General features: G+C 49.4%; 4 protein-coding genes across 6 annotated transcripts in view; 3 read left to right on the forward strand and 1 right to left on the reverse strand.

The window, feature by feature from the left end:
* The first annotated feature begins 22,990 nt into the window (after positions 1–22,990).
* On the forward strand, positions 22,991–34,358 carry fscn2b (fascin actin-bundling protein 2b, retinal). Of its 2 annotated transcripts, none has more exons than XM_018736353.1 (5): positions 22,991–23,813; positions 30,723–30,879; positions 31,424–31,545; positions 33,690–33,857; positions 34,080–34,358. In XM_018736353.1, exons 1-5 carry the CDS (start codon positions 22,991–22,993, stop codon positions 34,283–34,285), a joined length of 1,476 nt encoding a protein of 491 aa, XP_018591869.1. In that variant the 3' UTR covers positions 34,286–34,358. The 2 variants fall into 2 exon arrangements, with proteins under 2 accessions (XP_018591869.1, XP_029106490.1); XM_029250657.1 differs by having other exon boundaries at positions 31,424–31,533.
* A 3,230-nt stretch (positions 34,359–37,588) lies between these two features.
* faap100 (FA core complex associated protein 100) lies at positions 37,589–45,681 on the reverse strand. Its single transcript, XM_018736247.1, has 8 exons — positions 45,204–45,681; positions 44,101–44,219; positions 43,191–44,020; positions 42,489–42,645; positions 40,044–40,950; positions 39,769–39,885; positions 39,161–39,247; positions 37,589–38,832 (listed from the first exon to the last, which is right to left on the reverse strand). The coding sequence occupies exons 1-8, from the start codon at positions 45,357–45,359 to the stop codon at positions 38,704–38,706; spliced, it is 2,502 nt and encodes an 833-aa protein (XP_018591763.1). The 5' UTR covers positions 45,360–45,681; the 3' UTR covers positions 37,589–38,703.
* A 151-nt stretch (positions 45,682–45,832) lies between these two features.
* birc5a (baculoviral IAP repeat containing 5a) lies at positions 45,833–52,438 on the forward strand. Its single transcript, XM_018736351.1, has 4 exons — positions 45,833–46,050; positions 46,421–46,530; positions 46,937–47,054; positions 51,846–52,438. The coding sequence occupies exons 1-4, from the start codon at positions 45,943–45,945 to the stop codon at positions 51,936–51,938; spliced, it is 429 nt and encodes a 142-aa protein (XP_018591867.1). The 5' UTR covers positions 45,833–45,942; the 3' UTR covers positions 51,939–52,438.
* Positions 52,439–55,785: 3,347 nt separating this feature from the next.
* The window catches only part of tmem235b (transmembrane protein 235b), a 17,223-nt gene continuing 2,649 nt past the window's right edge, over positions 55,786–70,359 (forward strand). For both annotated transcript variants that reach the window (XM_029249999.1, XM_029250000.1), the window contains exons 1-3: positions 55,786–56,133; positions 59,765–59,845; positions 62,150–62,287. In XM_029249999.1, coding sequence (XP_029105832.1) covers positions 55,956–56,133; positions 59,765–59,845; positions 62,150–62,287 — 397 coding nt within the window. In that variant the 5' untranslated portion in view covers positions 55,786–55,955. The remainder of the gene's footprint in view (positions 56,134–59,764; positions 59,846–62,149; positions 62,288–70,359) is intronic.

Genomic DNA, 70,359 nt, shown 5'->3' on the forward strand with positions numbered 1-70,359 from the left:
CTGCCGCTCTAGGCCCTTAAGGAAACACAATAAGGCTGAATTTACACACAGCGCTTCCTGCTGCTGTGGATGTAGCCCACTCACATGTCTGCCCCCCACCGCACCTGGGGCCCCAAGCCCTATCCCCCTTGCGACACATCACTCCGCCCTACCTGCCCCAGGCCCCGCCCCCAACCCCCGTCGCTACCTTTAAATAAACCAGGCTTTGTTACACCACAGGTGTGTCGCAGCCCCAGGGCGAGCAGCGCTGAAAGACACACTAAACCCACTGCTGTTTACACTGGAGCAACAGAGGGCCTTCGATTTCACTCCACCCAGGGGGGCGGTGTGTGGGGTGGGGTGGGGCGGGAGGGGTATCATCAATGCGTGGCAACCACCATCTTAGGACAGGGAAAGATCCCAGCAAACAGGCCCCGGACTTGGAATGGGGGGAAATGTTTGTCGAAATCTGGGACTGGGAGACTGGGACGGGTTCGAGGCCTGCGCAACACAGCTGAACGGCGGCGTTTTGGGGGAGAGGTGGGAGTCGGAGCTGTGGGGAGCGTGTCGGGGGGGGGGGGACTCTTAGGCGAGGAACACGTCCGTCCAGAAAGTGTCAGAGAAGAAGTATCTTACAAGATTTCTTTTGTTTTAAGGTCAGAGGGGAACAGAGCTGTGAGGGGACGGGCGAGCGAGAGAGCGAGAGGTGGGCAGAGGGTGAAAATTCACAACCAGCTCTAATGGTACTTGCTCAAGAGGGGTGGGGGAGCTAAAGGTCAGTGCCTGATGTATATCTTTGCCAAAAGGAATTGAGCGCAAGAGAGGACAAAAAAAACAAAGAAAAATGGAGGGGGGGGCTGACCTTTCCGCGGCCGATGTGACGCGAGGAAGAAGCGTCCGAGATGAACAAAGACCCTCGCCGCGCCGGCCGAAACCAGCGACTGAAGGAGTGGGGGAGGGCGTCCGCACTAGGGCGGCGGGCCGGCAGACACGGTGCCGCGGAACGGCGTGCCGGCCGGCCGCCCCCCGCTCCGCTGGCGTCTCCATGGGAACGGGACCTCCCTCGGCGCAGACGCTTGTCCTAGGTGACAAAGGCTGACGGCGAATTGATATTGACTTGAATACCTTCTTCTGCGCTCCCGGTCAGCGGAGCCTCGGCAGAACGGATGCCCGTGCGCCGCTCCTGGGGGGGGAGAGACTTTTGACCGGTACGTTGCAAGTTCAGGCCCCAGGACAGACCCTGCGACCGCATCAGTTTAAAAAAAAAAAAAAACAACACCGGCCAAACCGGTTGTGCAAATGGGCCAAATGTAAAACTGCCATCTGCGCTGCTGCTCGTAACAAGAGTGAATGTGCGAGAGGTGAAGAGAATGAGGGAAACCCCGAGTCAGCACGGCGTCGGCACCCGGGGGGCCGGGGCGTGGACCGCGGACGCGGAGGACGCTCATCGAGAAGAGCGCGTTCGTCTCTCGGAGACAAGACGACGGGGCTCCGCGTGTTTCGGAGCCGCACTGTGACGACTTCCTGCTTCTTCTCGGAGTTTTCCCGGCACCAGCGGGCACTTCTTCCTTCCCGGCAGCGAGCGGCGCACGCACATGTGAACCAGGAGGAACTCCATCCCTTCCAGCGCGACTCGCCGCCCTTCTGCGTGTTCTGCCCAGAGCTCCAACATGACATTAGCAGGAGAAGAACAAAAACGAAGCTGTAGGGCAGCCGGCGAGGAAGGAGGGAGGGAAGGAAGGAAGGAAGGAAGGAAGGAAGCGGATTGAAAGCTCGCTGGTAAAAATCCGGTTTTGCTAAAAGGCGCAGGGTGAAGGAATACTTATTAAGAGCAGTAAGAGAAAGAAAGTCCCTTTGGACAGCAGCGCCCGAGTAATTTCACGGGGGTCACACCCACGCCGCACGTGTCACGTCCCAAACCCGGGCGCGCGCGCGAGCTCTGCGTGTCGCGGCGTGCCGGTCCGGGGTTTGCGGCGTCCCTCGGGTTAGCGCCGCAGCCCGGCCACGGATACGCCGAGACCTCCGGCCGCGATCGCGTCGCGACCGCTGACGGGGATCTCCGGTGCTACTCGCAATAGCGGGTCACGAGCGCCGAATAATTTAGGGGCGTAAAATTAGATTTCTTCGGAAAGCATGAGCGCGTCCCTTCGGCAAAAGAAGCCTGTTTTTCTCCCACCGGGAAGGAGTGCTAATCATTCACGGTGGGAAACTCTCACTCTGATGTGGGCTGTGTGATGCGCGCTCATTAGGAAGCGTCGCAGCGAACCGCTGGGGACGGCGGGCCATCCGCTCTGGGTTGTCTCGCAACCCTACGACTTCCTCCGAACAAGGCCCACCTTTGTGCGTGCGCCGTTTGAAAGAAAATTAAGTTGAGAATACTATCAAAGAATTGCTTTTTGTTGCTCCCGGGGAAACCGGGAGCGGAGAGGGAATCGAACAAAGGCCGGGCCGTCGGCGGGACGTCCGCATGAGCCGCAGCGAGGATCCCGGCTGTCCCGCATCGGCGGGATCCTGCCGAGAGTCACGGGACAGCCCTGTGACTGCAGGGGGAAAGGCGTCGCTGCGCGGTCGGGGCCTGTGATGTTCTCATACGGTAAAATCGGAGTCCCGCGCACGGTGGCACGCGGCCCTGCCGTCAGCCCAAGGCGACCCGGACCGCAGAATTAGTGCCGGGTCGAGACGGCTCTTCGTAACGCTTTACGGGGGGAGCGCGGAACGATCCCGTCGCTTCTTCTCGTAAACAACATCGGGTCGCGGCAAAACACAGACAGAATGTGACGTGCTGCCCATTCGCCCACGGCACTACCGTTTCACAGCACCAGGGTGACACAAGAGGACATGGGAGCGATCCCCGCTTAGTCTGTGGAATTTGCACGTTTCCTCCGGGTGCTCTGGTTTCCTCCCACACTCCAAAGACATGCCGTTCAGGTTCCCCCATAGTGTGCGAGTGACAAAGCGTGTGTGTTCCGCTGATGTACGGAGGAGCGACCCATCGTAAGTAGCGTATCTAGCAGTGTAAGTCACCGCGGTGAATACGGTGTGTGGGCTGATGACACTGCACAGAGTTCACCGGAAGTTGTTTTGGAGAAAAGCGTCTGCTAAATAAATGTAAATGTTCCCGGCCCAGAAGACAGAGGACAGCAGTACCACGGTAACATGAACGGGAAATTGTCCGAATACGTACAATAGGTGAGCTGTTCGCCAAGATGCAATCTAGTCGAGCGTAAGTCGCTGGTAGCGCAGCACGGACACACCTGAGCGCCGACAGAGTGCGTGCCGCCCTAAGCTGTTATTACCGAAGGTCGGGCTCGATGTACTTGACACCCTCGCCACGGCAACGGGGGAGGGGCAAAGCCAGACAAGGGCTGACACATACGAACGCATAATGGGGGTTTTAATAGATGATTAGTGCTGCCTGGATGAAACATTTGCCTGATTTACTGCGGGTTTTTAAAGCGCCTAATAACTAAAGTGCCAGAAGGCGCTTAACCCTTTGAAGTTCACAGGATTAATGCAACGGCGGCCCACCCCCGGCCCCCTCCGCCCCCGCCCTCGCTCCCCATCCGCTCCTCTCGCTGTAGGCGACTTGACGTCGTTTCGCAATCGGCGGCCTCCGAAGCGGAGCCTGACTGGCAACCGCCGGCTCCTTTTCTCTTGTCTCCCACCAACAGGCCTCACCCCCCACCGCCCCCCCCGCCAAACGCCTGCGACGGAAGGATTGAGCAAACGCGATTCGGCATACGGGCCTAACTGGACTCTCTCGATCTGGATGCGCGTTTCCAGCTCCGGTCCACCTCCCTCCGCTGCTTTTCGCAATCAGAAATGAGGCAAGACCGAGAGGCAAGTAACGAAAACCAGACAAGGCCAACGCGGACGACCCGGGACTCCACGCAAGTCTCCGCCCCTCCTCTCCGTACGCGCGCATCCGCGTGGCGCCGGCAGCCGTCCGCAAAGGCCCCCGCCTCATCTTCTCCAAAGAGCCTCGGGCGCAGGTCACCGTGTCAGAAACCCTAACCTGCTTCCCTTGACCCCTGACCCTCAGCCCATATAACTACACAGACCTTGGAGATTCCGCGCTGCCACTCGGAGCTGCGGCGAACCCTGAAAGAAAACATCTTCTTTAGAGCACAGGCGTCCTTTGTCGAGCAGCAGGTGCGCGCAGGCGGCAGGAACAAAGGCCACCTTCCGCACGTATGAGATGGTTTGGGGGCAGTAAAATGAGGCGAAGTGCAGGTGCGGCCCGCCGCTCGTGTGACGCGGTATCGGATCCGAGGGCGGCGCCGGGAGCGAGGCCGCCTTCGCCCGAGCCGCTCCGGGGGTGATGGAACGCGCAAGTAGCGGGACCCGTCCTCCAAGTGGAGCGCCGCTGTATCCTCACGTAAAGAAAGAGGGGCTTGCAGTAACTGTACGGTACCCGGTGCGTACACGAGTACATAACCGTTCCGGTTCCACATTTGCATTTATACGTATGTATTCATTTAGCGGACGCTTTTCTCCAAAGCGACGTACATCTCGTAGAAAATACGACGTGTTCATTACATTAGGAGAAAGGGACATAGTTGCAGACGTGTGATTCTTAAGTTAGTTTCTTTCCATCGGATGAAACAATGGTCATCACGCGAGCATCTGCGCAAAACTTAGAATGTCCACGATTCCTGATCACCTTCCTAGAAACAATTTTTGTTTTTGAGATACATATAAACATTTACGTTACATTGCAGGAATAGCTGCGATAAAGGTTTTATGGCGCATGAACATTTACACCTTACGTGAACTGGGTGAAGTGAGTCTGGAAAAGGTGAGTTTTAAGAGCCTTTTTAAATGTGGACATGGATTCAGCAGTTCTGAGGGAGAGGGGGAGGTCGTTCCGCCACAACGCAGCCAGAACCGAGAACCTCGACGCTTTACCTTTTGTGCGTGGGATCACCAAGCGGGGAGATGTGGAAGAGCGTAGCAGTCTGATTCGGGTGTAGCGGATGATCGGTTTTATTCCAAAAAACTGGGTAAAACTCTGGTGTGTGTGAGCGCGTGTGTGTGTGTGTAAGAGAAATAACTGATGCCAGCTGGAGGATTCCCAAGTTTGGGCCATAAAAAGAGCCAGAGGAAGAGCAGCTCTTGGCCAGAGAGCATTGTGGGAAAAACCTTCTGCTGGCTGAGGACCATGTCGACCGCGTCATCGCCACCTCCAGGGCCGAGCCAGCCGGGGGGAGGGCGCGGGGGTCACATCGCTCACATCAACATCCCCCTTTCCGGCCAGCGCCTCACAGCTGCAGCATCACGGCCGACAACAGGGGGAGCCGGAGCCAAGCGATCGCCCCGAGGATTAAACATTCCGCCGTTGACCTTTGACACCCACCCCCCCCCATTTTCGTTCATTAACTAGGATGCAAAAAAAAAAGCCTTAGCAACGGCAGTAAAATAGAGAAATCGGACAGGGAGGGCGATAAGAACATCCCTGGGAAACGCGAAGCATATCTCGCATTTTTGGATCGGAGGCGGAGGCCGCACGGCCGCGCCGCGCCACGCCGCGCCGCGCCCGGAACGCCGGCGTGAGATTAGGACAATTAGTCAGCCGGCCGACGAAAGCGTGACGGCGGAAACACAATGAGCGCGGGGCCTCGCAAGCGTTCGCTCATCCTCCGTAATGGCAGCCTCGTTTCGCTGATTCGCGGGGCCTACCGCACTGTAATTGAAAACAGGCCGAATAATCAGGGAAATGACTCTGTTGAAAAACTAATTGATCTTAAACGCAAACAAAATTAAGTTAAAAGGTATTGGACTGTGTCTCGCGTGCGGATAATGCCGGGGCCAAACCAATAGCGCCGATTGCCAGAGGAGCGATTTCGGAGCTGTTTCTCCACAACGCAATTGCAAAATGCGAGCGGAGGGAGGGGGGGGCGGGGAGCCACATATCTAAATCATTTAGCGCGCAGCTCTGTCTGATGCTTCCGCAAACGCCTCCCGTGACCAAAAGAAATGTTTCGGAATGAAAATCTGTTCGGAGCAATTAAGAGGCTTTTTTTTTGGGAATCGAGAGCCCGGGTTGCCGAGCGATCCATCTGTTTCGCACGAGGTCCTGTTCTCCCTCTTAGCGCCCGCTGCCGGTCCAAATTATCGAGCGCTGATTTACCGCGGGCCGCCACTCAGGTACTTTTTAAAAGGAGCGCCACCATGTAAAACTGTGTTTCATTACAGTACTTAGAGCTGATAAGATAATCGCTCGCGTTCTTTTTTCCCCCACACGTCCCTAATTCACTTTGCTGCGAGGAGAACGTGGTAAACAACATCCATTATGAGCGCAGAGGTAATTGGCGGGAGTTTGGGAGGGGGGCGGGGGGGTTAGCGCAGTTCCACCCTCGGTATCGAAAGCCGAAGGACCCCGCCGTCGCGGGCCAATGATGTTTTCACGTTGGGTCGTCACGAGAAGCGAACGCATTTCGCTGCCCTGCGCACCTGACGCGGTTCAGCGGCGTAAACGTGTCCCACGGAGCCCGAAACGGCACCGAACCATCTCGTGCGGCCAAGTATTTACTGCAGCTTTTCAGGTTAAGTACCACGCTCGAGAGCATAGCACCACTTACACGAACATTAGCGTGTAGCTGCGACACAACACCGCTTCCTCGGAAACGCACACCCTTCGCTGGGCTCCTCTCCAACAGGTGTCGAAGAAACGTGCCGCGTTAAACACACATCGCCTTTCCCCTGCAGTTCAGCACGTTGGCACAGCGGGTAGCACCGGTGCCTCGCAGCTCCTGGGCTGTGGGTTCACATCCCGCTCGGAGTGCGTGGCGCTTGCACGTCCTCCCCGCATACGCGTGTTTCCTCCAGGCGCTCTGGTTTCCTCCCACAGTCCAAAAACACGTGTTTCATACGAACTGATGACTCCAAACTGCCCGTTGTGCGTGATTGCTCTTTGTTACCGGGGTAGGCTCTGGACCACCGTGACCCTGCAGCGAACGAGGGATGGACGGACACACGGTGCCACGTTTACCGCAGTAAGCTCTCCACTAAAGTATCACCTAAAGCCTAACGAACACCTTGGAGAGAAGTTTCTGCTAAATACGTAAATGTAATTCTGCATATGAGGGGGCGATTAGGGGAAGTCCGGCTCGGCTCGGCCCGGCTCGGCCCGGCAGTAGCTCTCCAACGTGAAACGGGAGCCCGCCCCTCCTCGGTCTCCCGGCGCTGCGCACACCCGTCAGTGTATAATTTACGCAGTGGCCCTCGCTGTGAAAGTGACACAGCCTTCCATTAGGAAACGAGCTGCTCGCCTCAGTATATTCTTCCACCTGTCAGGCGTTCCGAGAACGGGACACCGGCGGCAGCGGGTGCCATTTCCTACGCTACCTCTCCCCACACCCCCTCGCCCCCCCAGCCCCAGAAATACACACAGCGGAGCTTTGCGTCTCTATTTAACGGCTGGCGGGCGGCCAGTCGGAGTCCGTCCGTTGCGCGGCTCATGGTATAAAACCCTCCTCCGCACGCGCCGACGACGTGGCGACGTGGGGGTGCCAGGGATCCGCACGTGTTGCTCACATCTGTCTGCCGCCCCTCCCCCCACCGCCGACATCTCCGCCGAAGGCTGCCGGACAAAGACATCCCCCGTGTAATACACCGTGTCTCGCGGTACGGCGCAGAGGCGAGGCGACGCTATAAAAAAGTGAAACGAGGGCACTGCCGGCGACAATTAGGAGAGAACAAAAATAAAAGTGCGCCTCGCCAGTGTCGTATTAAGCTCAATGACATTTACAGAGCAGTATTTAATCAGGGCTGCTGCGCCGTTCACTCAGTGCCCCATTACAATGCTTAATAAATCTTTTACAGCATGGGTGCGGGGAGGGGGCTGTATTCTGATGAATGAACACACAGATTAATGGGGTAAATAAATACATATGTACAACGCGGTGTGAGGTGTGTGTGTGCGTGTCCTCAAACTGCGCGCAGGGCAATGGGGAGAGGGGTGACCCGGTGCGCCGGCCCTCGACCGAGGCCACAGCTGCGTTTCGGACACCTGGCGGACCGGGGCTCGCTCGGCTACACCCGAGGGTCATTTTCGAAATCCCCTCGTGGCCGCGGCTCCCGTCTGCTGTTCCGAGGACTCGTCATTTGATGCAGGGGGTCAGCGGCGCCTCGACATTCCTTCGGAATGGGGCTTCTCTTGGGGAAGGAGCACCTGAGAGGGCGACAGGAAGCTGGATACCTGGACTGACGGCGGATTGGCTTACGAGGGACCTGGACGTATTAGCATCCCCTCGGTGCTCTGGGCACAAAGCTGCCCGTGGAATCCTGGCCCCGTTAAACTTGAGCACACGAGAGTTGTCTCTCGGTCTGCAGAGAGGCGTCTTGCTCCCCTCCTCAACTGTCACACCTGCCGGCCACCCTACAGCAACGGGCCCAACTCAAAGGAATCCCGATCCTGGCGCCGATGGGAATGAGCTCCTGCCAGGTGGCGAGACGGGGGGGGCGACAGGTACTGAGCTCCTCTGCAGCTGGTCCTCCAAACCTACACGTCAGGTGGAAGATAAACTAAGGTACCACGTAGGGGCGTAACACACGTTTTCACTCAGTGTGACTCGGCGACTGTGCCGAGAGCGAAGGGCATTCTATTCACGCCAGAAGGAATGCAGGTTATGTACCTTTCTTTAAGGTACAAGAGGAGAACCACAGTGATTGGACGGGAAGGCTTGGCTTTCGCGAGCTGATGAACGCGAAACCTGCTGGATCAGCCACCCGAGGACGTATTTCACTACCACCACCAGAGGATCAGTGGATTTTCGCCGACGATTTTTCCACGGTGACGAAGGACCCCTTTAAGAGCCTAAGGCGACATCTAGAAGCTTCTACACAACTCCAAACATTTAATTTCTCAAAAAAAGGAAAAAAAAAAAAATTGTGCATCACTGGAATACCAAAACAGGTGATTGTTAACCTGCATGTTGACTCGCAACTCATTTGTTCTACCGTTCTTCGCCGAGACTCATAAATTAGGCGGCAACCAAACACCCTATGACATTATTCTGCGTGGATGTTGATTTATGTTTGCGTTTTCTATGTAAATGTTTCAAGTATTAATTACCATGCGTAAGAAGGGACCCCAGGGGCCCTCCGCAGACGCGATGGGCCGCCTGCGCTTCCGTAGCCGGGCGACGCCAAAGACGCCGTCTGCCCTCCGTCTCGGTGGCGCGGCCACCACACGTCACCTGTGACTCTTCCCTGCCAGCGTCACCCCGTGATGCACGTTATTCCGTGCGTGTTTTTCAAGAACATTTGGCTTTTAATTAAACCGACTCGGTGCAAAGGAATGATGTATACCAAAGGCACGGCGACTCCATTCGTCAAACTGCTAATGATCAGAAGAGATATGACATCGACATCAATAATTGCGGCGGCTCGTCGTTACACGCAGGGCTTCGCTTCCCCTTGTCGTGGGCCACCGTCTCCCGAAAGCCCCTCGGTTCTCCTCGTGGGGTAAGCGTACGTGTGCGCGTGTGTGTTTGCGCACGTGTGCCGGGGTGGAGGTACCGCAGGGGGTAACGGCACAAACACTGGGGGGGGAGAGAGAGCGAGAGAGAGAGCAGCAGGGTGCTGATCAAGACAAACTGTCTGTGCTCCTTCACAACAACAAGGGGAGATGAATTGCGATGGTGCGCACTTGTAATCACCTCTGGCCTGCCTTTCACGAAGGAGGGAATGACGGACGCAGACGTGTGTGTTCCCGGCGCCCAACCTTCGCCCCCGGGACAGCTATTGCTCTGCGCCGTCCCGCGACTGTCCTCCGGCCCCCGGAAACCCCGTGCCGATGTGACGAGAGCCTCTCGGCTGACGGACGTCCCTCGAGCGTGACTCGTCCAGCGCAGGGCAGGCCACCGGTGGCGGCGGCCGCCTTGGCGACTGGCGATGTGAGAAAGCGCGCGGGTCCCAGTTCTCCGAGGCGGCTGAGATGGACCGAGACGGGCGCTGCTCTCCTCAACTCCGCTTGCCCAACAGACCGAGGGGTCGCGACCTGCGAGAACGAGTTGCAGCACAAGTTCAGCCTCATCGACGCACTAACCCCGCGATCAGTTTAAAACTTAAGGGAGGTAACGGTTGCGGCATCACTGGCTGCACTTCGGCTACCTGGCTGCCTCCTCACCGGGCTTCCCTCCTTCCCCGGTCGAGGTCTCACCCTGCGGAACGCGGTCCTGGGCGGTCGGTGCAGCCGGAGGTGTTTTGAAGTCCATCTGCGCTCCGCCGCAGGTGGAAGAGCTCCGGCCGGGCCCGCAGTCTGCCAATTCCCCTCAGGCTCATTTGCATTCCCCCTACCGTTACAGGACCGGACCATGTGACCGCACGTTCCCTTTCTGACTGGCTGAGCTGTCAGGAGCCCCTGAGAATAAGCGGTTGGTGTTAGGATGGAATGCCGATTAATGGGAGGGGGGTTGGCGGGTATGATGCCGGGCCTCGGGAGACGCGAGCCAGAGGCCGCTCTAGTTTCGGCGGCCACCCGTAGCTGTCAGCTCCCCGTCAGAAAGCCCCCCGGGGAGCAAAGGCCCGAAAATGGACGTGGCAACAGACACCAGGGCCGAGGTGGAGGCCAGGACCGTTCGACCGCTGAGAGGGGCGCCGTGAGCTGCGGTTTCGTGGCGCGCGCACTTTTTCACGAGCGCTGATTTCCGTTCCTGGAAACGGCCGGTGCGTGGCCGTTAAAAACGTACAAGCTCACAATCAGCCTTTGAAGTTGCATCAAAAAGACTTCTGCTTCGTCTGGAAAGCGCAACCCGTGTTCCTAAATGCGCGCACAAAAATGCTGAAGTGTTGCCTGAAAAGAAGGGACGACGCGCGACGCACCGTAGCGGCAAATGGAGCGTTTGTGTACCTGCGCCACGAGTGCGGAGCGAGCATGGTTTCAATATGACTCTTTCTTCCAGGGGGGCAGAGGTGCGTGTGTGTGTGTGCGTGCGTGTGTGTGTGTGTGTGCGCGCAGGGGTCATAAACCAGGCCACGTAAAAGAGCAGCTAACAAAGAGAGAGCGACCTCTGTAAACCAGCAGACCCAGGACCTCTGGCAGCCCTGACGGTAATAATGGTTAGCAACCTGAAAAATGTCCTTATCTGAAAAAGCCCAAGATGGTAATAAATGAAATAATTGTCCTAAACGCATTAATCCACGTCTGCGCAGCGGCGCAAGGCCCACGGAAGGGTGTGCGAGCTTTGCAAGGCCAGTGAGTGGCACTAACCCGGCAACAAAAAGGCCCTCTGTCGCTTTCACCCACCGAACGGCGCCTTTTCTCCTGGCCTTTGCGACACCGGAGTCGTTAATAATCCTGCCGGGCCGACGGCGCTTGGGACGCGCAGCAGGGTACGCGCATCTACGTGTGTGTGTGCGCGTACTGCGAGATGGTGCAGGACAACAGGTTCACGCACGCACGCACGCGCGCGAGGGGGTGCGGAGACCTCGCCTGCCTTAACGCATCCTCGCAGCATCGAGACGCAACGGCGGCACCAGACAAAGCGCTCCGGCATTTGTGCCGTGGAGATGGAGAGGGAGGGAGGGAGGGAGGGAGGGGGCGGAGTGTTCTTGGTGCTCCCCCTGAACTCATTAACCGTCCTCCTGCTCCGGCAGCCACTCCTCCTCTGCCGCCCGCCGTGCTCTCGAGCCCATCAGCCCTGTCAGCCCCAGAGAGCTGCATCAGAGATGTGCGCGAACTAGACGTCAATAAAGTCGGAGGAGGCGAGCGCCGCCGGCGTGGCGAAGAGGGAAGGTGTTGGGCGGAACCCCGTGGAACGACCTCCTGAGACCTGGCAAAAAAAAAAAAAGGCTTTTTCGATTTGGATTTCTACAATTTCGAAGAAGACGTCCAAGGCCCACCCCCAAACACGTGGTATCATTTAATAACGCAGAATGACCTCTGTAAGGTGAATTAGGACTCAGACGCGTAGCTTGTGCGGTTGGGGAGATACGCTGGAAATGAAACGTCCTCTGGAGTGGACAAAAATGAATCCCGGGACGGTATTACATTTCTGGCAACTGCGGACAGTTTAGAGGTCCTGGGTGAGAATTCCTATCGGTGACCCCTTTTGGGGCGTGGCCACAGCGCCACGGGCTTTCTGTGCGGTACGAGGAAGCACCGACAGCCCCGGTCACTTGAGCCTCACGCCGGGAGTTCCTGCGCTTACAAATGTGCCCCGAGTGCAAACAGGAAGCATGCGGCAACCCAGACTCCCAGAATGGACAAGAGGTTCTGCTAATCGTGCTTGGGTGTGATTTTAAGTGTTCGTTCACCGCGGGACGAAACAGGGTACAACAGCCCAGCCCAACCCGCCGTTTCACTCCTTCGCCCATCGGCGGTGCCTGCGGGGCGTCACACATCCACCCCTAAAAATTAAACACTCAAGTGCTTTTGTGTCCGTGATTTATGAGTTTCGATCTCCGGTGACTGACTTCCCTCAAAAAAAAAGAAGAAAAAAAGAAAAACGGCTAGAATTTCATTTGCATCTGGATGTGACACGCAAACACAAGGAGTTGCGTGTGTTTTGCTAAGGGGAAAAAAAGGGGACGAAACGGGAAAGAGTTTGCATACGCAGCGAGTTTTTTCTTCCTCTTTCACTTGCAGGGGGGAAAAAACAGAGTAAATCACGCATCCTGCCAGTTACTTTAAAAACGTAATAAAACAAATAAAATAAGAGTGCGTGTCACTCGCTTTGGCTGCTTACAAAAATATTGCTGTTTAAGGCCTGATTAATGTGCAGCGGCGGAGGAGTCGCCGATCCGTCATCTGGCCGTGCCCCCGCTGACAGGCCCGCCGGTGATCCACTCGAATCCGGGAGCTTCGGTTGCGAGGCTTCAGTTCCTTCGGTGGAAACCTCCCCCAGAAGAGCTCGTCTGTCATCGCCAGGGGAACTTTTTCGGGGCGAGCCTACAAGCGGACCGGGGCAGCCCGAAAAGTGGCGAAACGAGGCGCCGTGTGTAATTTTGTCATTAAAAAAGACAACAGACCGCGGCTTTTGGCGTTTCCCCGTTCCGCATCCAATTAACTCTGCGGTCCCCGCGTTACGTTCATTAATTGAAGGAATTAATTAAAGGACGTTTGGATGTAAACCGTCCGACGGTAATGCTTATCAGATGTGTGGCAGGCGGAGGGACTGACGGCGTAACAGAGCTGTCAGCGGCGGCTCGTCGGGCCACCTGCACTCTTCTGAGTCTCGGGGCGCTCCGGCAACGTGGCCCGCTGCCGCACGGAAGCGCCAATTCGTCCCCGAACTCCTCTACTCTTACTGAAGGAATGTGTAATGGGATTAATTCTGCTTTTACATTTTTCTGAATATCTACAAATGTACACGTTATAAGGCGCATATATTTATGGACCAGAACTGATACTAAGTTGCCCGTAATGTGTGTGTCAATGAAAGTGTGTGCGCGCAGGGCAATAGGGACAGTGCCTGGGTGGTGCGAGAGGACATGGGTTCAACCCCCACTTAGTCTGTGTGGAGTCTGCTTGTTCTCCCCGTGTCTGTATGGGTTTTCTCCGGGCGCTCTGGTTTCCTCACACAGTCCAAAGACATGCTGTTCAAGTTTACGCATAGTGTGTGAGTGACAGAGAGAGTGTGTGTGTTCTACTGATGTATGGATGAGTGACCCAGTGTAAGTAGTGTATCTAGCAGTGTAAGTCACCACGGTGAATAAGGTGTGTGGGCTCATAACACTATGTACCGTTCATTGGAAGTCACTTTGGAGAAAAGTGTCTGCTAAATAAAGAAATGTGTGTAATGACCCTGTAACAGACTGGCGAGCTGTACGGGGGGCGGCTGTACCTGGCCTTGTGCCATATACCTCCAGGATAGGCTCCGGACCAACGCCACCCTGACTTGGACAAGTGGTTACTGATAAGGGACTGACAGCTTAGCGATCCATTTGGTCCCTGACAATTTCCAGCAGAATTTCTCCACACCGTAACTATTTCTGGCGTTAACTGAACACAATTCATTCATTTCTGGCATTCATTTCTCTCCAGCTTCCCAGGATGAGTTTGCTGGTCTGTGTTCAAACACGTTTTGCCAGCGTATGTCGGCCTACCTGCGAATCCCGAACGTCTCTTTACTGCATCTCTGAGACGTTCTGCTGGCAAAACGTGCGCAGTTATTGTATTATATTCCTGTTTTTTGTGCACGTGCGGCGGCGCGGGCCTTTTCCCGCCCGAAACGCACAGCGAGCGGCGCGCAACCCAAGTCGTGCCATAATAAACGTGAATTAACTGACCAGATTGATTCTTCCCAGAATTTGATGCCTCTTAAAATGCTCAGTTGTAGAACTGTCTCGCCGGTGAAATACGGAGGTCGGCTGGAGGGGGGGTACGACGGGGAGAGAGAGAGAGAGAGAGAGAGAGAGAGAGAGAGAGAGAGAGAGAGAGAAAGAAAGTCTACCCCAATTGGCAATAAAATGAAATAAAATAACAGAGAGTGACAGATGTGCAGGCGGCAAACGCGCCTGTCTTGCACGGGGAGGCGGCGGGTATGTGCAGTTAAATATAATATCTAATAATCATGTTTTTAAAAGAAATCATATTATGGCTGTTAAGAGGTGCAGTGCAAAATGTCAGATTCATGTTAGTTTCACGCACTGCCTGCTGGATGCGTGGAGATGAGCCGAGGGCGCTGGCTCTTTCTGATCGCAGGGGTATATTTCCGCCCGGCGCGAACAAGGGGGGGGGGGAGGGGCCACAGGGGAAACCTGTGACCAATCAAATCGTGACGCAGGAAGGGGGGGCGGTCCTTTCGTGCCGATTCAGCACACAGAAGCGGCGCGCTAATGTCGCGCCCCACGTGGGAGCCCCGCCGTCCATTGACTCCGATCTGGCCAATCGACGACGAGCGAGGTGCTAATCTCAGCCTGGATTGGTCGACGGGAGCATTTCTTTTTATTTTTTTTTACGGCTCTCTTCAAGTCTCCCACTTTTTAACCCTTAACTGCCACACGGCATGTGTCACATGGAGCGCGCGCTGAACGCTAATACGTTTTATTAACAGAGAAATCTTTCTGAATTTTATATATTTATATATATATATTTACATTTATTCATTTAGCAGACTATGTTCTCCAAGACGAGATACATCTTGTAGATATAAAATATATATAATATACTGTATAACATATATATTTATTAAATTCTGCTTATGCTTTTAAGGGCAGCAATGAGAGACGTTCCGCGCTACAGCAATTATTTCCCATACATTTTACACATACGCAACATGAATGTTTGTGTTACACACTTTTTACCCATCTATTCCGTAAAGTTAGGGATAAATCACATCACCTAAAGAGAGGAAAAATGCACATTTTAAGACCCATTAAAAGTACAGCTTAGCCAAGATTGACAAATTCGGCCCATTACTTTTGAAGGCTGAGGCTGAAATAAGATCTACAGGCCCCACATGGCCCAGCAGTGTTGCTCCTTACTTGGGTGGGTGGCTGGGGGGGGGGGGTGACGGACCGGCACTGGTGCCTTTGGCCCTGGGACATGTTCCCATACATGGTTCCCACGTGAATATCATCATCGCACGGCAACCGATTATGCGTCAAGTAGATCCGAGCAGCCGGGACACGTGCAAAGACGGATCTGGGGAAGAAGCGAAACGCAGTAAGGTGCGATGTTACCACGGTAAGAAGTCAGTGAGCGGACTGTGTGACTCCAGCGCTCGTACAATTACAGAGTGCAGTTGGGGCCGCCGAGGGCCCAGACGAGAAGTCAACTGGCCATTTGCCGCCTTTAAGTGTTTAATTGAGCAGCTGCTCGCCGCGATGATTTAGATAACGTCCTCGCGTCGGCGTCTTTGATCTCGCCCATGATGTCTGCGAGAGACACCATTAGTTAACGGTGCAATAAAACGCTGATTAAAAATAGTAATGAGAATCTCGCCCCGCCCGGCGTCTACGCGGTCACCGAGGCACCGGGACAGACGAGCCCAGCATCAATCTTTTATTCCCCCCCACGAGCTCGCGCAGGCCTCCCCGCGCCCACGCGTGTGCGGGAACTGCAGCAGCGCCACCCAGTGCTGAGGAACGGCAGGGGCGACGCAGAGCAAAGCGTCCGACAATTTGATAACCCCTGCTCCTAATTATAATAGACTGTAAAATGTGTGTGTGTCTGTGTGCGCGAGCACGTAAATGGATAACTGTGCTGTGGCCGTTAGAGCCTGGATGTGCCGCACCCGAATCAACTAATTTAAATAAAACAGCAATGGCTATTACCTACACAATGGATCAAAAATTCTGCACCTGTATGACCCCAGGTAATGGTAAATGATACGATTTCATGCATTACTGGCATGTGATGGATTCAACGGGAATACCGAATGGCCACTAAACACACACTTGGTGTTAAAGCTGTCGCTGGACTGCTGTCAGGTAGGTATGCAGAGGGTCCCCGCGGGGGGGTGAAGAGAAGGGGTGCTTGGGGTGGGGGGCTGTGCCAGTCTCTTGGGTTTCTGTTGCCGCTGCTGCTTGATGGGATGCAGCCTGCTGCTTCAACAGCTGGAATGTGCGCGAGCGTGCGTGCGTGTGTGTGTGTGTGTGTGAGACGGTGAGAGGTAGTGACTGTCAGCATCTGTGTTGGCGTGAAAGTGTGCGTTCGCTGGTCACAGTGTGTGTGTGCAGACCACATGTGGGGGCCAACGGCTGGCCTCTCCCCAGTCAGAGTGGACCCTTGGTGGCCCCTGAGGGACATGGGTAGGGCCACCAGCTACCCTGATCAAGGGGTGGTGAATTTTCCTATGTAAAAGTGGGAGCACAGTGCACAGAGCTGCTGCCTTTAGGCCCAAAATTTGTGGGGTTGAATCCCACCTCCTGTTGTACTTACGGTTCTCACCCTAAATTGCTCCAGTAGAATTATCCAGCTGTATAAATGGGTAAATAGTTGCATGTCGCTTTGGCGACAAGCTTCAGATGAATAAACTAATGTAACGTAAAGAGAGAGAAAAGGATGTGTGCTGGTCGGGGGGGAGGGGTATAGAGGCAGAAAGAAACAAAAAGGAGACAGAGTGTAAAGTAGGGGAGGACTGATGAAATAAAATGGTTAAGAAACAAGGAAGTTGGTGACACGGTGGTTTCACGAGTAGCGAAGGTGCGTCACACCACCTCCGTTGTGCATTTTCACAGGGGTCCCAATCCGGCTCAGTCTGTGTGGAGTTCAGCGTTCTCTCCAGGTGCTCTGGTTTCCTCCCACGGACCAAAGACATGTGTTTCTCTCACACACACACAATGTCTACAACCGCTTGTCCCGAGCAGGGTCGCGGTGAACCGGAGCCTAACCCAGCAACACAGGGTGTGAGGCTGGAGAGGGAGGGGACACACCCTGGACGGGACACCAGTCTGTCTCAAGGCACCCCAACCCAGACCCACCACAGAGCAGGCCCCGGCCAAACCCGCTGCACCACAGCACCCCCCACATGTGATTCAGGTGGATTGGTAACTCTAAACCACGCTTAGTGTATGTCTGTGTGTGTGTTACACTCCTCTGCCGTGCAGGTGTGTGAATGACCGTAGGGAGTTTACTGTAGTGTATCTAACACTGCTAGTCATCTTGGATAAGTGTAAAGTGTCTCGTAAATGAATAAATGTAAGTGATGTGGGGGGGTGAGTCCATGTCTGCAGTGAGTGAAGGACGGGGGTCAGAAAAGGTGACAGAGGGATGCTGGGCTCGTGTGGGGAGGGGAATGGGGGCAAAACGGTGATGGAGAGAGGATATGGGAGGCAGCGCTGCTCCGGGGAGCTGGAGGGCTGTGATGGAAGCAGGCGGAGGGAGGAGGGCGAGGATGCGGGTTCGTGTGCAGCAGCCTCCCGTAGAGCTGCGGAATGGCAATACAGCGGTTAATAGGGTAGAAAAAGCCGGGGGCCGTTAACTCCGAAATGCTCATTTTTAAACTCCAGGTTTCCTTCGCCCTTACCCCCCCCCCCCCCACCCTCTCCATGACAATCGCCTGCCCTCCCCGGCTGCTGTGTAATGACAGCTATTTGAGTGTCATCAGAGGGGCGCTATAATGGGCATCGAAGCACCGTTTGGTGGAGGGTGGGGGACTCAGGAGCCCCCACCTTCCGAGGAAACATCTGGTTTCGTCGTGGAGGGCCCTGGCTGTGCCAGGGATGGCACATAGAGCGGCACTGCCACCCCGCACTGCGCGCTAATGGCACGTGGAGGAGCAGATAGGGGCCAGGAAATGGAAAAAGCCGTAATGAAAACAATCATAAAGAGGTGAGGGAGCCTGGGCCTCTGATTGGCTGAGCAGAAAGGAGGGAGCCGCACGGGGCGCCGATGCTGAATCCGCCCCCAGAAATGTCTCACAGGTGAGGTTCGGCGCCGAGGGAGAGGCAGACATGTGAGAGCATGGTTGAGGACCAGGATGCTGCACGCACGCGCGCACACACACACACACACACACACACACACACACACACACACACACACACACACACACACGCGCAAAGTACTGAGGCTGCCTAGTTGGTGGAAATAGCTGAGACTGGGCTGTCTGACCCACGAGGAAAGGAAAAAGCATCTCAAAGGTGTGAATGCTCTGTTTGATGAACACAACCATACTCATGTGCTGCGATACGTATCTCACAGTGAACTCACCGAGGACAGACCGCTGAAGTGATGCTTTAAAGCAAATGACCACAGTGCCCAGGGGCACGTTTGATCCCGGGACCCCTTTTGCCACAGCCGTCCCCAGTCAGTCTACTGACACCTAGCGGCTCTGTCTGGTCACTGGAGGACACCGGCACACCGAAGCGGTCCTCTGCGTTCAAAAGGCCAGGAGGACCAGATCCGCAGCTTTCATCTGGACCGGACCCATTATTACTGCCATTATATATATTTTGCTGCGTGGTACATTTGTACTGCATTTTTTAACCAAATCAGTGTTTAATAAGCACAACTGAGAAGGAGGAGAGTGCAAAAATGTTTTACTTTGCCAGTGTGTCCCGCGCATGGTTTCTCAACATGCTGTAACAGTAACACTTGTGCTGTAACTGGTCCATCTTGCAGAAAAGTGCCTGATGTTTTTGTAGATTTTTGGCTCCCCCTTGTGCTCAATCTGCAGGACAGACCAGGCAACCGGGGTGGGGGGAGGGGAGAGCGTTCAACTCAGCCATTCACAGCAACTGAAACCTTTAGTCTTTCTTCCATCCATCCATCCATCCACAATAACCACTTGTCTGGTCAGGGTCACGGTGACCTGGAGCCTATCCCAGAAGCACTGGGCTCGGGGAAGTACACCCTAGACGGGACGCCAGTGTATCGCAGGGCAGCCACACACACACTATGGGGAATTTAGCATGATTGATTCATCTGAACTGCATGTCTTTGGACTGTGGGAGGAAACCAAAGCACCCAGAATAAACCCACGCAGACATGGCAAGAACATGCAAACTCCACACGGACCGAGCAGGGGATCAAACCCACGTTCTCTCATACTGCCCAGGCGCTGCGAGGGGGCAGCGCTCCAACTTTTACTCTTACCGCGTTACTACAATTACTGTACACCACAAAACATGTCGCAGAGCGATAGGGGGTCCAAGTTAATGTAAATAATTTAAAAGTAATTAAACGTATTTCATTTGCAGGACTCCGTATCCCTGTGAAACCCTGTCATGGGACACACTGTGCAGACCCGTACTGCCACATTTTTCCAACTTGCTAACATGACAGAAATAATATTGCAACACAAGGACACTCAAGCTACAGGAATCAATAACTTTTAAAGAAGCAGCGGCGGTAACATGAAGGTGGAGAAGCTTCAGGTTATTCATCCTTCAAAGGGAAATGAGGGTCCCAAATTCCCCCCGATGTGTCACTGAACCACAAGTGTGCGGCGATGCCCCAGGCTGCGGGGGAATTTACGGGGATCGCCGAGCACCGGGGCCGCGCGGACGCACGCAGGAGACAGAAGCTGGGCAACTCGAAGTGCTGACAAGGTGGGGGAAAGGGAGAAGCACAGGTGCACCGCCAAGGGCCCTGGGGAGTCGGGGCTGGAGATGCTGATGCTCGGCCCAGCGCGGAAAGGGCATGAGGAAGTGGAGGAATGCAAGGAGGCTCCAAAGCAGGAAAGGAAACCGTGGTGGGAAATCAATCCGCACCGGGGGTGCGCTGCTGAGAGGCGAGGTCCATGACAGAGGAGACAGGAAGCTCAATACCCATTATCAGGGACAGAAAAAGGCAGGAATTCGAAATCAGAAGCGCTCATTAGCATACCTGGAGCCTCACTTAGGACGCCGTGCACTTGACGTGCGCTCCTCCGGCTCTCGTTACAGCAGGATCGATGGCTCTGCTAGGGCGCGAGGAGAGTCGCTGCAGGGATCTTCCTGCCCTCTGCTCGCGGAGGTCCTTCTCAAAACATCTAGCGAGCCTCGACGCATCAGCTCACGCTATCTGTTGGAAGAACAAAGGAGATGTGCGAAATCAGCGTATTCCATGCCTACGACGTACCCCAATATGACATCAAGGAAAGCGTAATCACAGCGACCAGGTTGATAGACCCTTTCGTCGTGATAAACGGTACTTTCTTTGTCAAGGCCCTGCCTGGTGTGAATGACCGACGAAACCTACAAGTACCATTACTGTGGAATATTGCCAATTCTCTACGCTCCAGGTACGGCACAGTGCTCTTCCACCTCCGGTCACTTGTTGGCCCGACTCAGAAGGGGCCTCAAAATCAAAAGTCCACGTTCTTGATTTTGGCTCCAATGTGGAAGATCGAACTCCCTCTGTCCCTCACAGCTGTTGAATCCCAGAATTTAAGGAGAATCCCTTTCCCTCCCGATCTCCTGACGGCTCCACAAATTTGCATCTCACCACCTTCTAGGATCGCCTTTGTATTTCCTATCAGACCCAGTTCCATACGCAGCCGACAGAAACGGCGGTACTGGACAAAGTTACCGTGCTGTGACAATCACACGTCTATATCAAAAAATCTTCGCCTTTCCTTGACGCACTTCTATTTATCCTGAGTTGTGCATCTCTTCAGAGCGATGTGCAAAATAAATAAACGTAATTGAAATGTTTTTTCAATCCATTTGCACAATGCCGGCATATGTGCAGCCAACATATACTGGCAAAGCCATAATCAGTGTGCAGGAGAGATGACACTTTAAAAACAATAACCAGAGAGACCCTTATAACATTTCCGGTAAAACTTCTGGAGTCTCCTTCCAGAATTCATACCCCCTCATATTACAATCCTTTAAATACAGGTTTTTATTAATAGAGGTGGGTAATTTTACTGAAGCAATGTAAGGTAGGTACCTTCCTTAAGGGTACTACAGCTGGAGATGGGAACCAAACCTGTGGGTCCAAAGGCAGCAGCATTTAATCACTACAGTAACAGCTGCCCACACTAGTTTGTGCCTGAGTGGGGGTGCTGTAGGTGTGTGTGTGTGTGTCTCTCTCTCTCTCACTGGGCTCCACCCTCAGAAAGGCAGGGGCTGACAGATGGAGCACTGCTTGTCTAAGCAATTTGGTCCATGGGGGGCACTGGCTGGATTGGAGTGGACCGATAACCCGGGGATAAAGGAAAGTAAGATTAAATACTGGCGGAAGAAAAAGGGTTCCTTCCTCAACAGTCATGGAACACTTAATGATAATGATGCTTTTCGCTCACAATTTTGCATCTTATTTTATCTTAGACACTTTCATTTCCTTACAATTTCTGTTTTAGGTTCATACAGTTGCATTTTCCTGCCAATAAATTCAGATTCTTACACAACAACAATATCCCTTTTAGGATTTCAGCTAATTTTAAGTCACATGTCCAGTATTGACAGCTATCGATACATATACACACACACACACAGACAGACCATGTTCTACTAAAACTGGTCCACGGAAGCCTGGAATCAGAGAAGGTGTGTAACTTCATCCGGCACCGGGACGGTAAACAGACACCCCAGCCAGACTGTTGCGACTGGGCTCACATTTCCAGGCTGTGCTGCTCACGGGAGGTGGGAATTAGGAGACCCGGACCAGGACCCCCATGTGAGAGATCAGACTGGGGCAAACTGGGCGATCAGCGTCCCATGACCGCAGTCAGATTCCAAGCAACTTTCTGGCTAAGTGCATGAAAACAAAGTGGCTTGATGAACTGAGGCCAAAAGCACAGACACCTTTAGACCCACGCACTCAACCCCCACGGCATCCCCGCCTCCCATTCCCTCTGCGCGGTAACATGCTACTTTGTACGGCTTATAGAAATCTAAGGGACTAATCCGATATGTGCTTCATTAAAGGATGCGCTGAACAAACCGCCGACTGATTCTATCAGGGAAGTAAGATGTGAAAAATACGTAAATGCAGGGGACAGGAAGACGGAGCGAGTGCAAAAGGGAGAGCAGAAGAGAACGAGCGAGAGGGAGGGAGTGAAACCAGAGCTCCGTCTGCCTCTCGCTCCGGCCACTCGAGGGCCACGCAGCTTCTCATTAGGAGATCAGTGGCTCAGTAATCTGCCAGGCAGCTGCAGGAGAGGCTGGGAGAGCCGGGCTTAAGCCGGAGAGGGACACTGGACATCCAGAAGGAGAGAGCCGAGGGGGAGGGAGGGAGGAAGGCAGAGAGCGAGAGAGAAACGGTGGGATCAGGGTGACGTCAGAACCTCTCTGGATTGAGGTGTTGAGTCCTGCTGATTTATCTGAGCTGATTAGGGAAGAGGAAAAAGGTAGGAGCCCGTACAGGCGCTCCTGGAGAGACGGCAAAGAGCGACGGGCGCACAGAGCTACGGGAGGTGAGGATCGCAGGACGGAGGACTGCAACACAGAACTGCGGGGAAGCACTGCATGAGAAGTGGACAACTGGACACCAGGCACACGAAAAACGTGGGAAGAGAGGACAGAGGACACTGATAAGTGCACTCCAAAGCTACCTTTAAAGGACTGGCAGGAGAATACTAGGAAAAAGCTACTGAAGTTAATCACTAATCGCTTACTTGGCTCCCAGGGTCCACCTCCTGACCCCTCTCTGCCTCCGTTACTCAGGAGACTCCGAAGGTAGGCCAAGATGCCCACAAATGGGACGAACACGGCCTTGAAGCTCCAGTTCGGGCTCATCAACCACGAGAACCGCTATCTGACGGCCGAGGCCTTCGGCTTTAAGGTGAACGCCTCGGCGCCCAGCATGAAGAAGAAACAGATCTGGATGCTGGAGCAGGACGAGCAGGACAGCCAGGTTATGTACTTGCGAAGCCACCTGGGAAGGTACCTGGCTTCTGACAAGGACGGCAAGGTGAGCTGTGGGGCGGAGAAGCCCGAGACAGACTGCCGCTTCCTGATCGTGGCGCAGTCGGACGGCCGCTGGGCGCTGCAGTCGGAGCCCTACCTGCGCTACTTCGGCGGCTCGGAGGACTACCTGTCCTGTTTTAGCCAGGCTATTGGCGAGTCGGAGCTGTGGGCCGTACACCTGGCCCTGCACCCGCAGGCCAACCTGCTGAGCGTCAGCCGCAAGCGCTACGCCCACCTGTCGCGAGCCGAGGGTGAAATTTCGGTCGACAGCAACATCCCCTGGGGCGTGGACTCCCTCCTCACCCTCGCGTACCTGGACGGCAGATACTGCCTGAAGACCTCTGACAATCGCTTCCTCAACCATGACGGCAAACTGGTGATGGAGAGCAGCCGTGGCACGGGCTACACGCTGGAGCTCAAAGCTGGCAAACTGGCTTTCAAGGACTGCGAGGGGAAATACCTCACCCCCATGGGCCCGACCGGTACCCTGCGTTCTGGACGCTGCTCCAAACCTGGCAAGGATGAGCTCTTTGAACTGGAGGAGAGCCACCCGCAGGTGGTATTCCAGGCAGCCAACAACAGATTTGTATCCATCCGGCAAGGTAAGGAGCACGATTCGGTCCATCTGACTGTTGCACCTGTCTTGTGGGTGTCAATAGCCCTGTGCAGTGCGGTCCCTGTTAATTACCATGCTTTACACATTGTTACCACACATCGCTTTGAAGGGCCTTGCTCAGTATTTTAAAAAGTACATCCGTTCAGCTTGGAGAAAGGGGAGGTCATACTTGGAACCACCAATGGATGGTTTTTTTATATGCGGTACCACTTTAGAAACAAATACAGCATCTTAGTTCTTGTTTGAACCACGTGGGCACTTACTCTGCACCCCATGAACATGGCTTTAACTTTGCTGGGACCAAGGCGGTTGTCGAGCACTCCAAGCCTACTTTTCAAAGCACAGGTAAAACAGGTTGCTCAGAGGAGTTTGGGATGTCCAGAGGAGTTGTAACAGACATCTCACGCCACTTCTTCTCCAATACTGCAGGCTGTAACAAATAACTGTTTCCTCAAAAGGAAAGTCAAGAAAATGAAGTGTGGATATTGCAGTCGCAGTTCCTCTTCTTCCTAGAACATGCCTCATTTTATGGTTGATGTAACCAGAGCCAAAAACAGTTGTTTCTCTGCTGCTACACATCCCCTAATTTAAAGGTGCCGGTTGAGCTGCTTTATGCTCTGAAGTGCATTTTTAAAGGTTTAACCTTTACGTGCTGAAGGCTCAAGCACAGAAGTGTGGTGGCATTCTTCTTTTGTGGCTTTTTGGTTGCTCTGGTCTTTCAGCATCCTTTCAATAACTAAGCCGACCAATAATCATGTCTTCATCAGCCTTACTGCGCAGCCATCTTTGGCCCACAAGATTGTACCCAGGAGCGCCCATGTAGCACATGTATAAGAATCTCCAGCCTTCCAGCCCTTGGGTTGTGCACTTCATGCAGTCTATTTCACACACATGCCACCTCCAGTCTGTCACTCTGAAAGAGGACTATCGACAGTTCTGACATTTAAGCTGTATTATAATAATGTCATAAATAATAAGACTATCAATTATAAGCTTAGTGTTACACTTTTTGTTCATCATTGTGAGTTTCCCAATGGATGACCTATGATAAAATCCCAGTGCTCATCTTGGGCAACCATTAAGACAGACCTTTCAAACAGAGATTCTTGTCACTGAGCTCATGTAACATAAGCCTCCAGAAGTAAGTTTAGCCCCATCTCATTGTTCTTGGATCCATGTGCGGAGAACTTCCGACAGCAGAACTGCAGCACGATGGAGGAACCAATTGTTTTCACTGAGTGGTTTTAAGTCAAAGACACTGTCCTGCTCTACACGCTCTCTGTCCAGATTTCAAAGGAAGAGATGATGCAGTAGTGTGGCAGTCGAGAGCAAGGGGGAGCCTCAAACCAACTGTAAGAAAAAAAAATATGAAGAGGTGAGATGCAATGAATAATGGATCAGACAAGGCATTTCAGTAATGTGAGGGTCTGCTTTCTGAAACACAAGCTCCAGGACTGTCCTTTATGAAGGAAGGAGCGTGAATGGCGCAATTATGCACAAGTCAGAGGGTGCAGGGAAAGCCACACTGGAAAAGGACAAAGCAATGTGTGAAAGTGTCGCTAGAACACAATAGGTGGGGAAAGGAGGCAGCTGCTGAGACCAGCCAGCTGTACGGAGCTTGCCGGGTCCTCACAAACATCGCATGGCCAGAGACAGTGCACCGTCAGCGCAGGTGGACACGTCTCTATTGTACAGTCATAAATCAACGACTTCGTAACCTCTTTCATGGGTAACAAACTGAAACTCTGTGATTCTGCAATGCACATGTACACTTTTAGCGTGAGTTTTGTATCTTCAGTGCTTGATCTGCAGAACAAAATGAACGTTTTCAGTAATCTCACAGCCCTATGATTTGTTTGGGCATAATGAAGTGACTGAGGTTGGACATCGAGCTGCATGGAAAGAAACAAGCAGGAAAAGTAGGGTTTACAGTAAACAGTATTCAAACTGTAGACCTCCTTTCTCAGCACTAATCCACTGAACCAGCCATGGCTGGCTTTGAACCACCTAGTTCTTTACCCACTAGAACATCTGCTGCCTTAACTCAAAGCATGTTTTTATTAATGGTAAACCAAAGAGCTTCTGACTAAATCAAGACTGTGAGAAAAAGTTGAAAGGTGAAAGATCAGGGCCTCCTACAGCACCACTGCAGGGCGTGACTGGTGTTGACTAGTTGAGATCTGCCAGTCTTGGATCAGCTTAGCTCATTTGAATGAGTTGTAGTTCTAGAGCCATCTGACCAATGTCATCCACAGGTCAGAACATGTGGCTTCTTCTCACTGCTGGATCTCCAGCCATCTTTGTCTTGGAGTGTCCAGGTATCAATGAGAGTGTTACAACAGTGACCGCTGGCTACCAAAGCCAAAATACAACCAATGGAGGATCCATCACCAATAGGAGGTGAATGCCTGTTTCTGTGTGCCAGACCTGCAGCTGCTGAAAGCAATTTCAGTGAATTAATGACAGTAATGGGCTTAGTGGTTCATTATTGCCAAGCGTGTGGAGATGATGGAGGGCGGGAGCGATGACTTCGGACAGGTCACGGTAATGTTTCTTAATCGTTCGCGACGAACGGAAGAATTCTGCCCTCATTAAACTGAAGTTCCTTAAGCCCAGCTGCCACACCAGGTTATTAATGGGCTTACAGTAAGCCAGCCCAAAAGGAGTGAAGGAGAGGCCTGAATTCCAGAGCTGTGGCCCACGGTCATGACTGCAGCTGAACGGACCTGACAGTTGGCTGGGGTCAGGGGTCAGGGTTTATAGGGCGCCTGTCTGGTCCTGAGCGAACGCTGAAATGTAAAACAAGTCTGATTGCACTGCAAGGGGCCCGAAGGATCCGTTACTTTATCCATCATCTGTTTTTCTTGGAGTGCGCTGATCAGGCTGATAGGTGAATCGTGGATGAGCCTTGAGACTCAAAGGGACAAGAGCAGTGCCCATTGTGCAGTCCTGCTGGCAGTGGCCAAAGAAAAGAAGATGAAAAAGAGGGAGAGGGAAACAGGAGTGAGAGAACGAGGGACATCGGTTCAGTTTACCATCAATTATTGAGCCTCGGCTCTGAGCAGCTTGCCGATGAATTACCAATGCCTTCTCTTGTTTTTTTTTGGCTGGCTAGCTTCCAGGCAGGTCAACATCAGGAACTGGTAAGACAGCTCCAACTGTGGATTTGATTTTTGTCCCAAAAGCACACGCTCCCCCGGACCCAGATCCATTACATCACGGATCACTGCTGAATACCTCGCGTACTCTTTTCTGATGTGCCTGGGGGGCTGTATCCAATCTCAGCTTTTGTTCACAAATTCCAGCCGTGAGCGTGGCAACTGTTTCTTTTTTTCCACAAACACACAGGTATCAGTCTGCTGGTGAACTAAGGTAACAGGAGATGCTGTGATCTGTGTTTGCTTCAGAAGGGCTTCAGAAAGTGTTCCTGCTGACCACTTAATTTAGTCGTGCTTATTAAACCGTTCATTGTATAAATCGCACAACTCAAACGTTATTAAACCAAATTAACGTGTTAGTTCAGAGTTGAGCAGAAACTCATAGGGAAGATATTAAAAAGCCTATTGCAGGTGCATTTATGCAAATAAAACTTTGTTAAAATTCATGAAGAATCCTTGCTACAGTACTGGGCTTTACTACAAATTGCAGCAAGCTGTCAACTAATGCATTTAGTTGAACTGCGCCAATGAACGGCTCAGCCAATGCAATTAATTACAAGGTCAGACTGAACAAAGACCAGCACGGACAGAGGGATGCAAAGACGAGGATTAAGAGCTGCTGAGATAATGCAACCGGCAGGCATTCGTGGTTGAAGTCAACTATGAAGTGGCAACCAGGGTCATGGCACGGAACTGGATTTCAGTGTGAGGAAGGAGTGCAGATGAAGCAGCAGTCACCAGGAAAAAGAACACATAAACGGCAGTGTACCAAAGGTAAGCTGGCCAGGTCATTGTAAGGTTTTAGCCTTCTAGATTTACCTCAAGGGACCCTTTCTGACGAAGGAAAGCTTGCCTATTTGGCTAAGTCAACATGCCTTTTTTTTTATAGGTAGCCTTCTGTACTTATGGCACACTGGATGGTATTTTAAGAGAACATTTTTACTAATGGAAATGGTAGAAACACTGATCGCGCTTACTTATCCCTATGACTGCCTGTCTAGCCTGTATGCATAACTTGGGAAATAATCTACCCTCATAGTTTACAAGAACCCTGAAGTTCCTCTGGACAGGCACATCTGTCAAACAACAAACAGAAATGACAAACCCCACAAATATGCGTTTCAACAAAGGAAACAGAACACTGCGTCTGCGCAAAGAGGAGAGCATTTGCACCAAATGACATGTGGTCGCTGACGGACCACGCCCTGCGCGAGGACTACCATATGTACCTTTATGCAGAGGCCGTATGTGTTCCGGGAGATTAGCTAACGTATCCAAGCCCGTCCCTCTCAGCACATACTGAGCATTTGTTTCTGCTCGCTAACTTTTCCTGGCCTGGGATATAAGTGATTGTAGAGGCAGTGCGCAAAGCTGCTTAAGGGCACCTGTTTCGTGGCTATGCATTTTGCTGCGGAGGGGGAATTACCAGTGATGAGATGGAGAGCGAGGCAAGAAGAGGGGGTGGGGGCGGGATTTGTGCAGTAAAAAGGATTAGGAACGCAGAGGAGGGATATTTATGTAGGATCTAATCTGAGTATTGGTCGACACAATCTGCCAAAAATGCTTTCGTTCATCGGGTCCCTTATCTTGTCATGCGTTGCTTGTTTACACAACAAAAGTTGTGTGCATGCATACCGGGTGGGCATGAATACCTAGCAAAAATTCCGCCTTCTGCAGTCTGCTTGAGTGAAACTAAAATCGGGGGTCCGAGCTCAGTACGTAGCATTTACACTTGCCTTCCCGCGCAGAAAGTCGGCACTACGGGAAAGGTGTGCCGTCACTGGTCAGAGCCCAAGACACTTGGGATAATCCCTGAGCCCCGGGAGCCGACCACGGTCCACGTGCAGGCCGTGGCATCGCCCCGAGGGCTTATGAGGGCACCGCAGACTGCACGGCACGCATTTACTTTACTGCGACGCCCCACCCTGCTGCACAGGGTCGTCCTGGCTTTTAATCAATCACGAGTCACCGCTGAATCATTCATGAGCCCCGCCGGTTTGGAAATTCATTAGAGGCCGCCTCGCCAGAGAAGTCTGAAGCCTCACTCGAAAATGAATTCATTTGAATATTTGGACCTGGCGAGGGCTAATCAGTTAATGTATGCTAAGACGTTCTTTACCCCCCGCTGAAGTTCATTCGTCAACATCCGTTGTCCGTGTGTCCTTAGAAAAGTGCCAAAGACCGAGCGCTGATTGAAATCAGCTTCCTCAGGAGCGCACAGCAAACCAAATCTGCTTGTTTGATTTGGTAATGCAGTTCACAACGTTCAGGATTCAGAAGTATCCACATTGTTAGAACCCCCGGTCTGCACCATTTATATTCCATATTTGCTGATTTGTCCCGATTCTCTTCACTATTCTCCACAACTCACATAGTACTTATAGGTATAAATCACTTTGCACCTCTCGCCAAAACTTCCTGTCTGTTCCATGGAATACGTCCACTGTGCAATCCAGTTTTCTTTTTTCTATTATACCGATCTGATGGAAATATTAAGCAGAGAATTTCAAATTTTAAATTCCTAAGGTAAAACTTTCAAGAATGCATATGCAACGTACAAAACGACAATATATGAAGGGCTACTGATACCGCCCTTGTGCGTTACCGCGGCACTCCAAGCAGCTGCCGACATGCGAATGCATCGGAACAATTGTGTTGTTGATGTGTATGTGTACTTGCACTTGCGAATCAGAGTGTGCCGGACACCATCGAGACAAGTGCACTTGCACGCCTATGTGTTGAGCTGGACAGGGGGTGTCAGTTAAACTGTCACTCCTGGGTCCAACAGCAGACAGGCCCAGTGGGGGGGTCCTGGGCACAGCTGTACCAAGGTCGCACCCCTGCGGGAGGAGTAGGAACAGTTTGAAAAAAAAAAAAAAAAAACTGTCCCGCACTACGTCCTACACTGACCGTAGCTAGGAATCTTTAATAATCATGAGATGTGCAAGCAGTGAGCCACAAAAAAAAAAAAAAAAAAAATCACTGAAAATGGACTTTGTGTCGCAGGTTGTTTTGCAAAAAGAGCAGAACTCCAGGTTACTTGTGCTGTGTTGCAGTCCTTTGCACATGGAGAAGAAACCCAGTTCCTTGAATGACAGGGTGCAGTACCCTCTTTATGTAGCAGCGTTTCTACGGCTAGCGTACCAGCCTTGTCTCGATATGGCTTCTGCCCTGAGTAAGATGTACCTTTTGCCATTGTATAATCTGATTTGTTCCAGCAAATATCTGGCTTCATATTAAGCATGAAATATGTGAAAAACTGAAATACACAGGCACCCTGCCTAAAGGCCTATGCTGAAGGAGTATCTAAAACACTGTCATTTGTGACAGTACATTCTTAAAAGATGTCTGGCAGGACAACAGCTGAAGGTCACATGATGAAGTTGACAGTGCAGTAGATCTCCAGCCTTGCTGACTTTTGTTGAAGCCGCATGGTGCACTAAGTGCCGTCGAGTGAAACGGAACTCATGGCAACCAAAAACTTGGTTTTTATGGTAAAGGAGGGCACATGGAAGTAGTTTCACGTTGCCTACTTCCCCACATGCTGCTGGACTGCAAACAGTGGCAGAACATGCAGACTTCACACACCTAAACTGGAGTCGAACCTTTGCCCAAATGTACAGCTCAAGCACTTGGATGTTATAGCAATGCCAGGAAAAGCTTAGACTAAACAAACAGAAAGGAGTGCCATTTCTGCTATGCAAGCTAATCACCCCGGCATCTTATCTTCTCCACAGGGGTGAGTGTCTCAGCCAATCAGGATGATGAGACAGACATGGAGACCTTCCAGATGGAGATTGACAAAGAGACCAGGAAGTGCATGTTCCGGACCAAAGGGGGGAATTACTGGACACTGGTCTCTCATGGTGGTATCCAGTCTACAGCTACAGAAGTGTGAGGATCCATTTTTGTTCCCTTTGTCCACGCAGATCACTTGCCTCCATCTCCTAACCCCACGTTCAACTCACCTTCGAGCAGCTGCACTGCATGGATTACACAGCGCTGCCACTCCAGAAAGCCCAAATGTTAGCTGAAGATAATTAGCAGTCCTATAATAGGCCATCTATTTTGGGGACAGATGGAGAAAGAGCTTACTTTGTCATTTGCATGCTAAGTTCATCCTAATGTAAAACAAACTGACCAAATAAATAACGATGAGCTTCAGCCACATTAATGGACTGGGGAAAGAGACAGTATTTTGTACTGTTAACAAATACACTGGTATTCCCTAGCAGCAGCATCAATAAACCTAGAGAAGAGGATTGCATTTCCACCCCAACATTCGATTCATGCTCTGTCCTCTTTGGATGAGCTGCAGTTGTGCTTCACCATCACTCCGCAGGTCTCTTTTACACGGGAGGAAGTACTTAGCCTAACGAGTACTAAAAGTCTGCTTTCATATACTGCCGCCCATCAATTCCAACATCTTCAACCGCAGGGCAGCCAACACCATGTTCGAGATAGAGTGGCTTGGCCGCAGGGTGGCCCTCCGTGCCAGCAACGGGAAGTACGTCTGCACAAAGAAAAACGGGCAGTTGGCAGCTGTCAGCGAGACCGAGGGTGAGTGCACACTGAGCTGGGTCGCCCGGGACCTGCCCATCTCTGTTCTGCACAGCAGATTTCTCAGTCACAGTCCTTATAGTCCTTTTCAAAAAGAAAAAGCCCCAAAAAAGCCCCAATTAATCCAGTAACAACACATTACCTATCGAAGTGTCTGCAGTGCTTTTTCACTGTGTTTTGGGACTACAGTTGGTTTATGTTGGAAATCAGAAATGCATCATGTGTGGCACCTCCATGTAATGGCAACTCTAGAGGCAACCAGCTCACAGCTCTCAGCCAGAAGCTCCCTCTTCCATTAGCTTCTGTTTTGGCAAGACACAGCAGAGGCACTCCTCTTGAGTGGGGCCACAGTTCTGCAGTCTTTCAGGCAGTGCTGGATTTCCCATTAGGCTCTGCAGGCACAGTGCCTGCAGCCTACAACATTTTTAGGGCCTATGAAGGAGGGAAATAAATTTAAATGCAGGAAAAAACACACACACACACTTTCTGAACCGCTTGTCCCATTCGGGGTCACGGGGAGCCAGAGCCAAACCCGGCAACACAGGGCGTAAGGCTGGGGGGGGGAACGCACCCAGGACAGGACGCCAGTCTTTCGCAAGGTACCCCAAGCAGGACTCAAACCCCAGACCCACCGAAGAGCAGGACGCAGTCCAACCCACTGCACCACCGCTGCCCTCCTTGCAGGAAAAACAAAGGAAAAAAATGTGAGACTGAAATTTAACTACAACTTCTAAATCACATTTCAAAAATACAATTCCACAGTTTCTAGGTATTTCCCGTTTCTTTCTTCAGCTTGCCCATCAATCATGTAATTTAGCAAGAGAGTATTTAAAATGCAGGGGTGCGGTGGCGCAGTGGGTTGGACCACAGTCCTGCTCTCTGGTGGGTCTGGGGTTCGAGTCCCGCTTGGGGTGCCTTGCGACGGACTGGCGTCCCGTCCTGGGTGTGTCCCCTCCCCCTCCGGCCTTACGCCCTGCGGTACCGGGTTGGCTCCGGTTCCCCGTGACCCCGTATGGGACAAGCGGTTCTGAAAATGTGCGTGTGTGTGTATTTAAAATGCATGATATCAATCAACACAATTTATTTCCGTTTACCCCTCTCTTTTTTTTCAAATTTCGGAGTGAAAGTGCCCCCAGGACCATAAACCCGAAAATCCAGCCTCTTTGAGAGTCAGACGGGCTCAGTCAGGTGGTTCAGTGCCTGAGCTGGAGCAAAATTTTGCAGATACTTTTCAACAATAGATACTTCTACCAAGTCACAAAGCGGTTTCCCCAGTTGTTATTCAGTATTAGGTAAACCTGGTCTTCTCCAACTCCTGCAGAACACAAATACAGGCCAAATTAACTAAAATCTCAATAAGTTCCTTAACTGCCAACACCCGATCTCTTGTTGATAAATCCCTCAGCAAATATTGGAATGCATTCAAAATACATGTATTCATTTAGCTGACACTTTTATCCAAAAACAACTAACAATGTTAAGCTACCTAGAATTACTTACCTATTTATACAGTTTGGTAATTTTTACCGGAGCAATTCAGCATAAGTGTCTTACTCGAGGGTACTACAGTAGTAGGCAGGATTCAAACATGCGACTTTCACAGCAGAAGGCAGCAGCACTTTCCACTGTGCTATCAGCTGCCCCACATAAGGTGTGAATGGAATTTTGGAAGGCAATTAAATCTGTCACACTTACTTAGTTTTTCTAGGCAATGCTTTCTTCTTAGCTACTGACAATTATTTACCTATTTATACAGCTGGGTAATTTTTACTGTATCAAATCATGATAAGTACCTTGCTCAAGGGTACTGGAACAGGAGGTGGGATTGGAACCCCCATCTGTCAAGTGCAAGGTGACAACTCTAAACACTATTCCAGCTGCTGCCCCATTTGTAGATCTCACATACAGACAGACCTGGGATCATGCAATATAATGGCATCATCTTGTAGGGTCCCCTAAGGTGGAGGTCACTGGGTTGAGATGACCAAACAAGCACGTCTAGAGGTGCCACGAGATGCCAGCTGGAACTCTTGCTTTTGACGTCAACTACCACTGAAGTATAGCCAGTTTCCCGTCCAAAGCTCTGGCCCAGATGCTAAACCCCACCACTTGTTCTCAAATACTTTGTGTATTTTATTTTTCAGGAGAGAATGAGCAATTCCTGTTGAAGCTCATCAACAGGCCTATCTTGATCCTACGCGGCGAGAACGGCTTTGTGTGCCACCACAGGAACTCCAATACACTGGATGCCAACCGCTCCATCTATGACATCTTCACACTGCACTTCAGCGATGGTGCTTACCACATTAAAGGTCAGTGCTCTGCACACACAGCAGCTGTTGCTGTCATGTCAAAATTATGAAAACTTGCAGCACTGAAGAGTAATTACACCTTTAAGAACCGTTTTTACAACTTTGTAGTACAAAGCCAGTTTAGCTCTGCCAAAAGTATATCAAATTAGGAAAAAAGGAAAAGCAGCCACTCCTACCTATAAAATGGTTAATGACCAGTGGATAACCTTTGTTGTTCTCTAGGTGCCAACGGAAGGTTCTGGTACGTTTCAAGCAGCGGTCTGGTGTGTTCTGACGGGGACACGCCCGAGGATTTCTTCGTGGAGTTCCTGGAGCACGGGCACGTGGGCATCAAAGGCAAGAATGGGAAGTACCTGCGTGGAGACCAGGGTGGCACCCTGAAAGGTGACGGTGACACTGTGGACCTTTCCACGCTCTGGGAGTACTGACCCATAGTGGACACTGCAGGAAGTGTTGGCCCCTGGCTCAGGGAATGGAAAGACATGGTGGGATGGCGTTGCCATCTCAAATGCATGTATCCTTAAAAGAGGAACAAATGACAGGAATTATTCACCTGTATGTATATTTATTTTTTCAACCAGCATTTGAATAGGCAACAAGGTTCATTTTTGTCAACCAACTTCATCCATGACATAATACAACTTAGGTTCTGGCTTCGACATTTAAGAGTATGTATAGCTGAGCTTTTAAGTTAAGGGATGGCAGTTCTGTACAAACAACGATGGCTACTGGAGAAAATCAAAGCAAATACTGTTTTTTTTAATCATATTTTTACTGGCCTATACCTTCATGACAAAATACTTTCATGATTTAACTTACCTGCGTTTACAGCTCAAAGCCCACTTTTGCACAAAGCTTACAAGAGTCATTACATCATCACTCGCAAAGGTATGATCTGTTATGCCTATCATCCTCATTTTGCACCTGTAACAGAAACAACTTAATGAAGACTGTATAACTTAAAAAACGGTAACCGCTGCATCTTGTTCCAAGGTGCTACAGAGCCACTATGGTATCTTACCAAGGGGCCTTAATCCCCCAGGACCCTGCCAACCTTTCCATCACCCCATCCTTACCAGGTTTTATCAACCCTGATGTATGTAGGTTACCTATCTGAGGCAGTTTACAGTATGAAGTTACAGTCAGTGTTGCGACAGAAGGCGAGCAATGGACTCAACGGCGGTGAGCAACGGCACAATGGCCGAGGTCCATGGGAAGGACTATCAGGTTCCCCGGGAACATGAAACGTTGCAAAACCCTCGTGATGCACTCCAGGAATGAGGGGAGTGGAATGTCACCCGAGAAACCGAGGCCTGTAGTTTAACTAATAGAATGGTCAATGTTACTTAACAGGATTCGATTAACCCTTCGGGGACGTTGCGCTCTATTCTTTTAGATGCTTTGTTATTATTTTTGTCTGAAATGTTTCTGAAAATAAAAAATGTCCTTTCTCTGAGTTATCTGTCCATTATCCATTCTTGTGGTCATTGTTTTCGCCAGTGGTCCTAACATATAGCAATTGTATCTGTTAATTACCTTTTTTATAACACCAGTGCTGATGGCAGATGACATCAATGAGAAAAATGATAAAAATCTTTATATTTCCAGGGCAATTATCAAAACATAAAAGAACTACCCAATAGCCTAGGCTTGCTCACTGCTATCATTAATTATATTAATTAAATGTAATTATTAAAATGCACAATTGAATAGGCACATTTCTGTATCTCAGTGTTAATTATTTTAAAAAAAGGAAAAAAAATCAGCTATGTTATAAAACACTGCTTTATTTCACTATAATATATATGGCACAAATGCAGTTATTAGCATTAGCATCGATTGGTACAGCATTAGCAAACCTCGTTATTTTTCACGACGGCAAAATACTCTTTTTGTAAGAGCTGAAAACCCTAATATGTTATTAGAGGGAAATATACAATTTTTTTCCCCCAGTATGTGAGGTTTAGATCTATCCATGTAGTATAAGAATTTTCCCGCTAAAATCGTCGTTGTCACTGTTTTATCCTCTACTGGGACTCTTGGAAAAAAATGTGCCTGAGAAAAATCAGTGTTTGCTCTTCGTTCTCTTTTCCATAAGATGTCAGTGTTCCCACAGTTAATGATACAAAAACGAAGTAAAGTGTCGAAGTTAGAAAAAAGTTAGCCTAAATAATATCGTCTGTTCACATGATTATTAGCGGAATAATTCTTACTCTTCAAGAGTCTCGTCAATGGAAAATGACGTCTTTCTTTAAGTGACTTATAGTCGGGGAACCGAACTTTCTCTGTATTTAATGTGTTTTCGTCAGTATTTTCAAAATAAGTCTAAACGCCCCTGTTTAACGGCACACATAACGACACCCCACCACTCACTTCCAGCCCGTGAGAGTCTGACGAGCTCAAAACATTAACGCTCAGTAACGGTTCGTCGGCACTGCTGCGCATGACACGTTAACTCGCGCTGTACGTGGTAATTTTACATTCAGAATTCTCCTCTCTCATTGGTTGATTTCGCTCAGGCTGAATGAATGAAGAAAAGTGACAGCTGAAGGTCACCGGAGCTCACCTGGATTGCCATTCACACGTGGACACATCAGACTGATGTAACATACACACACAGTTTTGAATCACCGGTTCACCCGAAACACCTCTTGACTGGGATTAAATCCACACGAATACAGGAACAACATGAAAAACCTAGAGACCAAGCAGGGCTCGAACCCATGTCCAGTTGCACAGCCCAGGTGCTGTGAGACACCATGTCAACTTGAACAGTAAGCGAAAATTCATGTCCATTCTTTCCATTCCTTTCTTCTTCTTCCTTCGTTTCCATTTATTAACCCCTTTGTTTTGCAGCAGAGAAACACAGTATCCTAAGTACATGTGTCTGGTTTGAGGAGCGTTTGTTAATTATACAGTACACAGTAGGTATGAAAGCTGAACACAGGTACACATCCATACAGTATAATAAAGTATATAATGAAGGGAAACTGCCTTGTTTTGCTCTTACAAGAACTAATGCAAAGCATAGAAGTAGTTGTGCCCATTTAAATGGATTTGGATTTTGTGATATTTTACCATAAACGGGTGTCAACTTTGGGGCTCGAGAACACAAATTTTTACAATCAAAACTAATGGTTATTACACTTTTTTTTATGAGAATTCACTTTACAAAAAGTTTACCAGGAACACCTTACATTTGTAATGTGAGGGAAGACTGCCTGTCAAACAACTTGCATCACATTGACATTGATTCGTTTAAATGATGCTTTTCTCCAAAGTCACGTAGAATGTTAATTTACCCATGGTTATTTACCCATTTACACAGCTGGGTAATTTTACTGGAGCAATTTAGGTAAGAACCTTGCTCAAGGGTATTACAGCCAGAGATGAGATTCAAAGCTGCAACCTCTGGGTTCTAAGGCAGCAGCTCTAACCCCCCCACTACTAGCTACCACTTTATACCAGCAACAATGTTCATATTCCTGTACAGTTCAGAAATGCATAGAGTACAAGTAGTTTTAATTGTACTCTATGTATTGAGTACTTGTGATACTCATGATAAAAGGTACAATGGTTTAAAAATTCTCTTTTGAAATCCTGTATTTTTGTTTCAAAGTCTCAACTCTAGCTGTAGTACCCTTAAGCTACTAACCCAAAACTGCTCCAGTAAAACTACATGGGTATATAAATGGGTAAATAATTGTAAATACATTAACACCGTACGTCGCTTCGGAGAAAAGCATCAGATAAATGTATCTGAAACAAAATTGTGACCGTGAGAAACTCTAGCTCCCTCTACAGGGCAAGGGACTTGCATCCATGTACTGTGAAATTGTCTATGAGACTGAAGTACAGTAGCAGCAAAGCCAGCCACCCTGGATTCAATGGACAGCCATAAACCTGCAATGGAGTCAAGAAACACATCTCACAAAGATAACTGTTTTAAAGGCAGGACGAGTCTCCAGCATCTCCCAGTTAAAAACCCAGGCGCAAAACACATGGGAATCAAATGGAGGACAAATGTGTGATTATGCGCCATCAGTAATCATACTCATATATGAAATCAGCCCAACTAATTAATGGATAAGCATGACAGTCAGCTGGGTTTACAGTATGTCTGGTTGCCACAGTAACTGACAATTACACATGATTAAGCTATGAAAATCCTGGATGGCAGCTGAGAAGATTTGCTGATAGCCAAAGTTTCAGTTTTAGATTTCCTTCCAGTTTCCCTGCCTAGAGCACTGTCAGTGGGTATTGTGAGATGGTGTAAAATAGCAAACAATCTAAATAAGTGCCTTTCTATGACACCAAAAGAAGTCCCAGTTGTCTGTGAGCACTCCATCCCCCAACATGTGGGGCCTAAATAAGGGATCACCTACCCTACGACTCCATAGCTCATGACCGCAGCTGAAACGACTGAGTAGTACGTGTTGGCGTATGTTCCCATGGTAACTACGTCACACATATGCATATCCTGCAGTGAAATTTAATGTGAAACCTGGGGATCTGCCAGGTCAAAAAAGGTTCATGAGCAGTACTGCTTAAACATGAGTTCTGCTGATGTGATGATTATAATGTTCAGCCCTACTGATAAGTGTAAGTAATCATTTGCTGCAAACAGCAGTCACATGTATTTAGTAATGTATTTTATGGTCATTACTGGTAACGGATACTGGTTTTTACTTTACTTCCTATAGTACAGGAAGAAGGCACATTAAATTAAAAAAAGGCATAAACTCATTTTTATATCTGTACAGAGACAGAGAAAGCATGTAAGGCAGAACAAGTGTTTATATTTTAGATTTTGAAGGCCGGGACTTTAAGCGCATACACAGCCATATCACAGGATGAGAAGTGGATTGGTCCTCAGCTGCTGGTACACGTGAAGCAACTTTGCTGTTATCCCCGATGATGTTCCCACATCCAAAGCGGCACTTCCACAGGCTTCCTGAATCTCCTCAAAAAGAACCTGTGTGCAAAGGAGGAGGGCTCAGAGCAGCACCAAAATTGCACAGCGTGTACCTTGTTTTACAATCACACATTTCAGAGCACACCCTGAATACTCTACTGGTGGACACACCTAAGAGAGGGTTTCTTTAGGCAAACAAGCCCATGTCTGGCCATTTAAGCCTAATGCTAACTCTTTTCACAAAAGGACCTGTGGGGTAAAAAAAGATCTGAGCTTTTCAGTTTTGAAGACCCACCACAGCCTCTGCAGGACACCACAATGCACTGCGATTATTAAAGAAAAAGCCACTTGAGTGGCGGTGGCCCTTAGAGGAGGTCCATCAGCTCACCTCAACACGCTCCAAAGCTCGGCACAAGCCCCGCCCCTGCAACTGTGCAGGACCCTCTGTCTCCATGGCGACCTCTTTAAGTAAAGCCTGTAATCAAAGTAAGAGTGATGCATGGCACAAAATGAGACCAGAGGAACTTAAGAACCAGCCGTTAATAAAAGCCCATGCAGTTCTCTGCTTCACAGGGGAGCACAACTGACTCAAGTTAGAAAACAAACACAATGGCAAAGTGACCAGATTTAAAAGCACAACCGTGGAGGAACTGGCACAAAACACATACAGTTCCTGGATTCATGTGGGTTTGCTCTGGTTTCCTTCCACAGACCAAAGATATGCTTCAAGTGAAATGGTTACTCTCAATTGCCCTTAGTGTGTGTGTGTGTGTGTGTGTGTGTGTGTGTGGATGACTGTGTGTGAAGGCCCTGTGATGGACTGGCATCCCATCCAGGGTGTCCCCTACCTCATGCGCTATGCTCAAACCATTTATCCAACCATCCATTTATCATTGATTTTTACCCACTTTTACACCAAAGCATAAGCTGCAGCACACTGACAGCACATGACCACGATGACATGTTATGCAACGTCACCCCTGCACCCCTCTGTACCTGGATGCGACGTAAAACACTGTAGTGCAGTCCGCAGAGTGCGGCCACAGAGGAGCTCTCCAGCAAGAGTTCCACAGCTGCGATCGGCCTGCCTTCACCCAAGTCCTCGACTGACACCTGTGCAACGAACACCGTGCAAAAATCTGGTAAGACCTGGACATAAGTAATGTGCAGTAAAAGATGATGATGACAATGGCACGTAACTCATTTTTTGTTCGAACTGCCTACAGTGAAGAACTGAAGTCTTTAGTGATGAGAAACAGACAACTACGCACCTCTTTGGCCATGAGCCTCAAAGTGTTTCCTCTGGGACAGCAGGCACACACCACAGAGCATTGTGGGTCCCTTCTAACCCCCTTGCCAGGGCAGCCAGATAGCAGCCAGGTCAGCAGGGAGCTGCAGAGGGACCCGGTGCCCTTCAGAACAGCCCTTAGTAACACAGATGATACCCTGATGGTGGCGACAAATGGGCCTCCTTCTACAGTTCCAACCCCAGGGTCACTGGAGCTCTGGTCCTGCCGCTCCCCTCGCCGTGCATCCAGGAAGGTGCGGACAATGTTTGTGGAGGAAGCAGAACCAGGCCTGGAGCTACTGTTCTCATCTGTAGGACCAGTGACTAGCATACAGTCCAACCAATCCACAGTGGTGGTGTCAAGAGTCAGGCTGATGTAGCCTGTGTTCGAGGTCAAACCAGACGATGGTGTTCCTTCTGTGAAGAGGTGTCCAGCTTCCACAGCTCCCAGAATGCTTTGCAAAGAGTACACAAGTGAAGAAGTGACCTTCAAAGGAAGGGGTAGCTCATTCCCAGAGGTCAAGGGCAAAACCATTTCCGTATTTTTACCTGGGAAGAGTTTTTTGAGTGGGAAGGTGTATGTTTTGGTTGACACCCTGCCCTCTGGGTTCAGGGCACTGTATGATGGGATAACCTGTATACACAGAGTCCAGCCTTGTTCTAGAACATAACTAGAAGAGTTCTCCAGGGTGCACTGCAGGGTCAGGGAGTCCTGCTGCAGTAGACGGATCCACCTAGTCTCAAAGTGGATGCTTATGGGCGGCTTGGAGACAGGGGGCACCTCACTGCCCTTCTGCATGGGCAGCAGCAGGCAGCAGACATTAAATACCTGATTCAGCTTCTTCAGAGCTTCATTCCTCATCTGAATGCTGCTTTTCAGCGAGGCTGCTCTATAAAAAGACAATACCATTTATTAATTTGGCAGCACTCTTACTGAGCAGAACAGAACCAACATGGACCATTTACAACTGTGATAAAAACAGGAAAAAAAAAAAAAAGGTGACTTCAAGGCTACACCAATTATCATAAGGGTATTTTACAGGGAGTGGAAATTGTAACACTGTGTGCATGTATTAGAATAAACTACATCTTAGCAGCCTTCAAAACATAAAAAGCCTACACAATGCATCCTTTTTACAGAAAGGTTCTTTATCTGACGAGGTGCTTTTCAAAAGGCCCATCGATAAATTAAAAATACATGACGGACTCACTTTTCAAACGGCAAGAAATCTTGAGTGCGACCGAAAATATTTGGAACCAGAAGAAAATGGTGGAAAAACATGAGTCAACGTCCAAGGCAGCATAAGGCATTGTGAGCACCGACGGCAGCACTTCCAGTCTCTATCCTCATACATTTTTTATTGAAATATTAACTAGTACAGTAGAGACATAATTTTCTTTATTTCATAGCAGAACATGTACATGATTAATGACTGGGCTAAATTAAAGAAATATAATAGTCACTGTGTGCTTTACATCAATTTCTTTGAGTAAAGTTGCCTGTCGTCCCATGTGATCGGACTATGAAAGCGTGTTTGTGTACCTAACATCCACCTAACATCAAAAGAATGTCAGTCACATCAAGCCTAAAAATCTCAATGAAGATGTTAGATAAATCATGGTTACTTTGTTTTATTTCATGGTTATTAATAATTGTTGTGTGTTGTTTTTACAGGATTGTACGTTACTTGCACTCTCTCTTCACTTGTTTATTTGCATTTTAGTTTTTTTTGTTAACTGTCTGTTTCAAGAACCAGTGAATCAAAGAACAGGTTATTATTATTGACTAAAACTTCTTAGTGTTCTTGGGGAAACCGCACCAATGAAAAATGAGTCGGAGTAAGAACAGAAAAGGATGTATGACTTAAAGGTGCCATCATTAAAAAAAAAGATTTAAAACCACTGGTGCAGGTAGTCAAACCTTTTAACCGATGGATCAGTTCTGCAACCTGGTCCCAGGAACGAGTTCTCATCAGACAGATGCGGCACGCTTAGTACAATGTAGTATTTTACTTCTATACATCACAGCCAATGTTCTCTGCAATCTCTAAAAGGGTGGGTGTGCAAGAAACTATTTTTGTGCACAATTTTTAGCCATATCTGAAATATGTTTGCCATTATGACAAAGAAGTTGAACCACCTGACATGGTATAAATTAAGAGACTGCAAAAAGGCACAGTTTCAGCGGTAAAAGCGAGGGCAAAGACAGTAACAGTAAATAGCAGTACACAATGGCCTGAGAGGTGCTGGCTTCTGACAGGCAAATTACTGTTGAACAAAGTGTTTTATGACTGAAACACGTGCTCTACGTGTGCTCAATGTTGTGCCATGCAAGCGAATGAGGTGTGTGCGTGTGCAGGAGCGCACAGCTTAGTGGAAGCATTGATCGCAGCTCCTTCAACGGTTCCAAGAAATCCTCCAGACTCACCTGTCTGACAGGTTCCCAATGCTGGTAAGAAGGTCCCTCACTTTCTGACCCACCTGAGTGGCAGAGACCCTCGGAACATGACCTCTGTCTGACTCCTGGGGCAGGGTTATATCCAGCAGCCTCCCTCGGACAGTCACGGCCACGAGGTGTACGGCCCCTGCAGAAGATGTGCGGATTAAACCCTGTGAACTCCAGTACCCCCCCTGCACGTAATATTAACCAGCAGCAGAATGAGTGTAATTCTTGAGAAGTACGCAGTGAATGAGGTACGACATTTTCATCAACGTATACTAGCGTACCGCACTGTTAGTGGCAAAGCTCAAAAGCACCAAATTAAGTAAAAAGGGCTAATTTTCTTATGCAACCTGGCGGCTGCAACCTTGTCTTGAGCTTAGGAACCATCTGACTTCGTGAACACGTCAATTGCTCAAAAGCTTCCCCCCCCAAAAGAAAGATCTTTTTTTCCCCACATTATTACTGAGTGTTCGGCAGAAATATCTATAATTCAACGTTTGACGGAACATTATCGGCAAGTTTTTAAAAATGCTCTTTCAGAAGCAAATTGAACTCTTACTACTATTTAAGTTACTTAGCAGAACTTTGTATCCAAAGACACTGCAGGAAAAATGTACAATTTTAATCTGGGGTTTCTGAAGGGCACTCATTCAAGTACTTAGTGCACATGTGGTACAGGCACAGTACCTGTAGAGGTATTTGTTGGTTTCGCCAGTGCTATCAGCCTACTGACATTCAAGCTTCTTGGGTAAGGAAAAGATGGAGGTGGGTCTGCATACAGGTTTTCCTGTGCGGTCCTGTCCAGGGACGAGCCAGTGACCAGAGGCAATGCCAGGAGGTCAGAGAGAGTGCTGTAGTAGAGGTGTGTGCTACCGATGCAGGCACACACTACAGGACCCGGCACGCTGCATTCCCGAAAAACAGGAGCCTTGCCCCCTTCAGCCCTGTCTCCAACTTGCACAATCAGCACTTTGCCAAAGCGGCTGACCGCCAGCAGAGCATCGCCGCCACTCGAGGTCCCAGCCAAGACAACTGGCTCTTCCAAGCTGTGGAGTAACTTCACCCCTGGCTTTGCATCTCTGTTCGCAGACTGCGGCAGGGAGGGCAGGCAACAGAGCCGCCCATCGGGAAGCCCGCAGACTACCACTGGGGTTGAGACGAGAGACACGTCGATGCCAAAAAGGAGGCCAAACAGAGTCGACTCCAAGAAGTAATGTTCTTCACCCTCTGGCAGCCCAGATGCAGCACTGAATGCAAACACGCAGCACAGTGCAGGCCACTCGGACACCTCATTGGCTTCTGCAGCAGCGCTGTCCACAGGGCCCACAGGGACACCACGCTCAGCTAGCTTCCTGTGACGGGTTCCGGGAGCATCTGGTGTCTCGTAAAATTGGAAACGCCACGTGCCATCCGCCGGCCCTACTGTCACAAGGATGCTGTCCATCACAAGAAAGGAGCAAGCGGTGGGATCTTCAATCACGTGGGAGTTAGGCGCAGATGCGGGGGACGATGAAACCCTGCAAAGGTGAAAAACAAGACATTCTACAGCTTTGAAGTTCTCGTGATGAAAGCCATTCCCTCAGTTTTGCTGCTGTACCTGGGGTGCTGCGCAAGATCGATGTAGTATATCCTGCCGTTTTCACAGAGAGCGTAAAGGCCGCGTTTGCGAGGACTCGACGTCACGTGTCTGATGGCACCCGGCAGCTGATGGACTCCCTGCGAAGCGAGAGATACAAGACCTGTAAGACGGGCAGGGTGGGAAACTATCACGAAAGAAAGCATGTCCCTCCCACAGGAGACCAAACAATTCCCTGGAACAGTCAAAGATCAAGTCTGACCTCTGGTTGCCGCAAAGTTTTATGAGTTATTACATTCTTATCATGTATGGGGAAGAAATGATTGTTCTTCCAGAATCAGAATGAGCTTCATTGCCAAGTATGTTCACACATACAAGGAATTTGTCTTGGTGACAGAAACTTCCACAGCACAGACAGAATGACAGTGACAAGATGCAGATGAGAAGATAGAATATGTGAATAAAGGATAAAAAATATATAAAGTACACAATATACAAAAATAGTCACTAGACATTATGTATGTACAGGTATGTTCTATACAAATGCAAGGGAATGTGAGTAAGAGATATGATGTGATAAATAGATATAATTAGAAATATAAATAGCGTTGTGTATTGCACTGGTTTACTCTCTAGGGAGGATTTAGCTGTTCACGAGGTAGATGGCCTGAGGAAAGAAACTCTTCTTGTGCCCCGAATAAAGCTGCTGCTAAAATGAGTTTAAGCACAAGAATGTGTGTTTCCCCCAGTTTCCATCGTCCAACTCTTCTGGCTGACCCAGAGGAAGCACAAACTCATAACTCATATGGGTGGCACGATGGCATATTCTCCCTGTGTCTGTGCGGGTTTCCTTTGGGTGCTCTGGTTTCCTCTCACAGTCCAAAGACATGCTGTTCAGGTTCCCCCACAGTGTGTGTGTGTTCCACTGATGTATGGATGAGGGACCCATTGCAAGTAGTGTATAATCTAGCAGTCACCTTGGCGTGTGGGCTCATAGTATCCATTGGAAATCGCTTTGGAGAAATTAGCGTCTGCTAAATAAATAAATAATAAATGTAAGTGTAAAAAAAAAATGGTCAGCTTGGCCACTCTGCTGCATCGCACACGAACGTTTCTTCACTTGCCGTCACTTTGCGTTCCGCGCTGTTCCAGAGGACCACCGATTTGCTGCCGTTGCTTAGCAACACGTCCGTCCCAGAACACAGCACCGCCGTCGCCCCGGAAACACAGCCGAACTGGGCCTCGAACAGGGAGCTGACGGAGCACCGCAGAGCCTCCATGATGACGGGCCGACGAGCGGTTCGCACGCGGAGGCTACAGTGACGACACGTCTGAGGCGGGAAGAAGTTGCGGCTCCACAGCTGAAGACCATCGCGTCAGCACGTAAAAATACCGGCAGCGCACAACTTCCCCGTGAAGCAGAATCTGGAAATAACTCATTTAAAAGTTACGCTGAGCGTCAAAGACGACAATCCCCCCCCTATTGCAGAAAAAATAGCAAATTCAGTGCGCAAAAAAGCAGCCCTTCATGGCGTCCCTGTTTGGCGACTTTGACTTGGAACTCGCGCGTCCCCCGCCCGCGCACCGCATCCAGCCAATCAACGTTCGATGACACGAGTCCCGCAAAAACTACAACTCCCAAAATGTCGCTCAAAAGTCGGCGGGGGCGACAAAAGACTACAATTCCCACAATGCCGAACAGGGCGCCCAGCGTGCGGCTTCCAACCAATCAGTGCACTCGTTGGAAATTTAAACCTGGCACTGATCGCGCGCCCAGTTGTGTGGGAGTAAGCTGCGCAGAAATCCTCACTTTTAAACGTACACGGTCGGCTGGAAATACCCATTAAGAAGCGAGCTGGTGAAATGGATGTGTTAAATGATGAACACACGAAAATGTACTTCTATGAGAACAGACTAAAAACATATTCGGGGTGGCCGTTTGACGAGGGTTGCGCGTGTACTCCTGAGAACGTGAGTATTATGGTCATGGGCCCAGCGAGTCCATCTTTTTTTTTTTCCCCCCACAAATAATAACGTAAAAGACGTGCATGTGTTGTACTGCAAGTCTGTGAGTCATTTTCGGGTGAATGAGTCATGCCTTTTGGGGCCAGGAGATGGTGTAGTGGTTAGGGTCACCCCAAATCTAGTGAAGCTCCTGGGTTTTAAATCCCAGTCTTGGTCAAGGTGTCTACCCTGACCTGATTACAGTAAATGTGAATCTTTGGAAAGCTCACACAATAAGATGGCTTGGATAAAAGGTGTCCCATACATAAAGGTCCATTACGTGAATATTAGCCAGGTGTCTTTTCTGCTGGTTACTGATTTGATGTCCTTTTTCTAGATGGCCAGAGCCGGCTTCATCCACACCCCTTCGGAGAACAGCCCGGACGTTGCCCAGTGCTTCTTCTGCTATAAGGAGCTGGAGGGCTGGGAGCCCGAGGACGACCCGGTGTAAGAGGGCCCCCTTTTTCCCATATGGATTAGTGTTGAACCACAGATGTGGAAATGGCGCTTAGTGGGTTGGAAGCAAAGCACCACGCGAGTGGAACGTCTTCTAATTGTGCATTGAAAAAATGTTAATTTCAGCAAAGTTATGGATACGGATGGGGCGGAACAAGGGCTCTCGTATTTCCCAGCTGACACCTGAATGCAGAAATGCGCTTCATTTTTGTTCAGCTAGAGCCATATTTTGGAAAATTGAGCTGAAGAAAATACAAATTGTTTATATATTTTAAATTGTATCTCCTCAATGTCAGTGTAAATGTAAATGCTGCAGCCCAGTGGACTCGGGTACGATTGCTGTATGGGGCACGTGGTGCGGTGCGGTGCTGACCCGACTTGCCCTCCCTCATTTCAGGAAGGAACACAAAGCGCATTCTCCTTCCTGCAGTTTCATCACACTGAAGAAGGATGTCGGCGAGCTCACGGTCGAGGAGATGATCAGACTCCAGAAAGAGAGGGAGAAGTTCCTCATCGTGAGTGATTCTACCTTTGAGATAAACTAGAGATGGTAAACAGGATGGTTGTGTATATTCATGTTGTATTACACATTCTTAGAGCACAGTTAATGTGTTATGGTTAAATCACTTTATGTAGTTGAGGCTTTTCTCCTAAGCGCCTTACAATGTTAAGCTACTTAGTTATTTTCCCATTTATGTAGCTGGGTAATTTTTATCCATCCATCCATCTATCCATTTTCTTGGCTGCTTAGTTCTCCTAGGGTTGCAGTGGCAATAGTGAGAGTAGAGAAGCCCAGATGTCCCTCTACCTTGCAACTTCCTGCAGCTCAACCCAGGGGATCCCCAACCGCTCCCAGGCCAACTGGGAGATAGTCTCTCCAGCGGGTCCTGGGCCGACCTCAAGGCCTCATCCCAGTTGACCGTGCCTGGTATACCTCCAAAGGGAGGCACCCAGGAGGCATCCTTATCAGATGCCCGAACCACCTCAACTGGCCCCTCTCAAGGCGGAGGAGTAGCAGCTCTATTCTGAGTTCCTCCCGGGTGGCCAAACTCCTTACCCTGTTACGGAGAGTGAGTCCCACCACCCTATAGAGAAAATTCATTTCAGCTACTCGTATCTGCACTCTTAATCTTTTGGTCATTATGCAGAGTTCATTAGCACAGGTGAGGGTAGGAATGTAGACCGACCGGTAAATAGAGAATTTTGCCTTATGGCTCCACTCCCTCTTCACCACTACAGTCTGGTACAGTGACCACATTACTGCTGCCGCTGCTCCCAGCCTGCAGCTGATCTCACACACTCTTCTCCCCTCATTTGTGAATAAGACCCCAAGATACTTGAACTCCTCCACCTGGGGCAAATTCTCTGCCTTTACCTGAAGGGGACATACCATCCTTTTATGTGAGAGAGCCATGGACTGAGACTTGGAGGTGCTGATCCTCATACAACTGCTTCGCGCTCGGCTGCAAACTGTTCCGGTGCGTGCTGGAGGCATCCGTGTGACGGTGCCAAAAGGACATCATCATCTGCAAAAAGCACACACATCACCTTCCGGCCCCCACATAGAATGCCCTCCTGACTTTGACTGCGCCTTGATATCCTGTCCATGAAAACCACAAACAGGAGACGGGACAAGGCACAACCTTGGCGGAGTCCAACACCCACAATCAACAGGCTTGACTTAATGCCGAGAATGTGGACACAGCTCTCTCTACATGTAGAGACTGAACTGCCCACAGCAGTGGCCCCAGCACCCCATTCTTCCGAAGCACCTCCCACAGAATTTCCCAGGGAACATGGTCATAGGCCTTCTCCAAGTCCACAAAACACATGTAGACTGGATTAGCAAGCTCCCATACCCCCTCAGTTATCTGCAAGAGGGTAAAAAGCTGGTCCACTGTTCCACAGCCAGGACGGAATCCAAATTGTTCCTCTTCAATTTGATATTCAACTATTGGCTGGAGCTTCCTTTCCAGCACCCCGGCATAGACTTTCCCAGGGAGGCTGAGAAGTGCGATACCCCGATAGTTGGCACCTACTCTCCGGTCCCATTTCTTAAAGAGAGGGACCACCAGCCCAGTTTCCACTCCAAAGGCACTGTCCCCGAGGTTCATGCAACATTGTACAGGCATGACAGCCCCACAACATCCAGGGCCTTAAGCAGTTCTGGGCGATTCACATCCATTCCCGGTGCTTTGCCACTGTGGCGTTTTCCAACGATCTAAGTGACCTTCACCAGGGAAATGGACTCTGATACCTCGGAAACCTCTGGCCCTGACTTCTGAAGGGAGGCATATCTCTCGGGTTTAGGAGTTCCTCAGAGTGCTCCTCCCATCTCCTGACGATGTCCTCATTTGAGGTCAGAGTTTTTCACCTTTGCTGAACATAGCTTGAGCGGAGGTCCTCCAACCTCTCCTGGGCTGCCGAATGGTTCTCCAGAACCTCTTTGACACCAACAAAAAGTCATTTTCCATAGCCTCTCCAAACTCCTCCCATGCTCCGGATTTTGCTTCTGCAACCGCAGCAGCTGCTGCATTTTTTGCCTGCCGGTACCTATCCGCTGAATCGGGAGTCCCCAGAGCCAACCAGACCCTAAAGGCCTCCTTCAGCTTGACTGCTTCTCTCACCAGCAGTGTCTACCAGCGGGTTCTTGGGTTGCTGCCGTGACTGGCACCAACAAGCTTTTGGCCACAGCTGCCCCTAGCTGCTTTCACAATGGAGGTTTTGAATAGGGTCCATTCAGACTCCATATCCCCTATCTCTTCCAGAACCTGGGAGAAGTTCTCACGGAGGCGGGAGTTAAAATTATTCCGGACAGGGTTCTCCGACAGTCATTCCCAGCCCACCCTCACTATATGCTTGGGTCTACGGGGTCTCTCACACCATCTGATCCATACACCACCAGATGGTGATCGGTTGACGGCTCAGCACCTCTCATCACCCGAGTGTCCAGAACATGTGGCCTCAAGTTAGATAAAATGACTACAAAGTCAATCATTGACCTTTGGCCCAAAGAGCTCTGGTACCAAGTACACTTATGAGCATCCTTGTGTTCAAGCATGGCGTTTGTTATGGACAAACTATGGCAGCACAGAAGTCCGATAACATTTCACCATTCGGGTTTAGATCAGGCAAGACGTTCGTCCCAGTCGCCCCACTCCAGGTTTCCCAGTCATTGCCAACGTCAGCGTTGAAGTCCCCCAGCAGGACTACAGAGTCTGTAGGTGGGGCCCTGTCCAGAACCCCACCCACTCTGTCCAAGAAGGTCAGATAGTCTAAACTGCTGTTTGGTGCATAAGCACAGACAACAGTGTTTTCCTCATCGACCTTTAGTTGCATTGAGTTGAGCCTCTTGTCCATGGAGGCAAACTCCAGCTGTATGGCAGCCAACTGGGGGCTTGTGAGTATCCCCACACCTGCCCGGTGCCTCTCACTCTGTGCAACTCCTGAGTAGGAGAGAGACCACCCCCTTTTGAGGAGTTTGTAATGGTTTAAAGTTGTAATGTGTAAATAACACCTCTGTGTTCCAGTGTAAAGAAAATAAGTACAATAATTAAATTATAACTTTTATAGTTTGTTACCACCTTAATTGTTTACAGTAAGATCTGGGGGACCAACAAGTATCGTACTGGTTGGAACTACCAGTTTTGACTAAAATTACCCAGCTGTGTAAATGGGTAAATAATTGTAGGTTGCTTTGGGGAAAAGCATCAACTGAAGGAAATAATGTAAAAGCAGAACATGAGCTCCCTCTGCCCCTCGGAATTGCTGGATCCCTTCCAGAATTCAAAAGGGCCTCAAAACATTTTTGAGACCAGTTTCTTTCCTGATCTCTGAACAGCGCCATAAATTTGCATCTCACCATCTTTCTTGATCACTATTGTATTTTCTATCCATTCCATCCATCTAAAGCTCATTTCAACACGCTTTTGTTTACCCTGAGTTGTACGCTGCTTTGGGGGAGGTGTTTGCTAAATTAAGAAATGTAGATTATAATTAAACTCGTCATTGTTGCTGATGAGGCCCCCAACTGTAGTGTCGTCAAACTTGATATGATTTGAGCTGTACTTTACAGTAGTCATAATTCCACTTCTGTTTACCCTGCTGACTCATGACTGTACTGCAAAGTACAGTTCAAATCATATCAAGTTTGCTGACAACACTACAGTTGTGGGCCTCATCAGCAACGATGATGAGTCAGCATCCAGAGAGGAGGTGAACCAGCTTGCAGAATGGTGTAAAGACAAGCCTATCTCTAAATGTTAAGACTAAAGAGATAATTATTGACTTCAGGAGAACCTGAGTAGACCACTCACCTCTGCACATTGACAGCTGTGGAGAGTCAAAAACTCCAAGTTTCTTGGTGTGCACATGACAGAGGACTTCTCCTGGACCCTGAACACCACCTGCCTAGCCAAGAAGGCCCAGCAGCGTCTCCATTTGTTACGGAGGCTGAAGAGAGCCAAACTCCTCCCCCCCCCCCATCCTCACTACTTTCTACAGGGGGATGATAGAGATCGTCTTGACCAGCCGTCTCGCCGTGTGGTACGGAACTGCACAGTCTCCGACCGCAAAACCCTACAGCAAGTGGTAAGAACAGCTGAAAAAATCATCGGAGTTCCTCTTCCTGCCATCGACTCCACATACAAAAACCGCTGCATCCGCAAGGCCACCAGCATTGTGGACGACCCCTCTCGTTGCCATTTGACAGGAGGTACAGGAGCAGCCATGTCACCACCAGCAGATTCCGCAACAGTTTCTTCCCTAAGGCAGACTACTCAACACCCAGCTACCTCCTGACGCTCACCTGGCTCCGTCGAACAATTAACTCAACGCTACACTACTCCACAACTGCCTACAGCTCGCAGCCATACCCGCGCCCACGTCCTGTGTATTTATTGTCTTGTGATATGTTCTGTGTCGCATCGTGGTCTCCGAAGAAACGACATTTCGTTCCACTGTACGCAAGCTGTATAGAGGAATGACGACAAGAACTACTTGAACTTAACCTGGGGTGGCTGACGCAAAATGCCAGGCTCTGAATTTCAGAGCATTATGTCCAATATCGAGGTCCTGGTCATGGAGTGGAATTGATGCTGTGGCTTAATTTGAATAAAATGTGCTCCAAATTTCATTTATAAAACATTGTCATTTGGCCGGATCAGTGCTGTATTTGCATTCAAGTGGTGGTCTGTTAGCGCACATCTGTTTTACGGGAATGAGATATTGCTTATGTTCAAGTGAGCGTCTGGTGTCTTTGCTCGCTGTTTTCCAAAACGCCCATTAATGTTAATCTTCTTTTTCAGAAGAAGAAGTGCAGTCAGATGATTGAGAAGTTTGAGGAGGCGTCGAAATCAAGAAGAGGCGAGTTGATCAAAACGGCCGTGGATGAGGAGTGAAGAAGTGGAGCTCCAGCATTGTACTTACTCCGAGTTTGCGCGTTTTTACCCTGTTTGTTTTGTTTTCTCCTGTTCTTGTGCTTTTTATTTGTACTCTGTCCTTCATTTTTACACACAGTCCCATCCATTAGTGGACAAGGGACCAAATAATGGGGTTTTGAGTGTTTTCCCTGAGTGCTTTCGCACTGGGGCTCTAACAGAATGCGCAGTGTGCGGATTTGTTTTTTTGGGGGGGGTCGTACTGCAGATGTCGCATCTTCGGAGTTCTTTCCCTCGGAGGCACTTGATTACGCTCTGCATTATTGACTCATTATGCAACCCCAGCGACATGTGGCCCTTTATTCTTTTAGTGGAGGCGTGGAGGGGCCTATCTATTGGCGAGTTCTCATCGTTCCCGCCATTGACCGCATCGCCCCTCGGCCAAAGTAACGTGATCGTTGCTCACCTAATTCCCTGCGGATGTCTAGGTTTGCGAGGACCCGACATCTCATCTGTGGAGGTTTTCCTGTCTTTTGTGGTCCTTCAGAGTTACTTGTCAATGTACATAAATGTTGTTTCTGAATTTCTTTCTGTAAATTCATGCAGTTAAATTTGTAAAATTAAAGGACTTTTTGCTTTAATAAAAGAGGTGTTACTTTCAAAAAAAAAAAAAAAAATCATGTCACGAGTGGGAATATAAAGAGCCTTAAACAGTGGGCCTTTTTAGGGCTACTAGGCAAATTTTTTTTTTTTTCTCTTTTGAGTTTTTAGGCAGATGAGCTTATTTTGTTATGAAATAAGTCAGATGTGTGTGTGATGTTCATACGAGTGTAAACTGCTCATGTAACAGAAGTTGTGTTGCTGAAAATAGCCAGAGGTTAGGGTCCTGTTTTTTCTGTTAATAAAAATGTGCCTGGACACCAGCCTGACGTTCTGGTGCAGCGCATGTTTGTAAAGAGAGTACGAACCCAAGCAATGACGTCTGTGCTTTTGCGCTTTCCAGCTCTATAACACTGTAGAAACTGCCCTAAGGATCTTTGGGTGCACATTACAGTTAATGTCGCTAGCATAATGAAAAAAAAAGAAATTTTCCCTGCATATAAATTAGATTTAGGACACTTTCTTGAGGCAGCTGATGGTTATGCGCTCTCAAGGTGAACAGCGTGTGTTAGATGAAATTGTCCTTAACTCTGCTCAAGGCAGTGAGGAAAGCGGCAGGTGCCTGCAAATGTGCTCACCTTTTCTGACAAGTGGAGAAGAAATATAAATGTGTTGTACAAAGGGGGGCCTCCCCGGTGGCACATGGGTAGATTGCCATGCGAGTGCCTGCTGTGCCACACCAGCCATGCGTGGCAGGAAAGCCCAGGTAAGACAAATTGGCCCCAGTTCCTTTGGACGGGCGAGACGGGTGGGGTACCTGTGCTTGGCTTGGGGTCCTCTGACAAACGCGTTACGCTCCCCATCGAGCAAAGAGAAGCCGATGACAAGCGCTGGAGGAGCTGTGTGTGAGTTCACCCCTCCAGAGGGTGTCTCAATCTGGTTGCGACTACATCTGAAGAACAAGGAGTAAAGGTACAAGCATTAAATATACAGTGCAGCTCGAAAGCATGTGAACCCTTGTGTCCTTACATTTACCATGAAATGGCTGAAGAGAATCGGTCGTTCTCATGTGACATAACAGGTGTGTAATGACCAATTCCATATGTTGCTTTAGAGGAAGTTGTGTGTGTAGTAGAAACATGCAAGCAAAGCAGGTATAAAAATAAGTGAAGCCTGACTAGGTAAGTAGGATCAGCAGTGTAAGTTGTTATTTTAAAGTTTTATATTTATAGTCCTGGGGGTGCGGTGGCGCAGTGGGTTGGACCACAGTCCTGCTCTCCAGTGGGTCTGGGGTTCGAGTCCTGCTTGGGGTGCCTTGCGATGGACTGGCGTCCCGTCCTGGGTGTGTCCCCTCCCCCTCCGGCCTTATGCCCTGTGTTACCGGGTAGGCTCCGGTTCCCTGTATGGGACGAGCGGTTCTGAAAATGTGTGTGTGTGCGCGCGTGCGTGTGCGTGTTTATAGTCCTACCTCCAGCTGTGCTACCCTTGAGCAAGGTACCTACCCTAAATTGCTCCAGTAAAATTACCCAGCTGTATAAACGGGTGGATAATTGTAAGTACCATAACATTATGAGTCACTTTGGAGTGAAGTGCTAGATAAAAGTGAATTTGTGGGGAAACCTTGAGGCTTGGCAGAATACGTATTGAAAAAACACACACTTCAGAATCCACTTGTATGAAAAACTTAATTTGGGCAGCATGGTGGCACAGCGAGTAGCACTGCTGTCTCACAGCACCTGGGTGGTGCAAGAGGACATGGGTTCAATCCCCCCTCAGTGTGCATGGACTTTGCATGTTCTCCCTCCGTCTGTCTGGGTTCCCTCCAGGTGCTCTGGTTTCCTCCCACAGTCCAGAGACATGCTGTTTGGGTTTACCCATAGTTTGTGAGTGACAGAGTGTGTTCCACTGATGTATGGATGAGTGACCCTGTGTAAGTAGTGTATCTAGCGGTGTAAGTCACCGCAGTGAATAAGGTGTGTGGGCTGATAACACTACATAGAATTCATTGGAAGTTGCTTTGGAGAAGTGTCTGCTAAGTAAATGTAATTTTTTTTTTTTTTTTTTCCTTACCAGGTGTGATCACCCAACACAGCTTCCATGGCTGAAGTGGTGCTCGTTTACAGAACATCCTGTTATGCAGGCCGTCTGAGTTCAGGGTACGAACCCTGGAACAGGGTGGTGTTAGGTAGTGAGCGGCACATACTTTCAAGCAGTACTATAAATGTACACGTTTTATCCTGTTGCTGAAAGCCATAGTAAAGTTGTCATATGATGGTAATTATTTTATACTGTGTTTTTTAAAAGATTCTCCGAAGAAATTTACATTGGACAGTGAGAGAGAAAAGGAGAAAAGAAGCTCACAAATGAGCTATTTAAAGGTCTTTGTTTCCACGCCAGTTTTGTTGGTGAATATAAAGGTTCCCAGAGAAAGAGGATTTGATCTTCTGGGGTTACAGAAAGACTCTCTCTGTCTTGGAGCTCAGCCTTACACAGTGAGTGTTTTCTGACAGTTCCAGCTGGGGTGGTGGTCTGACCCCAAACCAGTGCGGCCTCACCAGCCACTGCAGCAGTCATCTCTGTGGCTTCTGTTCATGCTGTGAAGCCCCACTACTTATGTTAATGGAAATGAAATGAATGCATGAACTGGTGAATGAATGAATCTTAACAGCGATCCTTGTGAACTCGCTCACACGTGTAAGGAGCTGAATTTCATGGCCTCTGGGATGGGATTGTAAGTCAGTACCGGTGTGGCTTGGGCGGTCTTAGTCTAGAAAAACCCAGCAGGTGGCACAGTGGTTAGAGCTGCATCTCTGCATTCACTGAGGTTTCGATCCCAGCTCCAGGCGCGGCCCCCTGAGCAAGGTACCAACCCTGAAATGATGCAGTAAAAATGCTCCAGCTGTATAAATGGGTAAATCAGTGCAATTCACTTTGGCAAAAATCTGTTAAACGCGTGAAAGAATGTGTGTGTGTGTGTTTGTGTGACCTGCATGAAACGTTAATATTATATACAGCTTGCCTAACGTTTTGGTCTGCATTCACAGCTATACATCATCTCTTGTGCAATTTTTCTGAGCGCAGCAGTCACGCGCACGCCGAGCAGCCCCGAGGAACACGGACTAGTTGATGCGCATTACTTTGGGAGAGAGAGAGAGGGAGTGTGTGCGTGTGTGTGCTGGGGGACCGTCTGCTTTCGCGCACCCCCCTCCCCCAGTCACCACCCCTACAGGAGGCTGCATCGCCTCGGAGACCCCGCAGACGAGTCGCTCCACTGACCTTCGAGGAGCTCTGACTCGGAGCTCCGGTGCGCGCGCGCGCGATCCAAGTGGTCCCCACGCGGAGCGCGGAGAAGCGCAGGGTCTCGCAGGTCCACGCAGTGCGGTCGCAGCTCGGTCGCAGCTCCGCGTCCCTGTGCTCCGGCCACCTCCGCGCGCAGACATGAGGATGAGCTTCGGCACGGCCGTGGTGGTCGCCGGCTTCGCGGGGGTCCTCAGCTTCGCGCTGCTGGCCGCCGCCATCGGGAGCGAGTACTGGTACATCATCGAGGTGCGGACGCCCAACGAGAGCGACTCGGAGGAGCTCAGCTCGCACTCGGGGCTCTGGAGGATATACGAAGGTACCTGCGCGCGCTCCTTGCATGGCACCCGACGTAAGTTCTCAGCAGCGCGGTGTATGAGAGAGTTGGAGTGTAGCCTGGAACACAGCATAGCGGGCTGTATGTGCGCGCGGAAGCCCGAAGTGAGGGGGGAGGAGGAGGAGGAGGTGGTGGTGGGTGGGGGGGCAGCTGTGTTTGGAATCTGCGCGTTTTCGTTGAGCCGCGCGCACTGCGCGCAGTTTCGCCCCGTGCGCGCGCGCTCGCGCCCACTTTACACCCCGCTGTATACAGCAGGTATGTCCTGTGCTGTGAACGGAAGGGTGCGCGATCGCGTCCCGAGAAGGTTCTTGCTGTTCAGTGGGACTTTTAAGAAGCTCCAGTGAAGTATGAAGTGATACACTGTGGCACGAGTGGAAGGGAAGGGGGGTGCAGTGGGGTCGGAATCATGGTGATGTGGACGATACTTCGCTAAGGTGAGGTAGGTAGCGACCTCCAAGGGATTCTCTCTGTTCATACACTCCGAGATATAAAAACACGACAGTTCTTTGCTGATTCCACCGAAAATCCTTTTCCATTCCAGTACTGAGACAAATCAAGCGACTCTCCTCGACTCCTTCCCTTAAATCATGTCACTTCCAGCATGATCACTGTACCCACACGTGGGTAAACGGACTCTCTTATTACCTTTCCTTCTGTCGCTCGCTGCTGGCGCGTGCGCCCCTTAAACCCCCCCCGCGCGGCACCGGAGAAATCAGTGCTTCATCATTTCCAGGACCTGTAGGGCTCTACCTCTGATAATGCACTGGTTCCGGGGTTTGACGTGCAAAAGAAGTTCCAGTTAATATTGACAAGTGTCTGTCTAAAGTATCTAATACCGCTTTCAACTCTTTGTTCCCTTTACACTGTAACGACATGTTTAATATCGTTACAGTACAGCAATATTGTTTCAATTGTTAGTGTAACGATATTCAAAAATGTTAGTTTAGCGATATATTGTTTAAAATGTTTTAAAAATGAAATATTTAAAAAAAAAAAGTTTGGCGATATTTTATTTGCATTCTTAGGGTCGCGGTATATATTCCTTTTATGTTGTTACAGTGCGATACATTGTTTGTTACACTGTAGCGGTCTATTGCTTTTATACTGTTACAGTGTAACGATGCATGATTGTTTCCATGTGATTGTTACACTGTTGCGACACATGTCCTTTACATTGTTACACCGACACAATAAATGTATCGAGTGTTGCCGCCACCCCCCCGTGATCTGTCCTCTGTGAGTCTCCACGCTCAGTTTTGTCGTATCTTCGTTCAGTGCTAAATGAAAGGAGCATAAGAGGTGGATAAAAAGCCTAAATAACCCTGCGTCCAGCCTCTGATCATTTAATCTGTATTCCTGTGGGAAAGGCCGTTTCCCAATGAACGGTCCTATGTGAGGAGGAGGAGGATGAGGATGGGGGGGGGGGGGGGGTGCGCTGTCCTTCCTCCTGGGCTCCGAGGGAGATGAACCCTATAAGTCATTTCCACAGCAACACACCGCGAACTCCAGGGTAACAGAGACGAATGTGCTTCGTCACCTCACACTTTCGGCACTCGCTCTTTTGCGCTGCTTCTTAACCCTCATTTCCATATTTATTACCCACCACATCTCAGTTATTCAAGTACGTACAGTATTTGAATTGTGTTCTGCGGTAAAACACTGACTGCAGATTTGCTCCCCTGTATTGAGTCATTGTTTATTCAGGAGCTGCTATATATTATATTGTATTTCTCAAGACTATAACTGTCAGTGTTGGCATTGTTTATACTTTTCTTATTATTTATGTTAATATAATGAATGTTACACAGATATAAACATTAAATATTGCCATTGTTTATATTACATTGTTTCTTATTAAAAAGATATTGAAAATTTTTACATTGCTACATTCTGCAACTTACAGTACATAAAACTATACATGACTATGTATGTAAGCTGCAGTGTCGTCTGTTAAACTGGAACACAGAGTGACATGCCGTCCAGTATTTCTATATCGTGATATGTGAAAATTGCAGAAATGATGTATTTTTTTTTTGCTTTTAGTATGGATTGTGTTTAAGCCTTTTCTATCTCGGATGTGCTGTCTTGCAGAAATTATGGATCTTGGGCTGACTGCGGTGGTGAGGTCGACCCTCCTCTAAGAGTGCTTGAGAAAAATTGAAAATTTAAGAAGCCAGAGCATGGAGTGCTGGCGTCGCGTGGCTCCATTGTCTAACACGAAACCAAACTCGGTGGATTTCACCGGTTATCCGTGAACCGAGGCTGGTAGACCGAGTCAGAAGCCGTCCACCGAAGAGCTGTTTGCGGTTGTTGTTGATGGGATTGATTCCCAAAGCCGACAGATGCAATATGCCCCAATACTTCACAGGGGAGCATTTTGTTCTGTTGCTGTGGTGATCCAGCACAATGTAATAACCATAAAACCAGCTTACAAGAAATTGAAACATTCCAAATGTGCGAGGAATTCATCATCTTGTTAAGTGAAAAATGTAGACACTTCTTTGCCCGCTGCAGGTTGTGTGATGTACTGCCGGAACATTGATTTTGCTACATCGTTTTTCCGGTGAAATGAACTTTATTAGTTTATGCGCTTTTAAAAATATGCCAAGCCAAGCAGGAAATTGTGTGAGGAGCATTTCCTTGGTCCTGGGTGTGATTCTTTCTGTGGATGAGCAGGGGATGATTTTGCTGGTCTACTGAACTGAGGGACAAACACTGTAAATCTGCCCAAGTGTGTCATGACTCTAAGTGTAGCTGCCAGAGTTCTTCCTAGACTGCGTTTCTCCAAGGTGACTTACCGTGTTAGGTTTGTACACTAAGTTAATTTCAAAGATCTGCCCATTTATACGAAAGAGTAATTTTTGTTGCGTTAATTCGGGGTAAGAGCCTCGATCGAAGGTGCTGCAGCAGGAGGTGGGACTCAAACCAAGGACCGTCAGTACACTACCCGCTGCTCTGTTTCTTTGTGGCTTCCATCACTCCTGTTTAAATGGTAACGTGTCAAACCGGAAGCAGGTTTACACTTGCTTCGCTACGATTGCACTTGATTTAAAGCCATAACAGTCCTGGGAAACTGACACCGCACCACAGATGGGCTCCGAATTGCCCAGGTAATGTGAAAAGAGCAGTAATCATGGCAGGGTGGATGATCTCTCAGTGTTTCTCTTGTCTTAGATGTTACCGCGGCTCTCAGCTCTCAAAGCTTTCCACCTCACCCCCCCACACCCCACAGGTAGTGTTTTCTTAGCCATATGCACTATAGCCATTGCTAGTTTCTGTGTCGCTGAGCAGATTCTGAACCTGCGATTTCAGGCAACCTGTTGCTCTATGTTCACAGCAATGAACGGAATGAGACTTGGATGGACAGATTTTTTTTAAAAAGCATTTATTTTGCCCTTTATTCAGCTTACAGTGATTTGCCCATTTATACAGCTGGGTAATTTTACTGGAGCAATTTGGGGTAAGTTGCTCGTGGGCACTACAGCAGTAGGTGAGATTCAAGCCGCCAACCCTTGGAGCTGAAGGCAGTAGGTGTAACCTCTATACCTGCTGGCCCAGGTGACACGCTGTGGTGCTCAGCGCTGATCGTGATGCGTTTCCTCTCTGCTTCCAGGGAAGAATTCCAGCTCCCACATCATCTACTCCTTCAGCATAGACACGACCAAGTACTCCGAACCAGAGAGGCATCTGCTCAGTGAGTACCAGTGAGGCTCGTGACCTGAGAGGTTCAAAACAGTATATTGGGGCTGAGCAAGCGTTCACTAATCTGAGTATTCGGAGCAAGAAACATCCACTGCATGATGAAGCCTATAATTCTTGTACTTTTTTAAAATGTGTGTTTACTGTTTCAAGCACTGCGCAATCCTAGAAAAGTTTAATGTTGCCATTGACTAATCACACACACACACACACATTGTCAGAATCACTTGTCCCATACGGGGTCACGGGGAACCGGAGCCTAACCCAGCAACACAGGGCGTAAGGCCGGAGGGGGAGGGGACACACCCAGGATGGGTCGCCAGTCCATCGCAAGACACCCCAAGCGGGACTCGAACCCCAGACCCACCGGAGAGCAGGACTGCAGTCCAACCCACTGCACCACCGCACCCCCTCTGATTGACTAATCATTCTTAAGGAAAACAATCAAATAGAACAACTAGAGGTGCTGCTGGAAAGTATGTGAAGCCCTTGTGTCCCTTGTTTTACCACAAAATGGTTATCTTTCTCATATGCCATACTAGGTGTATAATAACCAATTCCATACGTTGCTTCAGAGGAAATCATGTGTGTAGTAGAAAAAGTAGTGCAGGTGCAAAAAATAAGTGAAGCCCAAGTTGTTTTGGTTAAACCAGGGAGGTAATTAACCGTGTAAATCATTTATTCATATTCAAAAGATTCTTTTAATTTTTTTATATAAGTGCAATGACCACTCCTGTAACAGTCACACACTTTCCAGCAGTACTGTACATGACCTTGAGGGCATCATCAGTAAAAAAGTTTAAAACCACTGGTTTACCCTGTGTACCCAGTTAATTACTTGCAAAAAAAAATACAGCCAGTGTTTGAGGTTCACTTTGGATTTTCATCGTTGAAGAATTCCCCAACTTGCTCACTTAACTTGAACTCAAAGGTAAAGTTTCACTTCGCGTCATCAGGATGGAGAGCGATCTTTGAGAGAAATCGATAGTCGGGGCAACATTGGCGACTCTGGAAGGCTTGAGAGGCCCGTCCTCTCCACCCGTTGGCCGAAAGAGCGGGGAATGGGAGAGAGCCGTGAGCGATGTCGTCATCCTCGCCGAAATGCTCTCCGTTCAAGGACGGGCGTGGGAAACGATGGGACGGACGGCGGCGTTAAGCCCGTCGCCTGCTGTCCTGGGGAAGGGAAGCTTTCAAAGTGAAATATCGATGCATCTCCGTGTTTAAGGGCAGCGGAGGAGAGGGGAACCTCAGTGGCCAACAAATCACTCCTTTGCACTGATGGCTCTATTCCGGTACGCGCTGCAGCACCGATCCCGGTGCAGCGGCACCGTTTAGAGACGGTCTCTCTGAATTTGTTTTCCGACGGGCGTCACGTGTCGCACGGGTCTCCTAACAAATGACTGGGTCCATAAGAGGGAGGCTGTAGGGTTTCCGTGACGGTGTAAAAATCCTACGTGAATATCGATGAGTCTAAAGGAAACGTGGGCCAAAATATAACTGCAGTTCCATCCCGATGTGCGCTTTCCCGCGTAAAGGTGTCAGTCCAAAGAGGTTTCCGTAATGAGGAGAGAAAACAGTAAATTCAGTATGCACCCTGTTTTTTTTTAAATGTGCAATGCGTGTGTGTGTAACTGTTGTCGCACGCGTGTCCGACTGTGCGTGTTCGTATGTGCATCTGTGTTGCCATGTGTCACTGGGTGTCCGCGTGCATGTGTGTGCTTGCTTATCTATACAGGCAGTCCCCGGATTACGAACGAGTTCCGTCCCTCAGTCCGTCTTTAAGTCGAATTTGTACGTAAGTTGGAACAGTTCAGTTAGTCAAATGTTTGTCTTAGTATATAGTGTACTTCACACATCGTCTGAACCGCTTGTCCCATACGGGGTCGCGGGGAGCCGGAGCCTAACCCGGCAACGCAGGGTGAAAGGCCGGAGGGGGAGGGGACGCACCCAGGGCGGGACGCCGGTTCGTCGCAAGGCACCCCAAGCGGGACTCGAACCTCGGACCCACCGGAGAGCAGGACCCGGTCCAACCCACTGCGCCACCGCACCCCCCTTTCTATACATAAAAAATATTAGAGAATCACTTCCCGTAGACGCACAATGTTTTGATGCTCGTCGCAAAGTAGCGCCCGTTTGTTATTACGAACCCTTGTATGTAACTCGAATTTGTAATATAATAGGTTAGGGGGTTCGTAACTACGGGTTGTATGTAAGTCGGACGTTCGTAACCCGGGGACTGCCTGTATTCATAAATGTCACTTTCACAAGTTACCCCCCCGCTCTCCGGCTCCCCCTGCAGGTCTGCACAAGGTGATCGTCATCTTGCTGCCCCTCAGCCTGGTGCTGCTGGTGTTCGGTGGGATTTTCGGCCTTGTCAGCTCGCTGGCCAGGAGCCACGGCCTGCTCGCAGGCACCGCCGTCTACCTCCTCGTCTGCAGTAAGTGCCTGTCTCCGTTAATCAAACCTGAAGAAGGTTCGTGCCCGATGGCTGAAGGTCCTAATCGTTTTAGGGTTTTGTTGTCTGTTTCTCCGCCGTCGTACACCACAATGGCAACGTCTCCTTGCCGCCGCTGATGGAAAGCGGGCACTGAATTTGCCCCGTGCTCCATTTGTCTGATAAGTAGCGCTCGACAAGGGCAGAGAGCAGCTCGTTCGGCCCGGCGCGCGACAACAAAGGCTGCTTTTTCACGCTGTTCTTTTTCCGCCGCCCATTGAAAGGAGAAAATGGGTCTGGAGGAAAGCGGTGCCGTGGTAGGGCCGGGGCAGGGTGCAGGGGCACGTGGAGTGGGTGTGCGGTCGCCCTGCTGCCGGAAGGTCTGGATCGGGAGCTCGGGATCCATCCCAGCTCTTCAGGGGGCCCCTTCCTGCTCGCAGAGTGCTTCGGCGCTGCGGGCGGTCGAGGACCTGGCCGGGGACAGAGACTCAGAATCCACGCACACGCGCACATACACACACTCGCTCGGCGTTGGCACAGGGCTCGGAGCCCGGGTTTCATCTGCCGCTTCGGTCCCTCTGTGTGAGCAATGCAGGATGCTGCAGACAAGCGGTGTGGAGAAATCCAGGGGTTAAAGTAAAAATTAAAACGCGGGTATTAGGAGGCAGGTAAACATATTTTGTTGGCCCTTGTAGGGTTTTATCTGTTAACATTGCAGGTTAAATCTGGGAAATTTGCATTCCGCTGTCCTCTCCACCGCGCAACTACAGTCACTTATTCCCCGGCTCAACGTCCACCGACCAAACAGGTGAGTCACTTCTGAGCCTTCAGCCTCTCCTCTTACAGGTGCGGGTGCCTGGTGGCTGTCGGGTGCCAGAATCGAGCAGTAATTTTCCGCACAGCACAGTTTGATTGGATTTGTGTATAAAAACCTTAAAGGGACAGCTGGTAGTGCAGTGGTTAGAGCTGCTGCCTTAGGACTCGCAGGTTCAAATCCCAGCTGTAGTACATTTACATGTATTTATTTACCAGAAACTTTTCCCCAAAGTGACTTCCAACGGATACTATGTAGTGTCATCAGCCCACACACCTTATTCACCGCGGTGACTTACACTACTAGATACGCTACTTACACTGGGTCACTCATCCATACATCAGTGGAACACACACACTCTCTCTGTCACTCACACACTATGGGTGAACCTGAACAGCATGTCTTTGGACTGTGGGAGGAAACCAGAGCACCCGGAGGAAACCCACACAGGCACGGGGAGAACATGCAAACTCCACACAGACTGAGCGGGGATCGAACCCACGTCCTCTTGCTACTTGAAGGCTACCCTTGAGCAAGGTACTTACCCTAAATTGCTCCAGTAAAATTACCCAGCTGGATGAATAGTTAAATAATTGTAAGTCCCGTAACAGTATAAGTCACTTTGGAGTGAAGTGCCAGATAAAAGAATTAAAGTGAATTTGTGTGTAAACCTTGGCAGAATGAAAAAGCACGCACTTCACGATCCAGTTGCGCGGAATATTTCATTTTTTCTCCTTACCAGGTGTGATCGGCCGATGCAGCTTCCGTGGCCGAACCGGTGCATTTGCAGAACATCCCGTTAAGCAGGCCGTCCGGGTTCAGGGTACGAACCCTGGGACAGGGCGGTGAGTTTGGTAGTGAGCGGCACAGAAGTGTTGCTGCCCTTGTCCCCTTAACACAGGTCATAAGATGGAGTGATGAGGTGCCTCTGGCCTCCCATAAACACTGGCTTTTCCGTCTCTCAATGCCGAGTTATTGAGATCACACCTAACGTTGACTGATATAGGGTTCAAGTGACAAGTTTAGACAAAGAGTCTGTGTGAATGGCCACATGGAGGGGGGGGGGGGTTTGGTGAGGCGAACATGTCTCGGTCACACTGTCCACAAGGAATGTTTACCGCCCAGCAACAAATGTGTAACGGGGACGTTATGCACGAATCGCTCAGTTTGGCACAGATCGCACAGTGTTTCTTTGAAAGCGCTTCTGTTGAGCGTGAAACTGGAAAACAGCCTTTAATCAGCTGCTGTCTCGTTAAATTGGAGACGGGTGCGGGGGGGAAGTGCTGCGGGCGCCCGGACAACCGCCGCCGTGAGAACGTCGGGCTTCACGAGATCGAGGGGGGGGCGCAGTGCAAAGGGCCCATTGATATAGTGCTGTGCTCCGTGGCAGTGGATCACGGAACCGGTGCAGGATGGTCTTCCAACTCGTGAATCAGATGTTCGACCAGGGTCGGCATGAGGAGGCACATATAGAAAGGGGGAGCAAATAATTCCACAATTTTACATTTGCTTTTAGTCATTTAGCAGATGCTTTTCTCCAAAGCGACGAACATCTCATAGAAAATACAATGTGTTCATTACATTAGCAGGAAGAGGCACTTAGATGCAGCTGCTTGATTCTTAAGTGCAGTCAGTTTGTTTCTTTCCACCATATGAACCAGTGTTCATCACATGAGTAGCTGCATAAAACTTAAACAGAATATCCACGATTAAGGATCTCCTTCCTACAATTTTTTTTTTTTTTTTTGAGATACACAAAAATTTATGTACAATAAAGGAGTAGCAGTTGTGTAAAGGTTTATTGGGGTCATAAACCTGATCATGATCATAAAGTTATGGTGCATGGACATTTACACCTTACATGAACTTAAGAGATAATTGGTGAAGTGAGTCTGGAAGAGGTGAATTTTAAGAGCCTTTTTAAATGTGGACAGAGATTCAGCAGTTCTGAGTGAGAGAGGGAGGTCGTTCCACTGCAACGGAGCCAGAACCGAGAACCTCCTTGCTTTATTTTATGTGCGTGGGACCACCAGGCTGGCAGATGTGGAAGAGCGTTGCAGTCTGGTGTAGCGAATGATCGAATACAGTCAGTACGGTCAGTTTGTCTGATGTCACTGTCTGAACCCGCATACATTATACAGGTAGCTTTATATAGAATGGATAGCACAATTTCTTTGTTAAAACAGATAATAAAGTACAGGTTCATGGAGTAGACTGAAGATCAGGAGAGAAGTGAGTCTGAGGAGATGTGTTTTGAAAGTTGAGAGGGATTCAGCAGTTCTGAGGATCATTCTACCATGTTGGAGTCAAATCCAAGAACCTTCAGGCGTTTGATTTTGGATCTCTTGTGCGTGGCTCCACAAAGCAGGCAGAGGTGTTGGAGCTTAGCAGTCTTGGTAGGGTACAGTGAGCAATCAGGTCCTCTAGGTATCAGGGTGTAGGTCCATTGATGGTGTTGTAGGCCAGAGTGATGACCTTGGTACAGGCAGCTACAGGAAGCCAATGGAGAGATGAGGAGGAGTGATACACGGGAACACTTTGGCGAACCCAACTCGTGCAGCGGTCTCCCGCATCATCTGGAGAGGCTTCATGGAGGAGGCTGGAAGGCCAGGCAGGGGAAAGTTGCGGAGAGTTGCAGGATATCACCATTTTAACTCTGCACTTCCCTGTGAAAAGGTAACAAGAACTCTATTATCATTATGCTCCTAATTTTGCTTATTTTATTTTATCGTTTTACGCAGCTGGGAATTTACAGGAGTTCTAATTGGGAGCGTTGCTCAAGGGTAGAGCTGCAGTGGTGGTGAGTCAGCCGTTAACCTTCAGATTACAAAGCCATGTGTTTAACTGCTCCACTATTCCAGCCCCGGTTGTACACTATAGCGTAGATAACGGAGAAACCCACAGCAGAACCTGGAAGTGACTCCTAGGCCAGTAAAACTCCACTGAGAAGGTGCACTTTGTTATCACTGCAGTCACCAGCGTTCGGTGAACGTTGGGAGCGCAGCTCGTGGGGGAGCAGCGTGTGAGCTGTTTGAACTGCGCTGGGTCCTCATTAATTACGTAAGGGGCTCACGGTGTTAATAGCGGAAAGGCTTTGTGACTGTACAGCAGAGGATAATGAGCGTAATTTCATTCCCAGTAACAGATTTAACACTGGATTTCTAGGCAGGTGGACAGGCGTGCTGCAGTTCCGGACGTACGATTGAAAGTGCTCGGCGTTTAGCCACCAACTGGAAAAGAGTGTCAGAGTTCACAAATCAGTGGAAAGGGAAGACCGGGTTTGTTCGACACCTGAAAGTTCATTCGTCAGTTTAAAGAGTTCAATCAATGGAAAAAGTGACACGCTTCTTTAACGATGGAGAAGTGGAACGCAGTTCATTCACCAATGGAAAGAGTGACAGTTCATTTACCAATATGAAAAGTGGAGTTCATCAAAGGAGAGACAATTTATTCATCAATGTAAAGAGTGACACAGTTCATTCATCAAAGGAAAGACAGACAATTCATTCATTTATGCAGAGTAACAGTTCATTCATCAAAGGAAAAGTGTGACACAGATCATTCATCAAAGGAAAAGAAATGAACTGTGTCACTATCAAAGAAAAAGAGTGACAGTTCCATAATTGATGAAAAAAGTGACACATTTCTTTAATCATGGAGAAGTGTGACACAGTTCATTCATCAAAGGAAAAGTGTGACACAGATCATTCATCAAAGGAAAAGTGTGACACAGATCATTCATCAAAGGAAAAGAAATGAACTGTGTCACTATCAAAGAAAAAGAGTGACAGTTCCATAATCGATGAAAAAAGTGACACATTTCTTTAATCATGGAGAAGTGTGATACAGTTCATTCATCAAAGGAAAAGTGTGACACAGATCATTCATCAAAGGAAAAGAAATGAACTGTGTCACTATCAAAGAAAAAGAGTGACAGTTCCATAATCGATGAAAAAAGTGACACATTTCTTTAATCATGGAGAAGTATTACACAGTTCATTCATCAAAGGAAAAGTGTGACACAGATCATTCATCAAAGGAAAAGTGTGACACAGATCATTCATCAAAGGAAACAGTGACACAGTTGATTTACCATAGAGATGTGTGATACAGTTCACTCATCAAAGGAAAAGAGTGACACAGTTCCTTAATCGATGGAGAAAGTGACACGTTTCTTTAATCATGAAGAAGTGGAACACAGTTCATTCATCGAAGGAAAGAGACAATTCATTCATCAAGGATAGGAGAGTTCATTCATTAATGGACAAATTGACAGAGTTAGTCAGTTGAAGAGAGTGACAGGGTTCGTTCGACACTTTGAAAGTCGCTTCTCCAACACTGGTTGTGGAGTGAATTCACCAAAGGCTTGCGCTTGCAGTATGTTGGGTACGGCAATCTTTGCAGCGTCAAGATACGATGGGGGAGGATAAGGTGATACTTTATCAATCCCTGCAGGGAAATTCACAAAGATGAAGGTGAGAGCTCCACAAGGCTGCCCTTCAATGATGCATCATCCCCTCCAGAGTGGCGGATCAAAGCGGCCTGACTGGGGTGTGGGGGGAGGACGGGGGGATGATGGTACTTCCGGAAAAATGCAATCTGAGCCCCCGCTCACAGCCAGCGGAAGAATTACCTTTGTCATTTCGGCAGAATTTTTTTAATGGGTCAAATCATCCCCAAGCTGGAGGGGGGGTGCGGTGAGCACTTGCCTGGGGAGGGTGAAGACCAGACAGGCTGATGATGTCTGGATCGTGAGGAAGTTGTGCAGCGGAATGCGGATGGGGAGGCGGGGAGGCTCCAGCAGTCTGGATGGGAGATGCCCTGGGGCAGAGATGGTCACGAGGAACGAGCAAAAGAAGGTTCACGGCTCGGATGAGAAGAAAGCGCAAGTCCAACGCATCGCGTACATCGTGCTGCTGATATCAGGTCCAATGTGAGCATTAGCGGTACGAGCTCTACGAGGACATCGGCAGCAAATACGCCCAACGGCATTCGTAGGCATCTCTCCACCAAGAGTGTCAAATCCTTCTGGCCAAATGTGCACCGTTCTGTCCTTCACAGTGTTGCTACGATGACTGACACACGCACACACACACACACACACACACACACCCACCCACCCTGCGTGGACGCGCAGCTCCGAAACAACGCTGTGGTCCTCTTCCAAATGAATGTTTTCATCAGCCCCCTCGCTTGTGTGAGCCAGCGGAGCCCTCGCTGCATCTCGTGTTGATTCAGCACAATAAAACTTGATGTATTGTTTTAATTACTAATATAAAACATGGCGTTATATTTGAGTAGCAGGCGTTTTACGACTGGAATCCGCAGGTGATTTAATTGCCTTTGATTTGGGTTAGGGTTAGGGTTATGGGGGGCCTCGTTTCTTATCGTAACCATTTGTGTATTGTATGCCAGTTATAAATGCCCCCCAACTGGTGGGTTTACATTTATTTTTGTGTATTTTACCCCCCGTCATTTGGACCCCTGGGAAGATCCTCGGTGAAGGAGGCCGATGCACTGATTCGTCCACACAACACACACTGTAATCTCGAGTTTGCTGCGAAAACTGCGTGTACAGATACGGTGTGTGTGTGTGAGGCCGCCAGTCATCGCTTGAGCGATGATGTAGCGCGTCGGCCGTAGACGTGACGGTAATTTGCATCGAGGCCTGACTTCGGTCGCCGGCGTTTGAGGCTCATCTGTTGCGTGCTTATAGTTTCGCTGCTGGTCCAAGACCAAAAGATTCGCCGTGATACGTTTCTCGGGATTCGGCTCACGTGGACCGCAAGGCCCAGGAATGCCAAAGTCGCTCCTGGCGTTTCTCATCCTGTCTCGGCAGAGCCCTCGCTCTGAATCACTCTGACGCATAGAGACCCGTCCCAAATGTTAATAAGGGGACGAAGATGCGCTTCCGGCGCCATTAATCCATTAAACAATTTGGTTAAAAGGTTCGGTATTTGTGATAGGCTACACTAAATTACAGATGTTATTACAATATCGATAAGGGATGAAGATGATTTTTTTAATGGGATTTATGTTGAGGGTAATGTTCCCGGTTATATTTATAGCAGCGCATTTGCCAGAGCTCAGGACACATCTTCAAGTCTGTGCCAAGTGGCCACCATTCATCTTGCCCCTCGCTTTGGGCGGAGCGCCCCGGCTCCGCGCCGTCATCACCGGTCATCTTCTGCGCGCCTGGTGCTGAATGTTTCGCAGGGTCGGGAACAAAGCCCCAATGTAGACACCCTAGTGTCCGTCGTGGTGGGAGCTGCACTCACCTGTTTTGCTTTTTTTTTTTAATCCATGGCTCATGTATGTGTTTGAAGAAAGCAGTCTTGTGCGTCCTCACGGTCCTTAAATTAATCCGCACATCCAAACGCATTTACAAAGGTCCCAGTGGTCTCGTGCACAGTGTATGTCCTAACGTCCTCACTTTTCCCTCCATTATCGGTACAGCCCATTCTTTTTATCGCAGCTACGCCTTGGAGTCACGGTAATGGGGACCCCCAGCTCGCAGGACTCTTCTGCCTCGAGAGCAGCGTGAACTCATCGGCAAGGTGCCGCACACGTTTTCGTCATGGGTATTGGTCCGGGCGCGCTTGACGGCTTCGCGGAATCAGAATCGGAATTGGGTTTATTTGGCCGAGTATGCACACACATACAGGGACTTTGGCTTCGGTTCCCAATGGCTCATAGTGCACAGTAGACAAAAAACACCCAAAACATACAGTACATGCAACAAGTGCAGAAATGGGAAGGAATAAATAACAAGGGATTGAATAAATAACGAGGGAGGGAGTAAGTAATAAGAGGGGGAAAGCACTGTTCACGCAGTCAAAAGGCCATTTTTGGGCACCAGTTGGATGCTGTTTGGCAATGAGCATTATTCACATTCTTCATGAGGGGGCGCAGCGGGTTTGACCGGGTCCTGCTCTCCGGCGGGTCTGGGGTTCAAGTCCCGCTTGGGGTGCCTTGTGATGGATGGGCGTCCCATCCTGAGTGTGTCCCCTCCCCTTCCGGCCTTACGCCCTGTGTTGCCGGGTTAGGCTCCGGCTTGCCGCGACCCCACTTGGGACAAGCGGTTTCAGTCTGTGTGTGTGTGTGTGTGTGTGTGTGTGTGTGTGTGTATTCTTCATGTGCCCCCCCCCCCAAGTTGTTCTCTGAACACCAGTATCTGAGCTACATTCAAAGCCACTGAGATCACATGTCTTCATTCCAGCATTCATTCGAAACACCCTGTTTGCCCACTTTGTGGACTGAG

Source organism: Scleropages formosus, chromosome 3 (assembly GCF_900964775.1).
Source record: "Scleropages formosus chromosome 3, fSclFor1.1, whole genome shotgun sequence".
In the NCBI taxonomy this organism is placed as follows: domain Eukaryota; kingdom Metazoa; phylum Chordata; class Actinopteri; order Osteoglossiformes; family Osteoglossidae; genus Scleropages; species Scleropages formosus.

Coding starts and splice junctions, on each gene's coding strand:
- fscn2b (XM_018736353.1), top strand. CDS start 22,991: ATGCCCACAAATGGGACGAACACGGCCTTGAAGCTCCAGTTCGGGCTC. Junction 23,814..30,722: donor ATTTGTATCCATCCGGCAAG/GTAAGGAGCACG, acceptor TCTTCTCCACAG/GGGTGAGTGTCTCAGCCAAT. Junction 33,858..34,079: donor TGGTGCTTACCACATTAAAG/GTCAGTGCTCTG, acceptor GTTGTTCTCTAG/GTGCCAACGGAAGGTTCTGG.
- faap100 (XM_018736247.1), bottom strand. CDS start 45,359: ATGGAGGCTCTGCGGTGCTCCGTCAGCTCCCTGTTCGAGGCCCAGTTC. Junction 42,646..43,190: donor ACCAACAAATACCTCTACAG/GTACTGTGCCTG, acceptor CATCTTCTGCAG/GGGCCGTACACCTCGTGGCC. Junction 38,833..39,160: donor GAGCTTTGGAGCGTGTTGAG/GTGAGCTGATGG, acceptor CTTTGCACACAG/GTTCTTTTTGAGGAGATTCA.
- birc5a (XM_018736351.1), top strand. CDS start 45,943: ATGGATGTGTTAAATGATGAACACACGAAAATGTACTTCTATGAGAAC. Junction 46,051..46,420: donor GCGCGTGTACTCCTGAGAAC/GTGAGTATTATG, acceptor TCCTTTTTCTAG/ATGGCCAGAGCCGGCTTCAT. Junction 46,531..46,936: donor GAGCCCGAGGACGACCCGGT/GTAAGAGGGCCC, acceptor CCCTCATTTCAG/GAAGGAACACAAAGCGCATT.